At 40.3% G+C, this 72089-nt stretch overlaps 1 protein-coding gene across 1 annotated transcript; it reads left to right on the top strand.

Moving 5' to 3' along the window:
* Positions 1 to 27276: 27276 nt before the first annotated feature.
* LOC104068977 (mucin-5B) lies at positions 27277 to 71304 on the top strand. The gene is made up of 39 exons (XM_054068121.1): positions 27277 to 27292; positions 29262 to 29330; positions 30239 to 30304; positions 30722 to 30983; positions 31384 to 31498; positions 32124 to 32214; positions 33062 to 33171; positions 36149 to 36223; positions 37235 to 37345; positions 37773 to 37842; positions 38650 to 38787; positions 38872 to 39036; positions 39493 to 39587; positions 40534 to 40660; positions 41378 to 41633; positions 43503 to 43555; positions 43941 to 44041; positions 44879 to 45030; positions 45462 to 45600; positions 45686 to 45799; positions 46315 to 46494; positions 47726 to 47965; positions 48682 to 48838; positions 49107 to 49235; positions 49605 to 49731; positions 50415 to 50458; positions 50554 to 50748; positions 53434 to 53763; positions 53989 to 62169; positions 62736 to 62897; positions 63107 to 63357; positions 63810 to 63981; positions 65145 to 65188; positions 66047 to 66169; positions 66276 to 66374; positions 68917 to 69039; positions 69375 to 69420; positions 69849 to 69960; positions 71070 to 71304. The coding sequence occupies exons 1-39, from the start codon at positions 27277 to 27279 to the stop codon at positions 71302 to 71304; spliced, it is 13275 nt and encodes a 4424-aa protein (XP_053924096.1).
* Positions 71305 to 72089: the final 785 nt, after the last annotated feature.

The following is a 72089-nucleotide window of genomic DNA, read 5'->3' as shown; positions in this document are numbered from 1 at the left end:
CAGCAAGAAAAGATTTTCTGTCAAAAGGTTTTCTTGCAAGGCTTCGAAGTGAGCTACATAGTAACTATGGCATTCCTTTCAAATCAGTAAGATAAACTTTGTTCTTAACTTACTCTTGAATCTATGGGCATCTGTTCCACATAATATACCAGTACTTGTTTGCACTTTGCTTTTTTCTTGCCTGATCATCTTTGGAAGACAAATAAATTACAGCAGAGAAATCATTCACTTAGGACAGAACTTATTATAGCTTTACAAAAAGTATTCAAAAGTTTTGGGTCTAATTACAATATTGGCTGTAAGCCGTCCTTTCTTGGGCATTTGCACATTTGCTCCCTGCTCAGGATTTCTGTTCCATAGCCTAACTACTGTGTGACCAGCTTATTCCGGCCCCCCTCCCCCCTCTTCCACACAGCATTTTAAAACTCTACAGTGTAAATAAGAAATCTCTAATAACCATCTTTCAACTATGCTTTGTAAATACCAGTAACATATAAAATATAACTTGAAATTATATGTCTACTCAGATTTACTGCATAGAAGTCTGCTTCAAGTAATTCATTCAACCATTAAAGCATGACAGTTAGCTTTTAAGCCACATGACATTCTGAAAACAGCTATGGAAAGACTTAGGATTGTTTGTGCAACAACCAGGAGCAAAGCCGATAAAAGAAAACTGAAGAATGGAAATCACACTTGATAATGGCAAAATCCAACTCAAAGGGTAGAGCTTTGTTACTCTTCAATAGGTTTTGTTCAATCACTGCAAAAAAAAGAGCAGATCTGTTGCAAGTAGTCTAATTAAAACAGAGTTTTATAATACAGCAGGAGACTACTTCTAGTTCAAGATTATTGATGTAATAATAAAGGAATTATAAATACACGGAATCTGGAATCATTTTGCAAATGATGCAGTGCTCATGACAGTCACGTTTTTTGTACATTACTGTTTCAAAAATTATCCTCCTTCTCAATTCTTAGATTTTACATTAATTGTTACTCACAATTATTCATATAGTTAAAATCTTTTAAATAGAAACTTACTACATCTGCTAAAATTCTTCTGCTATTACAGCCACGTGTACAAAGAAAATCCCGCTTTTGCCTCCCTTTGTTTTCAGAGATTGAAGGGTGTCCAGGTGGTAAAAAATGGAGCCATTAAACATGAGCAATTACAGACATCTCATGCACTAAGTCGCAGAAAATGCTGTAGACTACTGCATGAGTCTAGTAGCCAATCCTGAAACCAAATAATTTCTTCACTTGCACCAGTCTAAGCACAAGAATAACCCTGTGGCTGTGACTGGATTTCACTGATTTTGAAAAAGAAGTGACAGAAATATTTGAGGGGCATCTGATTTCAAGGAAACATTGGAACTGGTCTAAGTTTTGGAAAATAACAGATGTGAACTCTTCAGTAATTCCCTCACTTCAGCAAGGAGCCAGTCAAAATCTCTTATTCCAATTTAGCTGATCTCTAGAGAGTTTGGAGGCCGAAACTGAGCTTTATGGGATTGCTCGATGTCACACTTACTGGGGCACATGACTGACAACTGCTACATATACACAATATGAAAATTGGCAGGCAAAATATGACAGTAGGTGACATAGAATCTGCAGGAAAGGCGTAATAAACACCATTATGGAATGAACTCCTGCCACAGCAGAACTAACTTTTTTACTCTCATTAGTTGGTGATTACGCTGCGTTCTGGAGAATGAAAACATTCTGCCTTCTCCAGATCTGTCACTTGCTCTATTAATGCTTTCATGCCTTATGACTTCATTCTAGTGGGAATTCAGGTCCATTATTCATGTATCTGATATTTTACAGGAAATCAGTATTGTATTGCACTTAATTTTTGTTGATTGAAGATAATGCAAAACAATACTAAATCACATACCTCATGGCAAGGTGCAGTTGCATGGCATTTGTAATAAAGAAGTTGTCACAATACACTTGTGGGAATGTAACAGAAGATTGGCAAGAAGGAATTGTAAAACATATTCAGGTGACCTTGCATGTTGAATGTAGAAAAACGCATAAATCATGCAAATTATTTCCTAGTCTTTTGTGCTTAACAAGTAGAACCTTTGTGTTTAACACAAGCCTATGATAAACTCAGGCCCATCCTAGAAAATATGCTTGATATTTCTGCACTGCTGCGATGAAGATCAAGGCACAGTGGAACCGTTCAGCCTCTGCCTGATAATATACAGGCAAAGTAGCAATTTAGGGGTTCTCAAGGACAAAGCTCCACGGTGCCTGTGTTCCTGCTTGTGTTTCCTCTGCCTGGGTGCTATTTTGGAGTTGCCCCAGATTGGGAGGTAACAGAAGTAAGTTTATTCTCTGCACTTTATCTGTGGCTTGGTGGTTGTTCCTGCATTCTGCCTGTGTTAAGCTCACACAGCACATGATCTAACAGGGACATGCAAGAAAATGTTACCTTTAGCAAAGAAGCTATAGGATAAATATAATCCACCTCTCAGTAATCCTAGACAGGATTTTAACGACCAGTATTTCAACAACCTCTTTCAATCTCAATTGAGATTTCCACACAAGTAGAATAATTTTCAACCTAAACTATTCTCAGATTCCCAACATGCTCTTTATTTTATAAAATAAAAAACAAATGTTTGTTAGTGACTATGAATGTATATTATGTTGTTATAGATTCTATATTTATCTGTGTATATGTGTGTGTGTGTGTGTAAAGACCAGCAGAAACGTATACAGGACAAACTCATCAACAGTCTTACCGCCCGTTTAACTTTTATCTTCAGTCTGAAATGGTTAGCGCCAGAACCTTCACACACACAGCGTATTAATTCAGAGCAACCATTAACCAGAAATAACAGAGTAGCCTGGAATTTTGTTTCAACCTGGCAAGGTGGAGGTCCTGAATAAAAAGGCATCTCTGAAGCAATTTTTCCAGAAGAATACAAATATGTAGCAGAAAATTTACAAAAGCTGGCTTTTTACATAAACAAAGAATAGCCCCTTCCCATGTTGGCTTATCATTGGTCTATTAGATCTGCTCTTAAATTGTTCCTTGAAGAATTCCTTTAAATCACTGTCTTTGTGAGAGGAGCAGTGGGCTTGAATTAAAAGAATGAAAGCCACCAAAAAGTGTATGACCACACAGATGCATGTGTGCATTTCCACCAGTGTAAGAATTGACGCATGAAATTTGTTACAGCAGTGAGCAACCAAAAGTCTCAGTTTTTTCTTCATAAAACCAGCACAGTCACTGCTGAATCACACCCAAGAAAAGAGAGGAGAGCTCTGTAGAATCACCAAAAATAGCCAGGTAGCAGAAGGAAAACAATTAAAAAGTGAACCTCATGGTTACACACAACATTACAGATTGCCTTTATGTGCTAAATACAGAGATTTATTAGTGCAAAAATTTGGGTCAAACCTTTGTTTATATTTAAACTCCTACAAGTTCCCCTGTGACACAACTGCACTATAAAATCGATTTAAAACATCAGCCACTTATTTGGCACAAGGAAGGCTTCAGCTAATTAAAAGACTACATGATGTATGATAATTGGCCCTTTCTGAGCTCTCCAGGCTTGGAGTATACCACAGGGAAAAAGTGAAGCATAGCTGGAATCTGCTCAACTCCTCCAAACCTCACAAAGCGCATCAGCACTTCTGCCTCAGTGTCAAAGCAGACATTTTCACACTCCTGAAGCAGTAATTCATACAAAACAGCAATTCTAAACCACATGGCCATCAAAGATAGCCTGTGCTCCAAGAGGCATAGAAAGAAACTGTCAGTATTCCACTTATGTAACTACAGTAGACATATTAGCAGGATTTCCATTTACCTCACAGGAAAATGGAAATATGCATTGTGACTAATCTCTGAGACTTTGAGGAAACTACAAAAATGGCTTGGAGACTCTTTTACAGTTCATCTGCAGCAACAGAAAAAAATACTAAACACCCCAAAAGCCTCAGAAAGCACACCTGACTTACCAAATTGAGAAAGTACATTTAAGCAACAAAAAAAGGGTTGAAAATAAATAAATAGACAAAAGTTACCAGAGAGACAGAAACTTTTTCCTACCTTGGTTCACTCATTCTGGTATGGTCACATTGGTGTTATACCACGATTATTCCAGAACATGTGACAGGAATATCAGGTCTTCACTCTCAAGGAATCAAACACAAAGCAGAGCATCAGGATTATGAACCTTGTTGCATTTATGGTAGAAATGATAAAGAAGGCTTTATCTTTCTAGAGACAGGCTTAGTTTTTCAAGTTGTCAATTCATTGTAAGCAATTTGAGATTAATCAGATCTAGTGATGTGGCCAAGCGATTCATTTGGAAACTGCCCGTAATAAAGCCCCCTGATAGCAAATTGCTTCAATCCTGGTCACTGTGTTTATTAAAAGCTTATATCAAAGACAATTAATGCAATGCATTGCACATAACTTCTCACACATAATTTAGTTACAAATGCTGTTAATAAAAAAGAATCAAACCACACTTCACCCAACAGAGATTGGTTTTACCTCCTTTTACAAGGCCTCAGAGTAAAAAATATGGAATGAAACTAAATTATGTGAACGTGCCACAGTCTGTTGATCCATGCTGTAAGAGCATTCCAGGAGGGAGGAAAGACAACAACCACCCACTGCTTTCAGAGAGCTTTTCCTGCCATGGCTGTCACAAACAGTTGCAGATGATGCTGCAAAAATGTGGCTGTGCAGGAGCTGTGAGGGGCTGGGGGGAAGGAGGTTGTGTCCTTCTCAGGGCCTAACCCCAAATTCACTGAGCTCGAGGAACGTCGTCGTAAGAAATACTGAAAAAGAAAACAGAGAGAGGACTTCCCTTCCCAGGCAGCCTTCAGGTATACTGTTACAGGGTCATTGCAGGACATGGGGTGTCTGCAGTGGGAAACGGCTTGGTCCTGGGTAGCTGCCAGCTGAGGTGGCCAGCCTGAGGTGTGCCACACTCCCTGGCTGTCATCGAGGCTGTGTAAAGCTCCCAGAAATGATGTCTACCCAAATGCAAGGTGGTGCCTGCCTCTCAGAGAAAGTGCAGCCCTTCGCCAGGGCTGCCACGTATAGTTTACCTCAGTGCAACCCCCCTGACAGAGAGGTGACTGGCACCAACCAGGCAGCACCTGTACCACACACACAGGGCTCTTGCAGCTCCAGGGATGGCCATTCACCATCCTCTCCACTTCTTCAGGGGAATGGCAGTGATCCAAGCAGTTGCGGCATGGTATTTCTATCTCTTTGGGAAACCTCTTCTGAGAGGACTTGGCAAGTTTTCTGCATTTCTGCTCCTGGGACAGCAACCAAAACTGTGCCTGGAAGGACAGGGACTTTTATTTTCCCCTTTCTTTTAATTGTTCCTTTGTATTACTTTTTCTTCCTGTCAGGATTTTTGGAGCAGAACAATCGCCCGTCGTGCAAGCAGGGACCACAAACAAAATCACTGGCTTTCCACCCCAAAGAACCTTAGTGGAGCACAAACTAATCTGCCTCAGCAAAGTAACCTGTTAATCCCACCCAAGATTACATGTGAAGGGTAGGGGAGCACTGGTGACAAACAGCCCCCCAACACTCGCCAGGCGTCATCCTCCCTTGGCCCCTGCAGCCAGGGCACAGCAATGCTCTGGCTCCTTCCTATGTCCTCTGTGGCAAAGCACACATCACACAGTATTTATATAGGTGGCATAAATGTACAATATTCATACACAAGTGAACAAAACAAGCTACCCCATCATTCTCCCTAAAGTCCAGTTTCTGGCATCACTGGCATTTGGTATGATTTTAGCTTCTAAAAGGTAAAGGGGAAAAAGAGAGAAAAACATCTCCAGCTGTTTTTTTAATGTATATCCTTTTTTCCAATCTCTTCATTTTTATCAGTAAGTTTTTCTGGTTGGTCTTGGTTGCTTTGCATAGCAAAGTTGAATGAGTACCTGATTTTACAGCCATCTCTGTACCTTAGCAGATGCTTCCCTGCCTCTGCCTGATTCACATTTCTGCTTTGTTTGCAGGATTTTCAGGCAAGGTTGAGGATCGTGTTAGTTTAAAAAACGGACCGAATCAGGACAATATAGGAAAGTCTCAAGGCTGTTATTCCTCTCTGTAAGGTATGCCAAACCATGTTCTGGTGCTGCTGAGAGTTGGTCATATCAATGACCTTAGGTATCCTGAATGCAAAATTAATGTCTGTCAAGATGAAACAGGTCACTTACAAAGCAAAAGCAGAATGTATGCAAGGACAACTTGTTTGCCACCTGACTAAAAGAGCAATTCAATAGCAAGAGAGGCTATGACTCTGTTATTATTTATTCATTGTTTAATTCTTAATATCCATTGGTGTTACTGTGTAGCTTAAGACATGTTTGTACTGATAATTGCATTGCATTTCTTCTGTTCCAGGATATAGGCTACTGACTGTTTCATTCTGTTTATTGGCATGTGTAGATTTTCTTAAAGTTTTGAAATACATATTTTAAGCATATTAATATTTTAATAATAATAATGTGCATTTTAAATTAAATCTATGATCTTTCACTTTTCTGAAGAAACTAAGTTATTTGTCTCCAGGAAATACAGCTAGTTGCTTTCAGAATCACATAGGAAGTTTCACAACCATGCATTTGATTTATTTTTTATCACAGTTGCATAGAAGATCATTAGTCTATCTTGTGAAATTCAAATCTTTGTATAGTATGGTGGCTAACAGTGTTGCTTGAGGCAACAGGTTATTTTGTTTCTTTCTCTCAAAAAGTTGTGTGTCATAAGGATGTGACTCAGATATTTCAGATGTCTTAGGCAATCTGAGTTAATATAGATATCAACTCTTACCTTAAGAGTACTTTCTGTGGTTAGTGAAGAATCCTAAAGGGGAAAGGATCTATAAGGAAAGTGCAGATTTGTTGTCTGTTGTTTGCCATTTCAACCAAATTTTTTCATCTTATTTTTAGTAATCCATCTGGAGCTACTTGTACCTTTACTACTCTGAAGTCTATCCAAGCTTTTTTTCTCTCAAATGAAGGTGATATAAGGTTTATAGGTAGAAATAAGGTTTTATTGGCTCAGCTGGCATACTTAGAAACATTAGGCAAGCTTTTTGGCACAGAAGCCCTCCGGTCAGCTTCAAAACAAGGTAACTAATTATTTTGCCATCAGAGAGGTATTTCTTAAATAAGTCTGCCTAAGGAATTGGTGAAATCCAGATAAATCCTACTCTTCTATCCCATTTAGCTGAAGCCAAAGGGACTAGATTTGCAGAGTCAGAATAGAATTTGTCACCTTCAGGAAAACATTTGCTTCACAGACACTTGAAGAAAAATCCTGCATTATGTTAGTGATATGTTTAAAGGCTTGCTTTTTCCATGTACTTCTCTTCCACGACAAACACTCTAAACAATCAGTACTACTACTATAGTATACATATGCTGCTAGAAGTAAAGAGGACTTGTAGGACTCACTCCCACTAATTCACCAGTAAACACATACCAGCAAGGCTCCTGGCTCTCGTTCTTAGGAGAAAAGAGGGTTTGTTCCCACCAGAAAAGAGTGGTCCCTCTGGTATTAAGATCGGTGTGTTTGGGGCAGTGGTTGATGCCTGTTTAGTGGAATCTGCCTTCATGGTATGTTGTTTCAGGATCCTCCACTTCTATCCATGCATGTAGTGCCATTAGTTGCTGGTAGTGGACAAAGTCCTCCTTCTAACTGGAAAAACTGATTCACCCTTGAGTTGTGCAAATGTTGAGAGTAGTTGTCATTTTATCCCTGATAATAAATCTCCTATTCATTTTGACAAAGGCTTAGATATTTAACAGGCGTCACACGAAGTGAATCCATACAGAGCAAACAGTCAGACAGAGACTGCCATTGTGGATGAGTTGTATTACCTTCAGCCTTATGCTTAAAAATGTCCTTGAGGTGTGGTGTTGGCTCTACCCCAACACAATGCACATGCTGACAGATCAGAGCATTGTAAAATAATTGCTGATAGATAAAGTAAATCCTCATAAAAAAATGTGCACCCTGATAAAAAGATCAATATAAGTTATCAAGATACTCTGTTTGGAAGCTGTGTGAAGGCACCATGAACACAGAACAAGGACGGGGAGTTTTGGTTGAAGTATTTCTTTAAAAATCATGCAACAGTATGAGTAACATTCGTTTTTAGGAGGGAATGAGTAGCAAGGAAAGGGCACTCTTTCTTTATCTACTTTCTCCCCTTCTGTTTTTTGTCCTTCCCCTCCACTGTCTGTAGGGGTTTTCTTCTGTTTTCCTGATTGCTTTTCATTAAGAACATTTGGTTCTTAGCTTTTCTCAGCAACTTTCTTAGCTTTATCTCAGCAACTTTCTTGAGAGAATTTATGAAAGTCTAAACTCATGAATAGCTGTATTGAAACAACTGAGATTACTTCCATCTGTAAAGTAAGATTCCACTAAATACCCAATTCCATTCCACATACTTATTAAAAAATGTAGTTTAAGAAAATATGCATCTCAGAATAAACTCAGTGCTTCCTTTAGCATTAGTGTTACCCTAACAGCTAAGAATCCCACTCACAGGGACCAGGATTTTCTTGTGCTATGCATTATAATATACTATGATCTGAATCAATTCTTGGAGTTATGCACAGGCATACTTTGCCAAACTAGATTAGAGTTTCTTTTTGTTTACATCTCTCTGCATTGTCCTATTATTATTTATCTAGATTTTTATTAAGCTAAGGTAGTGCTTGTAGTACAGTAGCGTAGAATTTCCCTCTGCTGTACAAACATGAAACATGAGAATTCTTAGAGATAAAAGGTAATATAAAGACACGGAAGAGGGAGAGAGATAGAACAGTAATAGACATCTGAGGTTACCTGTGCTATTTATGAAGCTTAAAGGAAATAGACAGCTGCTTGAAACTGGTTTTTTTCTAATTATTTCCATAGTAGTGTGGTCCTGCTCAGCTACTTTAAGGGTGGTAGTCACAGTGTTCATGGAGTGAACAGTAGTCATTAAACATAGGGGAGGGATCAAAGCTGACTAGGGGCACAAACTTTTCTTAAACTCCAGCAAACAATGTCATTCAAAGGAGAGTGAGATACAAGGATGTCCGTGCACCACCTCCAAGACAAATAAATTTCAGAAGCATGAAGTCTTTTCCATGGCTTGTTTAGAACAGTACAGAAAGAATTTTTTATACTGTGTCATTTAACTCTTTTAGTCACAAAGGCCAATCAGTATCTTTATTTATGCCTAATTTTGTTTACCTCCAGGATCTGAAGGTATAGTCATATTATCCCATTCCTTTTTGCACTTGCTACCTCACACACATTCCCAGCTTCCTCACTCATCCATATGCACTCACCTCCTATTCTAGCTATTCTTTCTCTATGATCCCCAAGTCACGCCTCCTCTCCTCTCCTCTCCTCTCCTCTCCTCTCCTCTCCTCTCCTCTCCTCTCCTCTCCTCTCCTCTCCTCTCCTCTCCTCTCCTCTCCTCTCCTCTCCTCTCCTCTCCTCTCCTCTCCTCTCCTCTCCTCTCCTCTCCTCTCCTCTCCTCTCCTCTCCTCTCCTCTCCTCCCCTCCCCTCCCCTCCCCTCCCCTCCCCTCCCCTCCCCTCCCCTCCCCTCCCCTCCCCTCTCCTCTCCTCTCCTCCCCTCCCCTCCCCTCCCCTCCCCTCCCCTCCCCTGTCAATGCTCCACTTTCCACCTCCCTTTCGCTTCTGTAAGAGGAACTTGTGACACTCATAGTCCAGTAGCAGCCACAGCAAAGGGGAAAAAGAAAAAAAGGCAGTGAAGAGGAAGCTCATCTATTTGCAACAGTTGAGCTGCAACAGAAAGTCATTAAGGGAATTCAATAGATCAGTCTTCAGTCTTTTTACTTCTAAGCTTGCTTCTTGTCTGTACTGCCTGCAACCATGGTCCAAATGTCCTTTTAATTTAATAGTGACAACCAAAACCAAAAACAAAGCTGTAGAGACAGTAAACGCAAAGACATCATACCAGGATCCACGTATTTTTGTAGAGTATAGGAGAGTATTCCTCAGAATTATCGCTTTATGCTTGCTGAGCTCTTTCTTTGGTACGCTATGTTGGACACTGCCACTGATAGGATATTGGGTGGAATGGACATTTCCTCTTATCTACTTCTCATACTAAATGAACAGAATGGAACTACTTGTCATTTGGGTAAGCAACACCAACTTGCCTGATGTTCTTGTTTTATGTTAGTCTTGGGGGCAAAACCTCCTCCAACATATTAGCAAAGCAAATATGTATGTATAAGAAAAGTTTGATTCTACTTCCCAGTATCTAGTTTACTTTTCTGCTGGATTACAGAAAGGTTAAGAGTTTGATTTGGCACCCATTAAATGCTTTACCTCACAATAGAAGTACCAGGATATCGCTGAGATAAATGTAACCCTAGGAAGACATTAGCAGTTGTATGAACAACTTGAATTCCAGTAAATTCTAACAAAGAGTGGTTTTCTTTTTAAATGCAGTTGTAAAGACGTGTTTTAAGCGGAAACAAGATCCCCCCCAAATTCCCTTATGTTGCAACCTGTTGATTTGTTAAATGATACATCAAGCAGTTTATTCTCTTGCCACATTCTGAGCAGCTGGATCATTCTGACTGAAATATTTTCACCCTCTCCTTCCAAAAATCCTTGGCAGAAGTAAATGAAAAGTCTGTAAAATGTCAACTAAATTATTAAAATCTTGACAAAGTCTTAGCAACTGGAAAGAGGGTCTTAGCATGAAAAATATTGTATAATCATATCTAGCAGTGCTATAAGGTAAAGATATAAGAAAGTCTTAGGAAAAATCAAAACTAGAGTCAGTCACATTCTAGCTGATATATAACTGATGGTTCAAGATAATAATTAATGTCAGTAGATATGCAATCATTCCTCTTCCACGTTGCTGCATTATACATTGACTTAGGATAGGAAGCATTTTGCCAACTCAGTAGCCAGCATGTGAAAAGATACAACCGTTATCAATATATGCCTCATTAAAGGATTAGTAAAAGTTTTACAATCTTTCATACAAGTCTCTTCATTGATTTCAGTAGAAGGTGAATACTGTTCTACATTTATTAAATTCTTATCCAGCTGTGAAGAATAGAGGATATATCTAAGGTCAGTCTCTAAAATACAAGTGCAAATTCTTATGTTTTAGCAAATTAGCATAATTTAAGAAAAATAGGAATTTGCATAGATCTTTGTCATCACTTTCATTATCCGGAACTCTGGACCACAGAAAAAATATCCAAAGACAGTTCCTTTCCCAAGATAGTCTTCACTGAATCAATTCAGATAATCATCCTTTCTGTAAGCCTAGAGGAAAAGCTTTCCCACATTAATGTTGGATGGCCATTGAATAAAAAAGGTCTAAGGAAAATTATTTTTTTAAATACCTTTTGATGTAGAACTGACTAAATTACATGCATAAATATACTTACATTCTGTTCTCTTTATGAGCAAATATTAGCTAGCATAGTGACTAATTAACAAATACACATGCAAGAAAAAACATGAGAATTTCCTGGCATTCTGTTCTATTTGATTCTACTGTCCTTGGTTTCAAAATATAATGTAGCAAACATTTTACTCCATTCAGAACTTTTAAATTGTTTTGATATACACATATCCTAGCAAATAATTCTAGAGCCAGATGTCTTCTTGCGTACAGCTAATGTCTGACGTACAGAATGAGCTCATTCCATTCTTTCATGAGTAGTCAAACGGGAAATTCTTTCCTGAAGTCCTACTTACCTTTGATTTTGATATATACAGGATGTTGCTTCTGTTAGAAGTAAAGTTGGACAAAACAGAAAACCTCCTGTATTGTCCAGGTAGTTAAGGCTACTTTAGCCTTGATAATTAAGATGTGTCTGATATTAATCCCTTTATTCCATGTAAGAATCCCAAAAGGTTTCCTCACAGTTGACATGATTATCTTCAAACTGAATACAATGGAAATACTCCTTATCAACTTGAAAAGGAGCAGAAAAGTAATCAGTTATTCTCTCAAATGTATTAGTGCCTAGAAAGTCCTTGAGTTGGCCAACTTTGTGACTTGAAACTTTAAACATTACCTTGAAATTATTGTTTGAAATGTCATGAAACAACTGTACCAAACTTGAAGTTGCTGTGATACTGCTGTGAAGCATAAAAGATAGACACATAAGGCACTGCATATGTCTCCAGGCATGGAAGTGCATGGCAGAGCAGATGTTTGGCTTCATCTAGTCATAACTCAATCCAGTCAAAAAGGAAGGTGAAACACCACTTCCGCAAGTGGAAGAAGAGAGAACTAGTTCATTTACTCTGATTAGGACAATCTGAAAGCTAGTTTAATTTGCTCCTAGTGTCAAGATACAACAGCCATTGTAGGTGGAAGAGCCCATTCCTCCCCTTTCCACAGGAAAATCTGGGAACAAGGGTTAGCACTTTTACTTAGCAATTTTCAATAGCTACAGGTTTTTACTCCAATAACAACCAGTATCAAGTTCCTATCATGCCAGTATATAAATTTAGAATTTGCTAGTTCCTTCTTGAGACATTTAAAATAAAATTATTTTTGCCAGGAAAAAGATAGAAGAGAAATCAGATACACAGAGGAATTTTGTACTTTGTAATTCTGCAAGGAAATCAGAAAGTTGAAAATAAATCCAAGGACTCCACCATGAAATGACAGAGTTCAAGGTTTTTAGGGTAGTGAGGAGTGCACACAGCAAGCTCGCTACCCTGGACTTCAAGAGAGCAGACTTTGGCCTCTGCTGAGTAGCGTATCATGGGATAAAGCCCTGAGGAGGGGGAGAGTTCAGGGGGCATGAAAACTGGTTAATATTCAAGGATCCCCTCCTCCAAGCTCAGCAGCGATGCATTCCAACAAAGAGGAAGTCAGGCAGAAACACCAAGAGATCTGTAAGGATTAACAGGGAATTGCTGGACAAAATTAAACTAAAAAAGAAGCCTAAAGAAGGTAGCTGCAAGAGCAGGTAGCCTGGGAGGAATACAGAAAAATTCTCCAAGCAACCAGGGATCACATCAGGAAGGCTCAAGCCCAGACAGAATAAAATTTGGCCAAGGACAACAACAATAAGAAAAGCATAAGTCACTGACTAAAGGAAGACGAAAGAGAATGTGAGCCCTCTCTGGAAGGAAACAGAAGACCTAGTTGCCCAGGACATGGAGAAGGCTGAGGTACTCAGCCACTTTTTTGCCTCAGTCTTAACTTGTAAGTATTCAAGCTACACCACCCACATCACAGAAGGCAAAGGCAGAGATTGGGACATCAAAGAACCACCCACAGTAGGAAAGGATCAGGTACAAGATCATCTAAGGTAAGGGACGCAAAGGTGTACAAGTCCATGGGACCTGATGAGATCCATCCACGAGTCCTGAGGGTGTTGGCAGACAAAGTTGCTAAGCCACTATCCATCACGTTGAGAAGCCATGGCAGTCCAGTGAAGTCCCCATATAATCTCATTGTTAAAAGAAGAAAAAAAAGTAAGATGCAGAAAACCACAGGCTGATCACTCTCACCTCTGTGCCCAGTAAGATCATGGAGCAGTTCATCCCAGAAACTATGCTGAGGCACATGGAAAATAATGTGGCAATTAGTGACAACCAACATGGCTTCACCAACAGCAAGTCACACCTTACGAATTTGGTGGCCCTCTATGAGGGGCTGCAGCATTTATGGATAAAGGAAGAGGAAATGACATCATCTGCCTGGACTTGTGCAAAGCATTTGGCACTGTCCTGAATGACATTCTGGTCTCTAAATTGGACAAATACAGATTTGACGGATGGACCACTCTGTGGATTGGGAATGTTTGGATGACTGCACTGAAAGAGTTGTGGTCAATGGCTCAATGTCCAAATGGAGATAAGTGACAAGTGGTCTTCTGTAGGGCTTGGTGCTGGACCCAGTGCTGTTTAGCGTCTTAGTCAGAGACATGGACGGTGGGATTGAGTGCGCCCTCAGCAAGTTTGCCAATGACACCAAGCTGTGTGGCACAGTTGACATCCTGGAGGCAAAGGATACCATCCAGAGGGACCTTGACAGGCTTGAGAGGTGGGCTTGTGTGAAGCTCATGAAATTCAACAAGGCCAAATGTAAAGTGTTACACCTGAGTCGAGGCAATCCCAATCACCAATTTCAGGCTGGGTGGATAATGGATTGAGGGATGGCAGAGCAGATGTTTGGCTTCATCTAGTCATAACTCAATCCAGTCAAAGAAGAAGGTGAAAAGAAGGACTTAGAGGTGCTGGTGGACGAGAAGCTCAACAGGATCCATCAGCGTGCACTTCCAGGCCAGAAAGCCCTGCATCTAAAAAAAGGTCAAGTGAAAGGATTCCGCCCTTTTTCCTCTAATCTTGTGAGACCTCACCTGAAGTACTGCATCCAGCTCCGGAGTCCTGTGCACAGGAAGAACATGGATCTGTTAGAGCAAGTCCGGAGGAGGGTCATGATCAGAGGACAGGAGAATCCCCCATATGAGGTCAGTCTGAGATCAGAGTTGGCCTTATTCAGCCTAGAGAAGATAAGGCTCCAGGGAGATCTCATAACAGCCTTCAAATACTTAAAGAGGCACTGCAGGAAAGCTGGGGAGGCACTCTTCATCGGGGAGTATAGTGATAGGACAAGGGGTAATGGCTTTAATCTGAGAGGAAAGAGGACAATCTGAGAGAGTTAGCCTTGTTCAGCCTGGAGAAGAGAAGGCTTCGGGGACGTATTATAGCAGCCTTCAGGTACTTAAAGGGGGCCTATAGGAAAGCTGGAGAAGACCTCTTGATAGGGTAGGATATTCCAGTGCTAGGACAAGTGGTAATGGTTTTAATCTGAAAGAGGGGAGATTTAGATTAGGTATTAGGAAGAAATTTTTTCCTGTGAGGGTGGTGAGGCACTGGAACATGTTACCCAGAGAATTGTGGATGTACTTTCTCTGGAGGAGTTCAAGACCAGGTTGGAAGAGGCTATCAGTAACATGATCTAGTGGAAGATGCCCCTGCTCATGACAGGGGGGATGTGTGTGTGTGTGTGAAGAAACTGATAAATGAATGGAAGGTGTTGTCTAAGGGGAGTTGCTGATAAGAAACAAGATCTACCAGAGGTGAGGCTCTTGACACACAACTGGGACATGTGAAAAGGGAGGAAGGAAAGGTGTTGATAAGGAAGAGGTTCCACCAGAGGGTGGGCCATTGTCTTGTCTGCAGTCCTGATTCCCACGCTAAAGCAACCCTGACTGCTTATTGAGCATCTGATAAGCAATAAAAGGAGTTTTATGGGGGTTTTCAATCACCAGGCCTTTTTTCAAAATCTCCTAGAAGGCCTAAAGGAAAATGCTAACCACTCTCCACCTAATTGGAGGACTCTTGAGAACTGAGACACATAAAAGTTGACCAATTTGGCTGCTCTTCTCTCTGTGCTCCATCTTCCTTCCATCACATTCTGGATCAACAACACAGAAGAAGACTCCGGCAAAGACAAAATTTTGTCACAGGAACTCCGAGGCGGTGATATTTTCTTGTATTTCTTTTCCTTTTCTCTTATCCCTCTTCCCTTCGCCTTTTCCTTGCTTACTGAAACGTTCAAACATGCCATAATTTTCTTCCTTGCTAAATAAAATCAAAAGTTCTTTTTTCCACATTTCTAATTGCTTGGTGTGGATACACCTTTATTTGCCTTAAGGGAATCTCAAATATGTGTCAAACCAGGCTTGTCCCTGACAAGGTCCCTTCCAACCCAAACCATTCCATGGTTCTGTGATGACTCCTGACTCTCAGCTGGCTGCTGTTGCCACTTCTGTAAGAGAGCATAGCCCCATCACATTGCTGTTCATGATCACAGCACTTTGATTCTGATTAGATACAATTTATTTTGTTATCTTTTCTAGAAATAGTTTGTGCAATATAAATCAAGATTCTTACTGTGAATTATGTCCTATCCACATTCATATTCAGACATAAGCAGGAATACCCAGGTTTTGTTTCCTACACACTTAGAATGAGTTGCAAGTAGTTTGAAACAGTTCAACTCTTTTACCTACTCCATCAACAGATGGATTGGGAGAGTGCGACAGTTTTTTTAAAACACTTCATCTTAATCCTAAGAATTGTATATATGAATTTAAATATTATGCTCTACATAGACAATGAGCTACACTATCTCAGGGTAGTATGAGTATGGGGAGCCCCATGAAACACGTAACAATATGATCCGTATCCTCCTGTTTTTCATTATGATGGGAAATTTCAAGCACTTGTGTATGCAGTGCTATTTAGTAAGCTACTTTGATTTTACTTATGACTTAAGTACTATCCAAAGAATAAATTTAACACATTTGAGTAGTCACTTAAGGTACAATAAGCTGCAGCTGAGAACTGTTATTATCAGAACTGAAAGACATGACTTTATGGAACATAACTGTACTTCTGCTTCTCCAATTCCTTTCCTGATATTTCATCTTTTTTTATATTTTCCCTCTTCAGAACAGCAAGACATGCTCCTGCAGCCAGAAGAAGTGATTGAGAAGAGAAGCTGCTTCATCGGTACACAGCGAGCATGTGTGCAAGGATCTTATTTCCATGGAGGATCAGAAAGCATGAGATACTCTTGTATGGAGGGGTCTAAAAAGCAATATGCAGGATCAATAATGGACTACAAGTAGTGATGTTTCTGGCAGCACCGTTTGAGTTTAAAAGGAAGTTGAGAGGCCATTTGTTAGAATATTTAGGTGAGTACAAATAGCTTGAAGTTGCACAGGAGGCTGTTTGTTGTCGGTAGGTAGCAGTGGGATTGAAGAGCTAGGCACAGGAGTGAGGACTGTAAAGCATGCAGCTGAGGTGCACAGAAATGCATCGGCAAATTAAAAATAGAGCAGCAGAGAAAATTTACAGCAGTGTGTAGCCCTTCACACCATTGCCTGGTGTTTCCTGATAGAGAGCCAGCAAGCTCAGCAATGAAATGGCAGTAGGATTTTTATTCCACCCTCTCTCTGCGTAGGATCCAAATCGTTCATACTTAACCCATAAATTTGAAGAGATCCTGTATGCAGTGACATGAGTGTCATAAAGAGCCTGTAAGGGGCAGGTATTTTGATAATGACCTTCAGGATCTCAGAACACTTCTTCAGCATTTTATAACGTCCTGTCTTCACTAAGCTTCCTTAATACCCCACTATCTGCGTTTAATCTGATTCTCAATCTCCTTATTTGTAAGCAGGGTACCTGACCTTTGGCTATGACACACAAGAATGTAAATGAGATCAGAATCATTCTCATCATGTTCAGAAAGCTGCAAGAATAGGTTTTACTGTTCTTTGTAGTGTTTCCAGAGGTAAATAACCATCATTGTTGAACATGGTGCTAAAATATAGTTGAGTTTGGATGAAATAAAGTTTCTAGTATTGTGGAGACTCCCTTCTTCTTTACAGATGTATGCCACAAAAATGAGAAGTAATAAAGCCTGGCTAATTTCAAATTCTCTTTGGGAATTTGAAACTAGAAGTAAAGAAACAACTGGTATTATAGCTAGCAGAATCATCTCCTTCAGCAGTTACAGTATATTCATTATGGCAAACTAGCAGAGCAGCATGAATATACATGCATACACTAACAATAATAAATAATAAATTACAATAATAAGTTGAATAGGTGACTTGCAACCTGACTGCATGAGATCCATCAACATTCTGCTGTGACTGGCCCTTAAATACCACATACATAATGGCAATTAATTTAAACCAAGTATGAGTTGTTTGCATGTTCTTTCCATTTGTATGGAACAATACTTAAAATTGAAACTCACTTCAGCAGTAGAAGAATAACAGTAATAAAAAGAGTTGTATTACTCTTATACCTTTCACTGCAACTAGAAGCAATCAAACCGTGCAGTCAGAGCACCATCATCATTCTTACCATGAATTGTGTCCCATCCACATTGTACTCATACATAAGCAAAAATACACAGCTTTTGTTTCCTGAGTACTTTGAATGAATTGCAAGTGGTTAGAAATTCAGTTCAACTGCTTCACCCACACCAGGAGTGGTAGGCAGCACTTCGCTGTCGCGCAATTCTTGCTTTGTCTTAAGATAAAGGATGATGCTGCAGCCTGTGGAAAACAGAAACTTGCTTACCCTTACTCCTGCCTAGTTTCTTTGTCAGATTAGACTGAGGCAAGAAAAAGTACACCTAATTCACCTCCATTCTATTTTTCTCTTATTCAGTTTGCCAGTCAAAGAGCAGGTGCTGCACTCACCACCAGCCTGGACTATATTTTGAATGTCTAGTCCTTACTAGTGTTTTGACAGATAACATACAGAGAGCATTGTAACAGGGTAATATAGTCACAGCTACATGGTTCACAGACCATCTTCCATGGATGTGGCACCCCTTGTGATATCTTATGTGCAGCACGAAGTCTAGGGATTCAGAAAATCCTATTTTATGAAGCATTTGATGGAAGATGGCTATATATAGAAAAAGGAATTAAACTAGAACACTGATTCCCTGTGCCTGCACAGACAGAAGTACATTTAATAATCCAATGGTGATTTTTAAGCATTAAAAAGGAGCTCTGGAATTGAAACAAGAATGAGTAGGGGAGAGAAAGACTAAACTAGAAATATAAGGATGGGGAAAGGCTTACAGGTATTCCTGCAACACCTAGATGGTGTATAAGAAGACAAGGAGGGCTTGTATGGAGTCCTAGAAGCTCCCTCTAAGACAACATCAAGCTGCAAATGTTATATATAAAAGGTATATTTTCAGTTCATATACCCAAGAATTTAGAGAAATAATAGAACATAAGCCACAAAAATTGATTGATTCCTATAATTGTCTAAACTTTAGAAAATATTAAACTCATGATGAGTAATCTTGCAGTAAAGGGCGATGAAATTTTGGAGCCAGGTTGTTCTCTGACCTGGTTCATCATGGGGGTTAGAAGAGTGCCAAGGTTGGAGCAAAGGAGGAAGTGGGCATGTGCAGCCAGTGCAGGGGGAAAGGAGGGAGATAGCAGTAGGTCTGCTTTAGATGGGTTTGAACTTTTTGGGAACTACTTCTTAGCTGATGAGGTAGAGCAGGATGTCAGAGAGAACAGATGCAGAAATGAGTCATCAAATATCACTGAGAAAGCCTCACAATACAAGGAAAAATACATCAAAATGTGTTCAACAGCAAATTCTGAAATAGGCAAAGAAAAGCAAACGAAAACCTGAGGGTGCTTTGGAAAAAAAAAAGAATCATTAAAATGAGGGCTAGAAACAATTAGTGGGGCAGGAGAAATAATTATGTCAAGCTTGCGGAGAAGAAAAACAAAGGAGAAAATTAACTATATGTAAGTCTCCCATCAAGGGTTCTGAAAGCCAGATTTGGCTCATGTATGTTATTAGTATCCCACAGAATAAGCAGTTTATGAAATGAAGAAAAGATGCACAGACAAGACAAGAGCACAATAACATATAGGACAGTGAATGCCAAACAGATTATAAAGCATCTGTAGCAATGTTAGTCCAGAAAGGAATATTCAACATTATGCAGAAGAGCAAAACAGAATCGAAATTCATCCAGACAAATTAAATGAGAGCTATAAACACCATCAAACACTGTGAGAATCAAGCAAATACTTATGGTGAAAAAACTACCAGCTGAGTTCTCAGATAGCATGTATAATGGAAAAGTTATGCTTTCAGCTGAATTAAGCGCACAACGAATCTAAGGACATTAAACCTGGTAAATGATTTGCCACATACATATGTACATTTTCCCAAATTAAAAAAATAGCACCAAACAATGAAAAATACTGACAGAAGGTAAGACACAGCAGTTTTCTGGCAGCAAAGCTCTAAAAAGTTTTTCCAAGAATTTTTAAAGGACGGCAATTAGATAAAAAAATTTCAATCAGTACAGCTAAGTAGTTACACAGTTAAATCCTAGGAGCAAGAATGACAATGAGAAAACAAGGTGTGGAGCTCACCCAGGTTATATACTAACTAAATAGAAGTCAAGCAAACTGTGCACTTAAGAAGAGCTATTACGTTTACAAACCACAACATGGATGACCACATTTCATTAATTCAATTTGAAATGTGCAGAAGCCACTGTTGCGAAGATATTAGGTACAAGTTTCATTGATTCTTCTTGCATCTTTCACTCTTCTTGCTTAAGGTGAGCAAAGCAAGCGCTCTACTCTTTCTTGCCTGCCAACAGTTCAAGATAACCAGTTGCAGACTCTTCTTTTAAAAGAGAATCAAGAAAAGCAATGGCAGCATGAACGTGCCCTTGAGGAACTAACATCACTAACATCACTGACAAATAAGGCAAGCTACTTCATTTCTTCTAATCTTCACTACTCTTAGCTCTCAATTCTTTTCCATTTAAACTATCTAATCTCCATAGCCAGCATTTTCCTCTACATTCCATAATGCCTTCCATAAACAGGTCTAAAGTCACTGTAACAAACTAAAAAGCAATAACAGCTATATACAACACAGAGTTCAACTGCCATTCTGGCTAAGAGATTAACACTCTTTCCACATGCTTTTCCCTGTGAGGCTATAAGCAGTTTTGTTTTCCAGGGAGAAACCTCTGACATTTCTCAAGTGTTGTGATGTTATACGGACTGCAGAAACGGACAGAAAACGGACTGCATCATTTATTCCAGGAACCAGGAAAAGGACCCTAGTGCCAGAGTGTGTCCACCACTTTCTTCCACAGTGGCAGTGCACGTACTTATTAGGGTGAAGTTAACAGGTCATTGAAAGAAGGGTGGAGAGTAAGCATGAATTCCTGGGTAGGGCTGGAAAGCAAAACCATGGTGAGTCACCTGTACACTGAAGGAAGGAAGGAATGGTTGAGGCTATCAGCAAAAGGTGAGAAAAGCAGGGGCAGAACAAGCCAAGAAGAGCATCAAAACCTCTACAGAGCTAGATGGAAAGGGTGTGCTGGATCCTCTGCTAGTGTCAGCTTGGTTTATGTTACTTGCAGACTGTCATTACTTTAAATTATCCACACCACAATAAATATTCTTTACTCTGATCTGTCCAAATATTCACACGTTTTCACAGTTTACACAATAAACAAAGACTTCATAAACCTGAGGCACAGTGCAGCTTTACCCGTCTCCCAACTATTTCTGGTTTATCATTCTTGTGAGGAGGTAAGTTCTCAACACTAGTGGAGCTGTAATTTGTACAAAGAAGGCAAATGAATTTTGGTTTCATTGATACTCTTAGTACTACCACTTCCTAACTGCTGAATGCTTGCTTTTGCCACCCTCATATTGTACGATCTATTTCCAGGTTGTGATTGTAGTATTTATAGTATATATGATATCCACGTTTTATCTGGCATTTGAAATTTTACATTAAATTAGTGTAATCAATGCCTCAAATTTTGTCCCTACTTCTATGAAAGAAACCAAGAAGAAAAGGTAAAACTGGAGAGCTTATATCCATTGTCAGAATTATGGATCTAATAAGCCATATACTGAATTTACTGTTGCAATTCATTGGCATGGATTTGTGATGCAAGTTCAAAAAAAAAAAAAGAGTCAGAAAAATGTTTGTCAGCCAGATACTTGGCTGTTGTAATTTGTTTCCAATAACCTTCAATAAAATGAGCTGGTCTATATCAACTGTACAGATCCATCCTAAATTAATTTCCATGTTATTTGAAGCTGAGAGGTCAAAATAAGCTTCTTGGTTTCAGACAGCATTAAAACCTAGAAAACTAGACAAAAATGCAGGAAAGAAACATAAATGCTTTTAACATCTCCTTGAGCATTCCCTCCTACAAACAAAAGTGCTTTGTTTTAGCGCCAGACAATACCAAACCTACAGTCCCTTAGTGGATTCCTGGTGTGCATTGGCATTAAAATATTTCCTTAAGTTTCTGTTATTAAAATACTTCAAAACTTGCTTCTGGACTTTATTTCCTCTCACATTGAAAAGGAGAGCTTACTCCTACCTGCCTGCAAAGGTAGGCTCTTTTCACTGTACCATCTGGGAAACTCAAAAGTACTCCAACTACTCTTTTTTTAATCCATGAGAACCGCTTGGAGCAACTGCCTACATGACAAATGAACATGCTTACTTAACTCCTGCTGTGTTTTGTGATACTCTCATCTACAGATATGATTCTGCCACCAATCAGTAAAATCTTATAGCCTGTTAGCTTTCAAAATTTCACAAACCACCTAACAGAGTGACCCAAATTTCTTCTGTACGTCTTATGTTATAGTATTATCAATTCCTTGTGGTGGAGAGGTAGGAAAATAATGAGTCTGTTTGGCTGGATAAGCTGAACACTGGACTATCATTTGAATATTACTACTCCTTGAAGATCAAAAATTTCAGCCTAAGCAGTAGCAGTCATAACAACTCCAGAATATATAAAGTTTTGAGAAAAATATCTGAGTAACATATTTTGAAGAATACACCATCAAATACAACTGGGACAACCTTCACAACAGCTGTGTAATACTGTGCACTGGTAAATGCTAAATGAATGAGCATATACAAGTTTGATGTGCACTGTTTGGATCACAGTTACAATGAGTGAAAACTAAAAAGTGCCTTAGAAGAAAAAAGAAGTGTTTGATGTTAGGGCTCTGCTTAGCAACAACTGCAGTAAAAGAGATGGGGCAAAAGAAATAGCTGCCTTGACCCCACTGACATGCATAATTGTCCTAGCTATAGACATTCTCCTGACTTTTACCAAATGAGTATTATAGAATCACAGAATCATAGAATCACTAGGTTGGAAAGGACCCACTGGATCTTCGAGTCCAACCATTCCTAACAATCCCTAAAACATGCCCCTCAGCACCTCGTCCACCCGTCCCTTAAACGCCTCCAGGGAAGGTGACTCCACCACCTCCCTGGGCAGCCTATTCCAGTGCCCAATGACCCTTTCCATGAAAATGTTTTTCCTGATGTCCAGTCTGAACTTCCCCTGGTGGAGCTTCAGGCCATTCCCCCTTGTCCTGTCCCCTGTCACTTGGGAGAAGAGGCCAGCTCCCTCCTCTCCACAACCTCCTCTCAAGTAGTTGTAGAGATCAATGTCTCCCCTCAGCCTCCTCTTCTCCAGGCTAAACAACACCATCCCACATCAAAAGCACTAATTGCCCTATCAGAAAACTCTTTCCTTTATCAGTAGTCCCTCGCTCTAGTATACCCAAAAAGAAATAAACGCTCTCCAAACATTTTAAAATAAGGCAGGAACATCCTGGTATTCTGTTATTCCCTTCATGCAGAGGTGGGCTTAACTTAGAAGGGAAGTAAGGTTTGCTACTTCTGACCATCACGTAGCCCATTGCTGAAGATGTATGCACATTAATTGCTGAAAGCCTCGTGTGTTGGGTGGCTTTTTTAATTGCTTAAGTGAGACAAGTGCATATTTATTTAAGTCAGCTAACTGGTCACGTAAATAAGATATCATTTGCCTTTTCTATGTACAGATAAATTTATATTTATTCTGAGCACTGGCACAGAATAAAACAATGTTCCATGGGCAGGAAATACAGTCTTTTCTCCTGGTCTGCTGAAGCATGAAGATATAGACCTAGAGTGTGTAAACAGCTTACTACTGATTATGAAGCTGTAACTTCATTAAACATCCTGGATATTTTGACAAGAAACCTGTTTCATGCTATAGAAGGGCAAGATGTTGACTTAAGTACCCTAACCTTGCCATAGTAAGCTACCACTGAATTTAGTAAAACAAATCCAGCAAACCCTTCATAAGGGAACTCTTCTTCATTTATTATATAATACTGTATGTGTGAGGATCCAATATACTCAGTGCTAAATAAAAGTGGAAATAAGGGCTGAACTGAAATAAACTGGAAAAAAATGACACAAACTGAATGGAAGATTGTATTATACTCTGTTAGTCCTTTACAGAAATCTTTTTAAATTTATAATTGTGGGTTAGGATTTTTATAAGAATCCAAGGGAATTAGGCATCCAGCTGTGATCACTTTTTACAATTAGGACACCTTCCCGACTTTGTCTCCTTCCCCTGCTTCAGCAGAAATTGCCAACATCAGTAGAATGCTGAACTGTATCTTGCCAGACATGCAGAAGATAATACTGTCCCATTTTATGCAAAGGAAGTCCTTTCTGCATCTCTACACATCCTAATACACATTTTTCCCTCCTTTCCTTCTCCACCACCCTAATAACATCTCCCACATTCCTCTTGCTAAACTCCACTCCACCCCCCGCAGCTCTCATTCATTTTCTTATGATGAAGACTTTTGGATCCATCAGCTACCTTCATACTTGTAACGTGGCAGGAAGCTGAAAGTGAAGATGAACTGAGAACAAATTTTGTGTGTATATCAAGTGCTGGACTGTACATTGCTTTTGCCAAGCCTAGCATTTTAATGTTTTCACTAACTCTGAACCCTTTTGTCTATCTTTTACCATATTAATGTAAGGTCTATTGACGCTGGAAAGCGACAGAAATCTGCCCAGAGCAACTCGTCCTACCTATCTTCAATGCCTCCAAGCTAAAAAAGGATAAAGTGACATAAAGTCACTCAATGATCCAGTGACACCCCGCAGCATGACATCTGGGTGGCAGCACGACATCTGGGTGGCAGCACGCAGTCACTGCTGGTAATTTCTATGAGAAGGCAAAATCAGATTATGCAGAATTCAGAAGTAGTTTTCAAGGTTTAAGCCCATCTCTAGCAAATGTAGGATACAGTCTAGGTAAAGCTGGATTAATGTTACTCACATAGGTACTTAATGCTTACTGGTGCCATACAGAGGGGTTACAATGGCATACACGCAGTGTTACCATATGATAGTGCAGGACCCTTCAAGGTTATTAGTCTGTTCTTTTTACAAGACTAGTGGCTCCAAGAGGCCAAGAATGACTCCCTTAATGCTGGGTCCCCATGGATTAAATGCCCCCCACCTCTTCAGACTTCAGAAATCAGCTGGGAGATTTGCCAAGGAGCTGCCTGGCATCAGTTACACTATTGAAAAAATTCTAATACTTACTTGCAGGCCATCTGCATAACTGTAAAGCAACACCAAATTATATTTATTCCAGGTCCTGTTATTTGTTAAGGAGGAGTTGTATTTCATTTGCAGTCATGTTATGTGTCTTTATTAGATCAAACCTTAGCAAAATATATGTACGTATATGTATATACTCCTTCCAAAATGCAAATATCATTGATCAGTCTCTGAGGAAGGAAGAGCATCCTCTGTTTACCTGTTCATTTGATGAAATCCCCCGAACCGCACCTTTCTAGACTCTCTCAATCAATCTGGGACTGAAGCCAAATTTCCCTACTATATAAGACTGAGAAAGTACAGGTGAACTAGTGAACTACTCCTCCTGACCAACTTTACACCCAACATCCTTGTGCCAGACTCCACTCAAGATGGGGTTTGGCAGGAGGATGTGGGTACTGAAATGGCCTTTCCTGTTAATAATTTGCTGTATCCATCAGATAGGTAAGAAGTTCTCTTTTTTATTGGGAAAATTAGAAGCACTCTGTTTACATCTAGTAATATTTTAAAAATAAATATATTAATTTTTTGTTTCACTTAACAGATGGTTGCATTTAAACAAAATGTCTTTATACTTCTTTTCCATTTTCATTAAATGTGCAATGACTATCTTTCAATTGGACTGAATTAATTTAATATTACTTCAATCTACTGCATATTATGTCAATCTACTGCATATAACTGTGTTTGGAAGGTAGCCTTGAAGATCACATCAAAGAGAAATATTATTCACATATTAAAATGTCAGTTTTTCAGTATTACTTGTGTCTTACAAAAGCATTTTATTTCTATTGCATTTTGGTTTAAGATTGATTATTATATTCTGATTTTTATGAAATTTAAAACATTACATTTTCCATTTGCTAAATGGAACTTGTCACCTACCAGAAGCTAATACCAATTCCTCAAAATTTCTTTCAACTTCTTGTGCAAAATAGGCTAGAAGGGAATATTCATATGGCAATGATCTTCTTTAACTAATTGTGTATTGATAGAACCCTATGCAAAATATTTGTATAAATTACTGATATTGTGTATGAGCAGGACTCGGAGATGCATCTGACACATGCAATCCATCATTTTGTATGTTTTTTTTTCTTCTATATATCCATCAGGGCTCGTCTTGGCAGTTTTTATTAATATGAGTAGCCCTTTTACATCAATGAGACTGCCCAAATTGAAATTACTTGCATGAGTACAAGCTTGCTGAGTCAGTCCCTTCCATATACAGTAATTATCGCCCTGTCAGCTAACATTTTTAAATCTTCAGTTGCCTGTGTAAATTTGTCTTACATGTAATTTTCAGAACATTGAAAAGTGCAAATATAATTGTAGGCTACTTTATAGTTATGAAATAAACACTAAAACACCAGGAAGCTGATTTAAGCGCAAAATACAAGTTACTTAGAATATAAGCTTACGTTTAGAGTTACAACATGTTAGTCAAAATCATCTTCAGCCATTCACTGACCAAGAAAATTATTTGTACTGTGCAATGCTAATCTGATAATTGCTCTGAAAAATTAGTAGCAGTTAGATAGTGTCCAGAAACCCCCTCTTTATTCAAATTGCAATCTGTGGAAAATATTTTCAGATTACCTGAGTGACTATAGAGTATTGGCTTAATACCATGGCAGGTCCACAAACATTCTGTTCCTGACTTTATATCTTAGGTGAAATACTAACGTCCATAAGTTGATTGTAACAATAATTGCATATGTGGATTGGCAGCAGGATATGGATTCAGCAAGCTGCATCCAGAGATATTCTTAAGAATCAAGTCAGTTGCCAAGGTATCAAACGGTAAATTATCTTGACTGTTCTTACAACTGAGAAACACTTTTTAATGGTCAACAAGGTGGCAATGAGCAATTGCTAAATAAACCAATGCAGCTAGAATTTCCTTGGGAATGATGTATTTGCTAAGTAAACAAAAGTCCCTGCTGTTTTTTTAAGAAAACTCAGCAGACCAAAATACAAGTATGCAATATTTTGCTCTGTTACAAAGATTCTCATGCTAGAATAAACAAATTTTCTATGATTCTATGCCTGCTGAGATTCCTATAGATATGTTGAGTAAGAGCATATTCTGGCTTATTATTAAGACCTACAGAGGCACTTGTCTCACCTGCTCAGTATAATTTTTTCTTATCTGTTCAGTATAAATTACGATGATATGAAAGCATTTACCTAGTGATAATATCTGTGATAATGAAAGACTAATGGGAAATTGAAAATGGCTAAACTATGTCGTAAGTTACTCCTTTGTACATCGCAAGTGGTCATGCCTAAAGTTAAATGAGAAAAGAAATAAATTTAGGTCTAAAATAAACTGCAGACACTGAAGCAACTTCTAGTTATGGTGAGGCTGCCCAGATCCCTTTCGTCCAAAGCCAGCAGTCTCTTGGGAACCTCTTTGGGAATGGGGCTTGAATCCCTTCAGACAGGCATCTTTCTGCTCTGGGTTCAAGTCCTCAATCCGCTTACATGGTGGGCACAGCCAGAAGTTACATGAAAAAAATAATAATGAAAAACAGGGTGCTCCTTATCTGGTTATTTTTAAGGCAGAGGTAGTTGTGCAACTCTCATGGAGGTACCTCAGGTGAGGTTCTTGAAGTGGAGGAAAGGCTCAGCAAGGAAGAAAGCAAGCAACAAAGGGAACTGGCGTTTATGGCACGCCCCTGACTTCAGCATTTTCCCCTCTTCCACTAACGTGGCTCGGTGTTATGGATCACGTTCTGAGTCAGCGAACTCTTCCCATCTATCGTGCAAGGAAAAAGGGGGCTTAACTTAAGATTAAATTATATAGAAATTATATAGGCAGTTCCTCTTTGACAGAGAAATTCTCCAGACACCTACAGTGCTTATTCAAATAATCCTGGTCAGGATTCAGATCTTAGTCATATCATCATCTTCAAGGATTTAGGCTTGGCACGTTATAGATACATGCTATTCCGCATATTCTGTACACTGTTATCGCATGCCGATAGGATTCAATCTTTCACAAAATAAAACGGTAGCCATTTGTCTTTTACAAGAAACGTGTGACATACCTACTTATAAAAGACAAGAGTTTAGAGCAAAAATCTAGGAGCTCAGGGTCAGTCTTTTTCTAGCATGAAAGTGTTTAGATCAATGTTTGTCCTCTCTCAAAAGTCTTTGCCAATACCTTGTCTAGTATGGTGTTTTTAGACCATGCATGGAAAGGAATTAAAAACTGAAGAAGTTATGATACAGAGAAGAACTCATCAAGACAGTTAATGTAGTTGATCCAGTAACAATTTAGCTGGAGGCACAAAAATAATCCTTGAAGCAAGGCACAAGAATAGGACAGTTTTGATATAGCTGAATGCCTTTATCATGTAGTCACATGATCATGTCCTATTTTTTCCTCCCTTGCCATTGTCCCACTGTTTTTGGAACCATGTCTCAGCTTCAGGTGGGGTAACAAGAACCCTTGGTCAAATAGACTTAGGAGTATGATGCTTAAGGTTTCCTGCAGAGAAGATGTAAGTTTTAACTTTCCCAGAGGGAGAAGAGGGAGAAGAGAGGTAGAACAGAAAACCTGGTTATTTTGGTTACTTCTCCTGGATTACTGCTCAGGCTATGTGCCCTTGTTTTATCAGTCATAAATACCTTCTTGTATCTGGCTGTAAAGCAAATCTAGATCTAGATGACAGGCTTCAGATTTGCTCCAGAAGAAAATGCCCTATGCTTAGGCACCAAAGAAATTGGCATATAAATCTCTGCAGCCTACTGCATCAAATTCTAAGTTATTTATTTCTTTTAAACAGTTCTGTGCCTTTTCTTATTATTATCTAGTTACTACACAGCAATTTTAATAAATTACTCTCTTAAATTTTGTGAATTCTTTTTGTAATTGTTTCACATATCAGTGATATTTAGTGCAGCAGTAAAATAAAGTCTGTGATCCAGTAATCAGAATCCCTTGTAGTGAGCTTTAATGGAAACAAAGAAAGCAGATATACATTAAATGTTATTTGGATTTCAAACTCTGCACATTTGCAACAGAAAGTTTTTTCTACAATTACATATTACCTTTGGTAGGGGAGCTGTTTCATTTTTTCTAATGTGATAAAGAACTGTCCCCTTTATCTTATTCAGATGTATCTGGGTCCTTTGACCCTATCTAAATTCTTTGCTTTAAAAATTCAGATTCAGAACACTGTATTTAATATGCTTTTCACAATTTCTTCACAGGAGCCCAGACTGAAATCCATCAGGAAACAGGAAGCAAATACACTGAGGATGTTCAGCAGAAACACAACAGTATGTTTATTTATACTGCGTATTTGTATTTATTTGCTACATCTCTACTAAAAACAGCATCTTGTCTGTAATGTCAAATAAAGATAAAGGTGTATTAGCAAGTCTTTCACTATATAAGAATAGTAGTATCTTTACTAGATACTAATTATTGTGATTATATTTGTATAATAATAGGCAACTAAGAAAATAAGTGTGTGTTTGTAAAGGCTGTATACATATGTGCATGAATGTGTACATATAACATCAAAGCAGAGTATACATGCAGGATGTTTGGCTCATTATAAATAAGGAAATGAGACCACTTTGGCAAGCTATAAAGTCAGCAGCTGATGTTAGGAAATCAAGATGCATTCTAATTTCATTGATTTTTTTCCATGTAATTATTTGTGATCATCCTACATAATGGATTTGTGGTCATTTCTAAGGGCTTTAAGCCCTTTAACAGAAAAACATTAAACAGAGAACAAAGAGGATAATTAAAGTTTTTATTCCCTCCTTAGAAAGAGGACACTTCATGTGAAGTCAGCTATTCTTTTGTACCAGTAACAAGCCAATTTAGTATAGCTTAACTCTTTGTCTTATTCAGTGTGTCTGAGGCACTCCAACGTGCAGAGCTGTGAAGTTCTGCTTCTCATAACAAAACAGAGTTTCAGAAAAGGGTCGGAATTTAAAGGTAGAAAATACAAACTATTACAGTTGAAAGCAATATCCTATGATTTAACAATCCTGATTTTGACTTTTAGTACACACTTTTAACCCAATCCATGGCCTGTGTAAAACATCGTAGGCTTAACAAGTTTTCATTTGATCTTGCATATTAGCTTCTTAGTCGTTTCTAGGGCAATTTTAGGATTAAATTTTAATGTTGGTACATTAGTTTTTGTTTTCTTTCTTACCTTTCTTTCTAGCTTCTGCTACAGTTTCATCTAAAGTGAACATCATCCAGCCAATGCTGACAAATCCAGTAATAACACGTAAGTAAAGGAGATTAATTTTATTCAGTAAGTTTTCAGTTTTAGGGGATGTAGACAGAGGAATCTAATACAAATAGGGAAAGGCACGGGTGAAGAAAGTCATGGATAATTAAAAGGAGAAATAGATTGGTTAAGAAAGGTAATATTGAACTGTTATCTTAGCTGAAATGTGGCCAACTGATAAAGCTCTAGCTGAACATAACTATAACCATATCTAGTGATATATATGATGAGTAAGAGATAGAAGATGAGTGAAGAATGAATACACCGTTTTATAGATGGGCAGAAAATAATGTGTATTAAGGTAGGCAGGTGAAAATTGTTCAATGACAAAATGAAGCCTTGGACAAGATGGTTTTCACCACATTAAGGCTGGGAATTTTAAGTCATTTTCTTACAGATAGTTTTAATTTACAGCTTCAAATCCTGCTCACAATGGTCGCGTGTGCAGCACATGGGGCAACTTCCACTTCAAGACCTTTGATGGTGACATATTCTCCTTCCCTGGGCTCTGTAATTACATTTTTGCATCCCATTGCAATGCTCCCTATGAGGATTTCAACATCCAGATTAGGCGCGTAGTGGTGGATAATGCTCCAACAATCAGACATATCACCATGAAACTTGAAGGCGTAGCTGCTGAACTAACAAAAGATGTTGTCATGATCAATGGTGACAGGTAAGTTTATTCATAACACTTGTTTGATGAACACAGACCTTTTCTGCAAACTTGCCAAGGGCTTGGGGGGGCGGCATGTGTTCTTCAAAAAAAATCTAACAATTTTACCAACATAGATGACAAATTATTTGCAGTTAATTCCTTTCAGAGTAAATCGATCCTTCTCTTAAAGATTACCTTAAAACTAAAATTTGAATGAAAAAATCCTGAGAAGTTTGATCCAAACTCAGATCCATATTTGATGATGTTGATGGACCATGTTATTTTTTAATTGCTTTTCTTTTCACACAACAGCATTATTTTAGAATCCATATGGATGCTGAACACCACAAGCTAATTTTTTCTCTTTATCTAAGATCTAGGTCAGAAAATACTTAGCATTCTTTCTGCCTTTTCCTAGAGTTCAACTGCCATACAGCCAATCCGGAATTACAATAGAGAAAAGCAGCATTTATATAAAAGTTGTCAGCAAAATGGGCGTTGTATTAATGTGGAATGAAGATGATAACATCCTGGTAAGAACTGCTCCTGGGCCTGTCTACCTCTTCAGAGACCAGAGCTAATCTATGTTTCAGCCAGTCCCTACCTCTTTACAAGGTTGCTGTTGCCTTCTCATACTGTTGAGCAATTCTTTCATAATAAAGATATGCATCCACATAGTCTTAAAGAAAATTACATAGATATATTTCTAGTGGATAGCAGATGTCTGCGTAAAGTCAGGTGAAAAAATCACTTTCATTACATTATTAACATACTGGAGTTGTTGTGGGGCCTACTTAACCCTTCAAACATCATTTTCTAGAAGAATTTCACTCTCTTAGGACTTAATTTTTGCTGTGGATTTGAATTTGTTTCTGAAGAATGAATAGAGTAAAGGAGGCTGAGAGCAAGATAGATATTACAGTGAAAACTTAGGTCTGCATCAACAGCATCAATATTGTGAACTCTGTGTTGTAAATCAAATCCAAGCCACACTTCATTCTGTCCTCCAGGTTTGAATTAAATTGCTGAATAAAATTACTCGTGTTTAATAAAAAATACTTTGATGAAGCAGGTGCAAGTGAGGTGCCTTTCAGAGGTCTTTAGCATGCTTTAGAATGCTTATACTAACTTCTGTCAACTTACTGTTCATCATTTTAGCTGGAACTGAATGAGAAATACGCCAACCAGACCTGTGGACTTTGTGGGGACTTTAATGGCTTACCAATTTACAATGAGTTCTATTCGAACAGTTAAGTTTTTTAAATAATAAAAATTGGTTTCTGAGCTCTCCAACATGTTTTTCTTTTGTATTCTTTTAACTCTAATATCATCCACATTCCTCTTTCCTATCCTGCTGAGTGATTTACCCAGAAGATACAGTTCAATCTCTGTTTAAAAATATGTAGTGCAGAAATCAGATAATGTGATTTAATACTTCAAGTATAAAGACAGTACTGATGTTAACAACTGACTCTATATTTCTCCTACGCCATAATTTTATTTACCTAATCAGCTAACCCCATAAAAATGAGCCAGATTTTCACTAATAACATGAATAAATAGAGTAATATATTCAATAAAGCAAAAGGCAATTGTGTTGTCTTGTCAATATATTTATTGTTTCAGTTCTGCCTTAAAATTGGTATACCACATTTGCATGCTGAATTGCATAATATTTGTAAGATCTTTTCTTCATCATTCTATCTATTCTCAGCTTGAGCTTTTTCCTAAACCTTGTCTCACAGTAGTTTCCATTGTCCAAAACACTGTTTAGGTTCTTTTCTGTCTTCCCTGCATGGGCTTAACATAATCTGAAAACAGTTTGTCCTTTTTCTGGTAAAAAATTGTTTGCATCAAGATGCAATAGGCTGACAACAGTTCTCTGATGTTTGCTTTCTCCATGGTGCTGTGCAAGATAAATTGAGACAGTGATGTAGTGATTCCTCTGGAAGGGATGATGATTAAATTTAAAGATTTAAAGGAACTAGTTGCTTTGCCCAGTCTTGAGCAGAATTCTTGAGAGGAGGAAAAGATAAGAAGCAGTTGCACTGAACAAAAAAAACAACCACCTTCATTATTAAACTTCTTTCGCGCAGGTATTAAGATGACGGCCTTGCAGTTTGGGAATATGCAGAAAATGGATGGGCCAACAGAACACTGCGAAGACTCCACTTCTACCCCACCAGACAATTGCACTGAAAATTTTGTAAGCATCTTTTAACTATTCTTTTATTTTTATTTCATATTCATCTTTTTTTCCCCTCTACAGCTTCAGATGGGTCAACAGTAAAATCCTTTGGTGACAGAAACTTAAAAAGGAGTATAAGATTCTGTCAAAGAAAAAATTATACAAAGTAAAAATATTTAAAAAAAAAGAAATTGTTCCTTTCCATTTTCTGCAAAGTTTTTTTTCTCCCAAGGATGACATATGCCAGAAGACGTTGACCAGCACTGCATTTGCAGAGTGTAATGACCTGGTTGATGTTAGAGAGTACATTAAGACCTGTCAAGCTGACTTGTGCCACTCTGAAGTGTCAAAAAATGCCTCATGTATCTGTGATACCTTTGCTGAATACTCCCGGCAGTGTGCTCATGCTGGTGGGCATCCTCTGAACTGGAGAACCTCAAAACTGTGCCGTAAGTATCACTGGAAATAGCCTTACTTTGTGCTCAGTAACTAACAAACAAGCAGCCCTCAAATGGTGCTAAGGATTCATGAGAAATTACAGGTCATTCAAGACTGCATTCTCCAGAGGGTTCTGATGTACAAGTTCCAGCATGAAGACTTCTGCAAAAGAGCTAAGAGTTTTAATGCAAACTGGATTAAACAGTATCAAACGTTTACAGGGATACTCTAATTGAAAGTCGAAGTGCTGTTTAGTTAACTGGGACTGTAAAGGAAGCAAATAAAGAAGGAGAAAGAATGAGGTGTACTTGCTTGCTTATTTTCCTGTTTCTCTCCATATCTCATGGTGGCTACAGCATTTTTTTGTTCTGTTATTAACTGATTGGGTCTTCACAAGTGTTTTGCTCATGAAGTGCTTTTTTATCTCCTCTTACTTGGTAGTTAGGAGTTTGCACCACTATAATCTTCCTAGACATTTGCACTGAATTAAATACATACTAGATTATGGGGTATAGCTGTTGATACCACCATCAGCATTTGCTCCAAAACAAAACTCCACGAGGTACTATTTGCCCTTCTAATGGTATCTGAAAAATGCAAATATACTAAAGCTTTAGGAACTCAAGTCTTACATTTCACTAGCAATAGAGGTGCTCTTGAGGAGGGTGCCTTCAGCAGAAACACGGGCCTTGCTCACTTTGTGGGTTCATTACTTTGCTGTCCCCAGAAATGTAGTCATTGAGCCAGTTCAGCATCAGACAGCTATGGAAAACACATCTCAACTGTAAAATATGGATCTAAGTAACTTAATTTGCAAACTTTGCAGAACTTTGAGAACTTTGGATCTGCATTTTAGTGTGGATTTACATCTAGCTGAAAAACTTGAATGAATACAAATATTTTCATACATAGTGAACTAGAAATACTTTTGACTGAAAAAAATCTCATCCTTTAAAATTTCAGCCAAGACGTGTCCTTACAATATGCAGTACCAGGAGTGCAGCTCCCCATGTGCTGACACATGCACGAATCCCGAACGATCTCAGTTCTGTGAAGAGCACTGCATGGACGGTTGTTTCTGCCCCCCAGGCAAGTTCTTATGTGCTCACATCTCTAATCTCCAAGAACAACAACAGCTTACCTATAAGATTTGGGCAGGTTCCAAGGGGTTTAAGCCTCTGTATTTGCATTTTTTCACAGCTGCAAGCAACAAGCATTTGTCATGTCTCAGCTGAGAAAATATATCTGAATTAATTGCCAATACATGTGCAGTAGAATAAGAAAGCAGGAAAGCAGAACAGCAAACAGATCAAGACTGTCTCTCAACAAGCTACCTGTGCTACAATAAGTACCTATTCCAAAGCAGGTGGAATTTAAATATACAAAAGTTGAATCCTTCACTGTGCATATTGGCATAGTCCTACTGTCACCAGCAAAGGCACAGTGCAAGACAGCTGCAGATCTGTATAGAACATGATATTTAGGATTTGTAACAGGCAAAAATGGTGTATAGGAAATGCCTTTTTAATTGATTCAAATTTTGCCTCTTTTTTAATCTAGGGACTGTATTTGATGACATCAACAGTTCTGGATGTATTCCTCGTGAGCAGTGCTCCTGTGTTTACAATGGCAACACCTACGCTACAGGAGCTTCTTTTACAGAGCAGTGCCATTCCTGGTAACCTTTGTTACTTTTCTAACTTACTATTTCCTCTTACGTATTTAATAAGTTTAATGGTTTATTATATGCTATTGCATCATTGGTAATTGATGTGTATTTAACCAACTGCTACTGTTCCAAAGAATCCCAAAAGGACATTGCTTGTTTTGCTTAGCAAGACCCTTAACTAGCTTTGCAATCTAACTCAAGGTGGTCAAAGCAAGGATTGATTACATTTAGATTTCTCATCATTCAATTGAAATGCTTCCTCTCTGTTCATTTTGTTCAAACAAAATGTTCATTTTGTTCAAACATTTGGACTTCTCTAAGGGGAATGAAGTTGCAGTCATTTGTATATTTGCAAATATTTGTTTTTCTGGTGAAAGCAAGAGATGACACACCTTGATTTCACAACTACTAATCCTGTAGCTGTGCACTACCATATCACATCAGAAAACAGATATGCTCTGCATTGGGAGTAGATGTGGAGTAACATGTCTTTTAGTTTCTAATATCTTTGTATAACAAAGTGGAAGATATTTTTATTTGTCACTGTGCTTTGTGTTAGATGGAAAAATGAAGGAATTACTCATCCAACACCTGTTGGGGGAAAGTTCACCTGTTCAAAGAAGGAAATCAATTCATTAAGCAAAATGAATGCATACCATTCATTTTACCCAAGTTCACAATGTTTTGGAAAATTTTAAGCCTAGATTTACTGTGGGTCAAATTAGAACTTGAAGGGAAGAACAGCTGAATCTAATGTCACTGTAATTCATTTCACTCTGTACCATGGTTACTGATTTCAGCTAATTTTATTCTGTCTCTTCCAGTACTTGTAATGGAGGCCAGTGGACTTGCCAAGACACATCATGCCCAGGAACATGTTCGGTAGAGGGAGGTTCGCACATTTCCACATATGATAAAAAACATTATGATCACCATGGAGACTGCGTTTATGTCCTTTCTAAGGTGGGAATCAGCTATTACCGGGTCATAAAGCCTTATACATTTATAGAAAGAAAAGGTGATCTCAATCAACACTTTTAAACTTGCCTCTTTTGACATACAGACCTTAACTTGCCTCTCACTTAGCCGGATGTTTACTAAAACATGTGATGCCATTAAATGACAATCACCAGTTAACTGTTAGGATGTCATGCAACAGTATATGGTGTTTACTGAGGAATTTCCAGTTCTGTGATGTAGTTGTTGCTAAAGAGCATTGACGTTTTAAACAATTTGCTTAGTCTACATTCTTCAGTGTAATTAATCCAGCTTTCTTACTGAGCTGAGTAATTTTTGCTGTCTTACTGTATTATATGTTATTAGATCAAATGATACAAGTCTGAAAAATTACACTAACAATTCTCAAAGAAAAAAAAGGATTCATAAGACTACCATTTTTATTTCATTTCTGGGAAGTTCAAATGCAGAAAATCAATTCAGGTCAAATGATACATTTCTTGTAGATTTTGAACATTTTTAAGCAGAATTAAAAAGTCAAAAGAAATAGAAAAAAAATTATAGTAAGAATATTTAATTACAACAATATGTGAGTAAAATGTTTTGATCTTTTAGGGGCTTTTCCTGTTTGTTCTTTGCTTTCCTTTCTCCCCACCGGCAAAATTCAGTTTAAGAAAAAAGCACGGTGTGTTACTGTTCTCCTGAAAATGTTTTATCTGAAATTTTTGTCTAGCATCAATACCAGCTACAGAAAGATGAGAGGTACAGTCGAATTGAATCTGACATTAGAAGCAGGCGTGAACACAAACTCCAAATATTGATATCATTAATAATATGGAAAACAAGGTTCTAATTCTCTCATCATTCCTAATCATTACAGAAGACAAAACTGAATCTGGAAGAGTTTGGATCTTCTCCAGAAACAGAAATACTTTTTCAGTGTTGAGAGAAAATTTTACAGGATGCTTCTTTAATTAACCTTGCATGATAAAACTGTTGGCTTTTCATTTTTTTCAGCACTGTAAAGAAGAAACATTCACCATCCTGGTAGAACTACGCAGATGTGGCCTGACAGAAACTGAGACATGCTTAAAGACAGTGACTCTCAACATGAATAAAGGACAAACTGTAAGAATGCAAAATAAGCATGGGAAATTAGTATTAAAATACAGGAAGCAAAGAAGGCCTTAATTGGGCAGGGAACTGCATTTCTCTTTCAAGCAGCCAGCATATGTGATAAGTAAAAGTTATTTTTAATCAAGAGAAAATAAATGGATTTTGTTATGAAAATCAGATCAGCTGTAAATTTGGCTATGTGTAAGTTGTCCGAGTTCAAAGAAACCCTCAGGACTTGAGAAAATCTCTTTAATAATAGTTCTTTTATGGCAGGGAAGATTAGTAAAGTGTATGAAGTGGAAAGAGGGAGGTGAAATCACAAAACTACAGTTTTTATTTAATATCTTTTTAATTAATATCACTGTAGTCGTCACCATTACTACTCTTTGAACTATAGTTATCCTTCAAATAATTGCTTCTTGTTCCTCTTCCTTTCCAGCTCGTCGAGGTTAAACCTGATGGTGGTGTGTTCGTGAACTCAATTTACACCCAGCTGCCCATCTCAGCAGGTATTTTTTTTCTTCTAACAGTCTGTGAGCAATAAGCTCAGAACGACTCCACACATACTTCTTTTCTTAAATTATGGAAGATAAAAGGACTGTGAGTTGTTCAGAACCTGCATGTTTACACCTTGGTTTTCTTGAGGATATTTCCTGAGTCACACAAGTGCTTTTGAAGTGGAAGTGGAAAGAAATGGGAGACAGTACTAGCACAGCCAAGAGTTCAAACAGAAGAAAACATTTACACTCTCCAGATTTGATCATTGTAAAGTTTACATCCCCCTCACTGCCCAAAATTGAACACAGAAGTCATCTGTTTACCTCTCTTCTTGTTTTCTTTTTCCCAAGTTACCATCTCCGTGCTCACACTTCCTCAGACAGAAATTTGACTTTTGATCTCTGTCTCAATTACAAACGATTTTATGTGATGTCTCTGACCTCCAGATCTGCTTAGTTTCCCTCTCCAGCAGAGTGAGGGCTCCAATGTATGTTGTACAAGCTAAGAAACAAAAATACAAGTATTTTTTTTTAATGCTCAATGCCATACTGGTTTTCCTTTTTGTTCTCTTGGAAGGAGTAGTCTCCAGCTGCTTAATGTTGAGACAGCAAATAAATTTAACAACTTGGTAGCTACAAGCACATTCTGAACTGTAAATTGTTATTTATATTTGTGATGAATTTTCATAAAGATTGTCTTTATTTCACCTCAGCATTTGCAACAACTGCAACAGAAATTCAAGAAGATAGTATAATGATGCACTGTTGCCAGCATTCAGAAAGATTCAGAAAGTGATCATTCTGTTTTTTCATCTATAGCTAATGTCACTGTGTTCAGACCTTCATCATTCTTCATTGTGATGCAGACAAACTTTGGTGTCCAACTTGAAATCCAAATTGTACCCATCATGCAAGTGTTTGTGAGGCTGGATCCTGTTTTCAAAAACCAGACCTGTGGTAAGTAAACAAAATTAAAGAACATCTTGGCTAATGTCTTTTGTCTAGTACGAGCACTATAAACCTTTCACTGCTTTTCACCAGGTCTCTGTGGAAATTTTAATAATATCCAAACTGATGACTTCAAGGCCATAAGTGGAATAATTGAAGGAACAGCAACAGCATTTGCTAATACATGGAGAACTCAAGCTTCATGCCCAAATATCCAGCCCAGTTTTGAGAACCCTTGTGCACTCAGCATTGATAACGGTGCGTCCTAGGCTTTTATTGTTCATCCCTAAGGAAAACACATCCACTGGAAAGAAAAGATAAGAAAGTAAAGGCTTATATACTTGGTAAAAACATACATCTGAAATCAGAAACAAATATTCAGAATGAAAGCACTGGGGATAAGCAACAAAGTAAAAGAAGAGTCATAGAAACATAACTGAAGGAAACTGTATAGTCACTGAAAACAGAGAGGATGTTTAAGCTGACAAGTTGATGTCAGAGGAGTGGATTGCAGGCATCTTTGAAAATCTTATATTCATCCCCTTCAGCAAGTCCTCTTCTTTGGTGTTAGGAACATTAACCCACAAGTTAAGTGAAATAAAGTCAGGAGAAGGAGAGATTTGATGTGATTTCAGAACTGGCTCCATAGACTAAGGCAGTGTGGTTTTGTGACTAACTAAATACAAATTTTGTATGGTTTTTTTCTCCTCACAGAAAAATATGCTCAGCATTGGTGTGGACTTCTAACTGACAGCAAAGGACCTTTTGCTGCTTGTCACCATGCAGTGAATCCCTCTGTTTACCACATGGTACTTTGTTAAATTGTTTTTCACTCCAGAAACAATAGAAATAGGATCATTAGAACTAGCTATATTTACCACCACTCTCTGGGCCCGGCCATCCAACCAGTTTTCAACCCAGGAGAGTGTGCGCCTGTCCAGGCCAGAGGCAGACAGTTTCTGAAGCAGAATGCTGTGAGAAACTGTGTCAAAGGCTTTACTGAAGTCCAAGAAGACTACATCCACAGCCTTTCCCCCATCCAGTAGTCGAATCATTTTGTCATAGTAAGGCGATCAGGTTAGTTTGGCAAGACCTGCCTTTCGTGAACCCGTGTTGTCTGGGCCTGATGACCCGGTTCTCTTGCATGTGCTTCATGATAGCACTCAAGATCACCTGTTCCATGACTTTCCCCGGCACTGAGGTGAGACTGACAGGCCTGTAGTTCCCCAGATCCTCTCTGCAACCCTTCTTGTATATGGGCACAACATTAGCCAGCCTCTGGTCCAGTGGAACTTCCCCAGTCAGCCAGGACCGCTGGAAGATGATGGAAAGGGGTTTGGAAAGCACATCCACCAGCTCCTTGAAGAATCTTTGGTGGATCCCATCCGGCCCCATAGACTTGTGGGTGTCTAGCTGGGCAATGTCTAGGCTGCGTACTGTGACTAGAGCTTTGTATGCTACTATGACGCATAAATAAGTTTCAGAGGAATTTGAAACTGTTACATGTATAACAGATTTTAAGACTGCTATTTCCTAATAATAACTGTAGAGATCAAATGAATTTACATTCCCTTAATTCTCCCCTGTCAGGGAACTTAGACAAGAACTGGAAAGTGATAGGGCCATGTTAGTGCTGTCTGTGAGTGAGCATATCTGTAGAAGAATTAGTGCATAAGACCAGAAAAATAACATTTCTTTTCTTTTAGATTGACAGTATTATCAGTGCTCAGACTTTATTTTTCTGTGCATTCTTAGAACTGCATGTTCGACACATGTAATTGTGAAAATAGTGAGGACTGTCTCTGTGCAGCCCTGTCTTCCTATGTGAGAGCTTGTTCTGCAAAAGGAATCCACCTGCAAGGATGGAGGACTGAAGTCTGCTGTGAGTATTTTTAACAATCCGCTTTCCTAAGAACAGACATCAATAAAAACTGCTGCTCAGAGATTATTTTATACTGATTTCTGGACAAATACAGTAAGTGTTGAGGAAGGGGTTTTCCTTCATTGTTTCCTTAGAAGCAAACCATTGCTAGCAGGAGTGAATACACATAGATGAGAGACATAGTTTGCTTAGAAATTAGACTGGTGTTATGGTAGTGCCTCCATCTGGTTTTATGCAACTTCAAATTTCACTACAGTTTTATGTGTCACAAGTTATTGCAGAGAAAATGTGCCATATTAAAATTACAGTACTAGTAATGCTAATCAAAACACTTGAATGAAAGGTCTCTGAAGCTGCATGCAGTGTTCCACTGACCCAGTAGGTCTGTTTTCAGCTTACCAGGGGACATTCAGAGACATCACACCTCAAAAGGTTTAGAAGTCTTGGCAATGTATGGCAGTACCAGACAGAGGTTTCTTTCCAAAACTTCATTTAAAAAAAAACCTTCTGCTTTGCAGACATCACTTAGTCCACATGTACAGTAGCTTTTCAAGTCTAACTCTGGAAGTGTTCCAAAATACATTTACACGTAAGATGCAATATAGGCAGAATTGTACAGTATTGTTTACATGATTTTCTGCTGTCTGTGGTTTCTTTTTTTCCCTCCAGAAATTACTTTCTGGAATTAACAAACCTATTCTATTTTCCTGTCTCAAGCAAAATATACCACATCATGTCCCAAATCCTTAAGCTACAGCTATACCATTTCTGCTTGTCAACCCACTTGTCGCTCTCTGAGCGAGCATGATGTCACATGCGACATTAAGTTTGTCCCAGTTGATGGCTGTACTTGTGTAAATGAAACCTACATGGATGAGAGTGGCAAATGTGTTCCTGCTAATGAATGCCCCTGCTACTACAGAGGATCTCCCATACCATTTGGAGAAGCTGTCCATGAAAATGGGATTGTATGGTAAGTGAATCTTTTGCAAAACACTCAAGCAATGGTATATGTATCTTCTCATTAAAATCTGCTGCATTTAAACTGGTCTCACCCTGCCTTGCCTGAATTTCAATACAATGCTCTTTCATTCTTTCAACTATATTTTAAGAGTACCTGGGGTACTGAAGGAGCTGGCATAAATGCTCACCGATCCACTTTCCATCATTTATCAGCAGTTCTGGCCAGCAAGGGAGGTCCCAGTTGGCTGGAAGTTAAGAGTATTGGGGGCGCTACAGGCCTCTCAGTCTGACTTCAGTGCCGGAGAAGGTTATGGAGCAGACCATGTTGAGTGTTATCATGCAGCCCATACAGGATAACCAGATGTTCAGGCCCAGTCAGCATGGGTTTAGGAAAAGCAGGTCTTGCTTAATCAACCTGATCTCTTATGACAAGATGACCCGCCCAGTGGATGACTGTAGATATTGTTTACCTGGACTTTTGTAAGGCGTTTTGACACCGTTTCCCACAAGCATGCTCCACAAGAAACTGGCTGCTCATGGCTTGGATGAGTGTAGTCTTGTCGGCTAGGCCCAAAGAGTTGTGGTAAATAGAGTGAAATCCAGTTGAAGGCTGGTCACAGGTGTTACGCAGAGTTCAGTGTTGGGGCCAGTTCTGTTTAATATCTTTATGATAGTGATCTGATCTGGATGAGAGAATCGAGTGCACCCTCAGTAAGTTTGCAGATGACATCAATTTCAGGAGGAGTGTGAATCTACTTGATGGAATAAAAGCTCTGAAGAGGGATCTGGAAAGGCTAGATGAATGAGGCGAGGCCAGCTGTATGGCGTTCAACAAGGTCAAGTGCTGGGTTTTGCACTTGGACTACAACAACCCCATGCAATGCTACAGGCTTGGGGAAGAGTGGCTGAAAAGCTGCCAGCAGAGAAGGACCTGGGAGTGTTGTTTGATAGCCATCTGAATATAGGCAGCAGTGTGCCCAGGTGGCCAAGAAAGCCAATAGCATACTGGCTTGTATCAGAAATAGTGTGGCTAGCAGAACTGGAGAGGTGGTTTTCCCCCTGTACTCAGCGCTGGCGCAGCCACACCTCGTTCTGTTTTGGGCCTCCCAGTACAAGAAAGATATTTTTCTGCCAGAACATATCCAAAGAAGGTCAAGGAAACTGGTGAAGGTTCTGGAGCACAAGTCTGAGTGGCTAAGGGAATTGGGGTTGTTCAAGTCTGAAGGACGAGGCTTCATCACTCTCTAAAACAACCTGAAACAAGGTGGTAGCGAGGTGGGTGTCAGTCTTTTTTCCCATGTAACAAGTGATAGGACAAGAAGAAACAACCTCAAGTTGTGCTAGAGAAAATTGAGATTGGTTATTAGGAAAAACATCTTCACTGAAAGGGTTGACATGCATTGAAATTGGCTGCTGAGGAAAATATTTGAGTCTCCACCCCTGGAGGTGTTTAAAAGCTATGTAGATGTGACACAGAGGGACAAGTTTTAGTAGTGGATTTGGCAGTGCCTGGTTGTGGGTTGGAATCAATGACCTTAATGTTCTTTTCCAACCTGCAGGATTCTAAGAAACTGTATTTCCAGACTAAGAGAGCAATTGTATTTAGGTACATTTTCTATTTAATTCCGTGATTTTTTCAAGCATAAAATCATGACATCAGCAGAATACCCATTTCAACCTATGATTTTTCCTATTAAGTAATAATGGATATAAAATGAAAAGCATCATTGTTAGTGATATTGCAGGAAATTCTTTGCTGGAATTGTAAAACATCGTTCTGAAATTCCTTTGAAAATGCTGAAACTTGATGAGAAAAGTAGCTCTCAGTCTCAATATATGGTCTGAGAAGATGAAAAAAGTGCTTTTCTCTCTCTTATAGCACTTGCATCCAGGGAAGACTGAATTGTATTGGAGCACCCAATCCAACTCCAGGTAAAAAAAGAATCTTCAACTTATCTTCCTCTCTGTGCTAGATTTTGGACTGAAATAGTTCATAGAAGTGATTGCTCTTAATGGTTTTTAAATAATAGAAGTATTTCTCATTTAGTTACAGTGCAACAGTTATAAAAGACAGGAGCAAACCTAAATTAATTATAAGACCTCTTTTTCATAAAGGTTTTTCTTCTGAAATACTGTGTCATTTTTTCTGGGATTTCAGTGCTCTGAGTGAATCTACGCAGCAGATTGAATAGAGATAGCAATCCCTACTAATTGAAATATGCAATTTCCAAAGAATTTCTAGATGTTTTTATGAGCTACAGCTGTAAGATAAACTCTGTGCTGTTTCTTACTGCTCTCGCTTCTTTCTTTCCTCTAGTCTGTGAATCTCCCATGGTCTACTTCAACTGTAGAAACATCACTGCAGGAATAATTGGAGCAGAATGTCAAAAAAGTTGCCAGACTCTGGATATGCAGTGTGTAAGTATGTCCTTGATGGATTAAATGGTGTTTCCAGGTATTGTCTTTACTCTTGGTGCTAAAATGCTTGATCTATCTGCTCTGCTCCAAATCTACAATACAGGTACTTTGTTCATATAACAAATGCCTAAAACTATGCTATGAAGCAATTAACGATGGGACCCTTAGACCAAAATATAATAAAGTAATATAACTTAATTAATAAAATTAGTCTCTACCTTTATTCAGCTACTGCAGGTAACAGTAATTAGTAGTGAAAATACCTAGGGCTCTGCCAAACATTTTACTTCTTTAGGAGAAAATTATTGGCTATGAAATGACTATGAGAAATCATGCTTTCTCATATCATGGTGCAATTGTGAATTTTTTGCACATCTAATTATACTATTCCACCTAGGTGCATGCTAGCCACAGACCATCTCACAAATAAGTACCATAGGAGGCAAACAGATTTCAGTTTAACTCTACCAAATTGAAATAAATATTACTTACTTTCTTTTTAAAGCTCCATTCAATCGCAAATCACCCTCTGCGAAGTACAAGGCTTCTTCAGTTAACACAGAGCAAGACTTAAGATTAATGTATTACAGATTTCACAGACTCCTGCAGAGTAATCACAATTGGCATATATAAAACATTTATCTTTAATATTAATAACTAATAACTAGGCTAATAACTTCCCTTTTGTTCTGATGTCCTGTAAGTACTTCATAGTTCTCTCCCATTTAAGCTGGGCAGCAACAAGAACGTATAAAAACATTTTATGAGCATTTAATCTTCCTTTTTTAATTGTGATTATTTCATTCTGAAATTATATCTTCCTCTTGACTTTTCCAGTATAGCACACAATGTGTGTCTGGCTGCGTGTGCCCAGCTGGGCTTGTGTTAGACGGGAATGGTGGTTGTATTGCTGAAGAGGATTGTCCGTGTATTCACAATGAAGCCATGTATCAGCCTGGGGAAAAGATCAGCGTTGACTGTAACACTTGGTAAATATTTCCTCAGAAGTAGTATTCCTCATACCATTATTTGCCTTTCCAAAGACCTTAAAGAGTACAGCAGTGAGGGAAGGTTTTGATTGCACATTTCCTCAACTGATGGGTGTTTTAGTTTTGGATTAAATAGTGTGAGCCAGTTTCCTTCTGATGTAGGTAGGTGGCCAAAGCATAGAGTGGGAGGAAATCTTTGGGACTACAGTGTTCACTAAGTATTATCCTAATTTGCACTTAATGCATTCAGAGTAGCAGAACAGATTTTTTCTTTAATTGTTTACATGCAGAATGTAAGAATATTTTAACTCCAGAATCAACATAACATTTAGCAGGGATGAGTTGCTAAAAAAAAAAAAAGAGTTGTTAGGGTGTGTCTACACAAAATATTGAGTTGTTTTATTATTAAAATGTTTTATTCTCACTCCTAGTGTATGTAAGAATAGGAAGTGGGAATGCACGGAAAATCAATGTCTGGGCACTTGTGCTGTTTATGGAGATGGTCATTATAATACCTTTGACGACAAAAGGTTCAGCTTCAATGGAAATTGTGAATACACACTAGTCCAGGTACTGATAATTAGCAATAGTGAATGAGATGTAAACTTGATCGTGTCTACAAAAATAATACATTTTAAATGTTATCTCTACCCAGGACCACTGTGGGAAGAGTGGCACAGCCAATGGGACTTTCAGAGTTATCACTGAAAATATTCCATGTGGCAACACTGGGACAACTTGCTCAAAATCTATCAAAGTTTTCTTAGAGGTATGGAGGTTTTGCATACACACCAGTTTTGTTCTCCATCTGTTTAGAGCTTAGGAAAAGACTAGACATCCAATGCTTCAAGGAAGATGGAAAAATATTTTTAAAAGTAAATCAACTTGTGAGTTAAGTTTAAACCAGATTCTGGTGAAATATTTGGTAGAGCTTCCCAGTTTCCTCTTTTCCTTTTCCTGCCATATCTTATACCACTTTTGGGCTAACTACAGATCTACAGGAAAATTGTCTTTAGCATAAATTTATCTTATCATGCCAGAAGATTTTTATTTTCTGTGCAATGTATCTCCTCCATGACTAACAAAACACCCTTTTTTTACCTATGCAGTTTAAAATACCTTTTTTACCAGAGTTCCAGGAACCTGAGACTTGAACTATTTAGTTCTGATTATTTGTTTTCATTATATAACTATTTGTAGTACTCTTAAAAGCAGAAAAGCAGGTTTAAGACCACAGCTGCAGCTACCGAGCTTATTTCTAATCACCTTTTTCTCCTGTTTCAGAGCTATGAGCTGATACTCGGTGAGGAGCATGTCAGTGTTGTAAAGAGAGGACAAAATGATGAGGTGCCATACACAGTCCGCTATATGGGTATGTACTTGGTAATTGAGACCACAAGCGGACTGATCCTCATGTGGGACAAGAAAACAAGCATCTTCATCAAGCTCAGCCCTAATTTTAAGGTGCGAAACTGACAGTTACATAGCAATTTACAGTCCAGATCTGGACTGCATGTGAATTTTGTTGAGACACTGTTGAGATCTCAAACTGATAATGTCTCTAGCATTCCTGCAGGACATCTCATGTTGGTTTGCATTCTTCTGGTGCCTCAGAAAACCGTATAATCAACCTGCTGCTGTTCTGAACTCTGAAGAAAGCTTTCAGTGCCTATTTGGCCTGACAGAATCTGAGTTGGCAAACCACTTTTTGGGACTTGACTTTGTTAAACTTACCCAATGAACTTTGGTAAAGGTCATTAGACCTTATTAAAATTATATATCTGCATGTGTAGAAATCAATTGAGTAGTCTTGATCTTGAAATCAACCCATTGTCTCCAGTTCTCATTGACAGACAAATGAAATTATAAGACTTCAAGAACAAGGCAGTAAAACATTACAAGTGAAAGCCACATAGGTGATAAGTAAAATGTATTCCTGTTGTCATAGCTTCTCCTAGCTCATGATACGTAAGTGCTAAGAATTGTAGCAAACAATAAGGAATTTGTTATCCTGTTGCATACCACAGTGACATTTCTATTAGTTATATAAATTAAGTGTAATTTAGAAGTTGATATACAAATTTATTTCGATGTCATAGGTTCTTTTGCTGCCTCACCCAGTGTCACTTTATAAAAATAGTACTAATATGGGAATTGTGCACCTTAGATATATAGAGAAAACATAGTATCTACTGTGGGTTATCACAGTTTTACAGATCTGTAAATTTAGAATGAAGGATATTTATGGATGTGCAAGGAATATGTAATTTCTTTTTATACGTGTGAGCACTCAACAGTAAAGACTCAGTGAGGCTGGACTGGTAGTATTTATGACAGATTTGTAAGGTTGGTTTTTATATGTACATCTATTGTATAAAATAGCAATTAAATGAAAAGCTTAGTCAACTAACTGTGAGTACTCATTTCCTTGTTAAAGACATACCTTAAAGGCAAGAAGGTCATAATGATGAAGATTGTTTTATTGTTCAGCTTTAAAAGAAGAAAAGTCCACAGCAGTATCCTCCTAGCCTTAGTGGTCATGCTCTGTTGCAGAGTAAACAAAGGATGAAGATGTTCAGGAATGCTAGAATGGAATGGCACCATTCTAAGTGCTGAGTTACAAGTATCTTTTCAGACTCAGATGTTTTTCAAGTTTTCTCACATCCATTATCGTTTTATTTACTTCCTTTTGCAGGGCCAGATCTGTGGTCTCTGTGGAAATTATGATGGCAATGGCATCAATGACTTTACTACAAGGAGTCAGTCTGTGGTAGAGAATGTTTTAGAGTTTGGAAACAGTTGGAAAGTCTCCTCAACATGTCCTGATGCTTCCAGCATAAAGGACCCATGTTCCACCAACCCATATCGAAAGTCCTGGTCAGAGAAGCAATGCAGCATTATCAACAGCGACGTCTTTGCTGCCTGTCATTCTCAGGTATTACAAGGGCAGAAGTTTACTGTGTGAAGACTAGGTCTGCTTATTATTGAAGCTGCTGTCTTCATGCATTTTAACATGCCCGCCTAAATCATTAGCATGTTTCACTTTAAATTGTATGAGGAAAGCTTCAATCTGAATCCCACTCAATGGGAAACTTTTATAGTCTCTACCTGTAAGAAATGAAAGGACATTTAGTTTGTAGGGAATATTAACCTATTATGAAAGAATAATAATGTCATAATGACTATGTATTTTCTTGTAGTGCAACTTCAATAAAAATTCTGATATGCCATGTACAGAACACAAGCTCAATGAAATAACATTGTAATGAACTATCAGTATAGGCTTTATTTAACACTAAGTTCCTACCAAACAATGTAGGGTAAGTCTTGTGCTCAATCTGTTACATTAGTTCTTTCCACTGGCAGAGACTTTCATATTCAAGTGCAGTTGCCTCATATTGCTTGGTAACATGAATCTAATCTTCCACTAGGACACAAGTCTGAGTGTCTGAAAATCTGTCAATATGTGATTTGGATGTATTATCTGGCATCACCTTTGGTGTGAAACAGTGTATATAAACAAAAGAAAAAGAAATTACAGATTAAGGCCTTTCTTCTGAGATACTACAATTTTAAGAAAATAACCCTAGCAAAGCTAAGATAGAATTTAGAAGGTAGGATGTACAATACTATATTTCTTTTTAACAACAGGTTGAGCCAGCAAAATATTACCAAGCATGTGTGACAGATGCTTGTGCATGTGATACTGGAGGGGACTGTGATTGCTTTTGCACAGCAGTAGCTGCCTACGCTCAAGCATGTAGCGAAGTTGGTGTCTGCATAGCCTGGAGAACCCCATCAATCTGTCGTGAGTTTTGTGTTATAAACATTTCTGAGAGTGCAGTTAAATGTTCAGTGCTTTGCTGGTGTCCTTGAACACACACTCTTATGTTTGTGCACTATAATCTCACTGTGTAGACTTTTCGCATTCATCTGTTTTGATGGTCACACAATTTCAGCTATTCATTCATCATTTTCAAGATTGTTCAAGAAGCATTGCAGGGATATGATAAACAAACATGAGTAAAAAATTGCTTTCTTTTTTTCTGAAGAAGTCCAATTTTTTTTTTCCTTAGCGCTGTTCTGTGATTACTACAATCACCAAGGGGAATGTGAATGGCACTATAAGCCTTGCGGAACCTCCTGTATGAAGACCTGTAGGAACCCAAGTGGAAAATGCTTCCATGATTTGCCAGGTTTAGAAGGTAAAAAGAGCTGCAAGTACCTTTAAGTGGGTACATTTTATTATTTTTTAATGGTCTTCAATGGAGTATATTTCTCCCACCAGCTGTGTTTGCACTATTCAATTCTCCTCAATGTCATTGCACCACATGAATGGAGCGAGAGTATGGAAATTGGAGTCAAAACCATGTCTAGGACTAAGTCCTTGTGGGTGGGCTCTAGAGATGCCAGTACTCTGCATTACTTCCTAGAATTATTGGAAAAAATAACTAGTAAGAATTATGACTATTAAAAACAAGATCTGCAAACATGTTCTGCACATATAAAACTTTTGCTGATGGTATCTCATTCTCACCTTTTCTACCTCCTACATACCCTTTTCCTTCCTTCAGGCTGCTACCCTAACTGCCCACCAGACAAGCCGTATTTTCATGAGGATCAGATGAAGTGTGTCAGTCTTTGTGATTGTTATGATAGTGAAGATGGAAAGATATATAGACGGGATGAATGTAATTTATGGTAAGAACATACCAGCCCTATCATGTACAAGGAAAAATGATCAATACAGCAGTGAAAAAATTGCCGTTCCTGTTACATGACAGCACTAGTTCATGCTGCCTGTGTAAGAATAATGCTTTACTATGTAATGCTAGTTTTCTTACTCCATTGTTGTAAGAAGTTCTTATGTCATTTTATGTTTTGTGTAATTTGTTCCTCAATACGTTGTAAATCTTCAGCATAAAGATTAAAGAAGAAGAACAAGTCCTTTACAACTAGGATTTCTCTATTTCCTATTTTTTATGGCAGGAAAAATATTGTTCCAGGAGTATAGATATCTAACAGGGAGTCTACTTCCAAGGATTTTATTACATTCATAAACTACTTGTAGTGTTCTCCCATTTTAGCCTACTTTTTATTACAAAAACATTGCAAGTGCTTGGAAAGTAATAAGGAAGAAAGAAGGAAAGTCTTCCTTAAGACTTCTACCTGTAGCTTTGTATATTTATCTTCAATTCCAGTTACAAGTTTGGGTTTTATATAAAAAAAGGGTTTGGAAAACAATGGCAAACATGAACTGGGCATTCAAGGAATAAACACAATTAAAATATCCTGTCTTTTGACGCTAGTATCTGGCAGGAAGATGACAAATAAGGTTACCTCATAATCAAAATATATGTGGTATTTTATGTTTTTTATTTCAGTGAATGCACATCAGAAGGTTTACAGTGCAAGTTTGATGAAAAAGGTAAGACAGCTAAGAAGAACTATCAAAAAAGCGAAATACTGAATATTATCTTTTCATAGATAGATGCCTGACAATATACAACTTCTGAATTACAGCATGCAACTGCATTTATGAGGGGAACAGCTATAAATATGGTGAACTCATCTACAACACCACAGATACAGCTGGATGGTGTTTCAGTGCAACATGTGATGTCAACGGAACAATAAACAGAAGCATCTTTAAATGTGGCATCTTTACAACAACCCCATTTACATTTTCTACAAGTCAGCCCACAACTACTGCTTCAGGTACGTATGAATACTCCAAAATCTCTGGAAGGGACTGAAAACTGCCTGAAAGGGAGAGCCTTTTCATCAGTTAATGGCATATAATCTTACTGTTAGCTTCTGCTGAAGCCACCAATTCATCTGGAATCTTCAACTCCTAAAGACGACCATAATTAAGGATATATAAATGAGTACAGCTTTTCTTACAGACTCAGTTTCTACTGTTTCACCATGTTTTTTCCAGGGGAAAAAAATAATAGAGCTTATTAATCATTGCACCCTGGAGAATCTCACTTTCTTACAAACAAAAACCAGCAGTTCTAGACCAACTTCTGAAAATACAAAAGACAATTACTGTCAATTTTTAAATTACTCACAACTTCCACAGTTTCCTTCCACATTATTCCTGCAGTTAACTCATACTGGCCATGTAATTCTGAGAAATTTTGTGAAATATTTCCACAAAAGTATCATAGAATCATAGAATAGTTTGGGTTGGAAGGGACCTTAAAATCATCTAGTTCCAAACCCCCTGCCATGGGCAGGGGCACCTCCCAATAGATCAGGCTGCCCAAGGCCCCATCCAACCTGGGCTTGAACAGCTCCAGGGATGGGGCATCCACAACTTCCCTGGGCAACCTGTTCTACTGCTTCACCACTCTCACAGTGAAGAAACTCTTCCTTATGTCTAGTCTAAATCTGTCCCACTCCAGTTTCTACCCATTGCCCCTAGTCCTATTGCTACAAGCCTTTGTAAACAGTCCCTTCCCAGCTTTCTTGTAGCCCCTTCAGGTATTGGAAGGTCACTGTAAGTTGTCCTCAGAGCCTTCTTTTCTCCAGGCTGAACAACCCCAACTCACTCAGCCTGTCCTTATACGAGAGTTGCTCCAGCCCTTTAATCATCAATGCAGCCCTCCCCTGGATCACTTCCAAAAGTTCCATATCCTTCTTATGTTGAGGATTCCAGAACTGGACAAAATACTCCAGATCAGATCTCAAGAGAGAGGAATAGAGGGGCAGAATCACCTCCCTCGACCTGCTGGCCAAGCTTCTTTTGATGCAGCCCAGGATACAGTTGGCCTTCTGGGCCACGAGCGCACATTGCCTGCTCATGTCAAGCTTCTCATAAATCAGCATCCCCAATTCCTTCTCTGCAGGGCTGCTCTCAATCACATTATCCCCCATCCTGTACTGAAATCGGGGATTGCCCCAATCCAGGTGTAGGACCTTGCACTTGGCCTTGTTGAACTTCATGAGGTTCTCACAGCCCCACTTCTCCAGCCTGTCCAGGTCCCTCAAGATGAGATATCACCCTTCCAGTGTGGCAACTGCACAACTTCAGCTTGGTGTCATCTGCAAACTTGCTGAGGGTGCGCTTGATCTCACTGTCTATATCATTGGTGAAGATATTAAACAGCACCGGTCCCAGTACGGACCCCTGAAGGACACCACTTGTCACAGATCTCCATCTGGATTTTAAGCCGCCATTGACCACTACTCTCTGAATACAACTATCCAACCAGTTTCTTACCCACCAAACGGTCCACCCATCAAATCCATATCTCTTCAATTTAGAGAGAAGGATGTTGTGGGGCACTGTTTCAAAGGTGCCAGTCCAGAAGACCAGATAGTCCAGATAGATCACATCTGTTTGTTTTCCCGTGTCCACTGATGTGGTTACCCCATCATAGAAAGTCACCGAGTCGGTCATACAGGACTTGCCCCTGGTGAAGCCATGCTGGCTGCCATTAATCACCTCCATGTCCTCCATATGCTTTAGGATAGCTTCTGGAAGGATCTGTTCCGTGTTCTTCCCAGGCACAGAGGTGAGGCTGACAGGTCGTTAGTTCTCAGGGTCATCTGTTCTACCCTTTTTAAAAATGAACACAATGTTACCCTTCTTCCAGTCACCTGGGATTTCTGATTGCCATGACTATTCAAATATCATGGGCAGTGGCTTGGCAACCACATCGGCCAATTCCCTCAGGACTCTGGGATGCTCACCAGGTCCCAATTATGAATACTACAGCAAGAACTAAATGTTCAACTTTAAGTCATCAATTAAATAACATTTATATGAAGAAAGTGGTGTGTATTCCACATATCTTCATAACACTAAGAAAATGAAAAAAAAAGATTAAATTAAGTAGAAAATACTTATCAGATTATCTATTTCACATATATTTTATATGTGCATTCTATATTATAATGTATTATATATAAAATGTAGTGCTAAATATATATCTTATATTTCTTATTTATAATATATTACATAGTCTAATAGTAAAATAAGTAGAAAAGTCATTAATCTGTAAAAATATTTTAAAGCCTGTGTGGTTATGCAGTGAAGTATAAATAAGTACAGAGATGATACACAGGAGAATAAAATCTCTTCTGAGCTTTGCCGTCAGAATTTTGAGATCACATTGTCCTATATATTGACATTGCACACAAAGCACATATTAGCTATATTTAACTACTTTTTAAAATAAATGACATGTAGATTGCCACTAGAAAAATAAGACAGACATGAGATCAGAACCTACCTTTAGAAATGAAATTTAAGAATGTCAAAGTAAGTTCATTAAAATTAAATACGTTAACATGTAGAATAATACATACATTAAAGCGTTCAGAAGATAATTACTTCCTGACATTGCTTCAATAAGAATAGAAAATCCTTATATTTCCTTCTTTTAATTACAGAAATGACAACTGCAAAACCTGTGACAACTGTATGTGTGAAGCATGTATGTACATGGTCAGAATGGTACGATTCCACACAGCCTGAAAACAACGAAGACAGTGGAGATTATGAAATATTTGAAAACCTCAGAGAAAAAGGATATAGAGTATGTAAAAACCCAAATGGTGTTCAGTGCAGGGCAAAAGAACACCCAGATACAGAATTAAACCATCTTAATCAAACAGTACAATGTAGTCAAAATACAGGATTAATATGCAATAACAAGGACCAACAATATAAGCAGTGCTATAACTATGAAATCAGAATATCATGCTGCAAATACATGCCATGTTCAGAAATAGAAACTACAACACCAAGAACCACAGAATTCACAACTACTGCTATAAAATCAACACCATATACAATACAAACAAAAATAAAACCAACAACAACAAGAAAAGAAACACTTGCACAAAACACTGAAGTACCTAAAACATCATCAAAAGAAACAGAAAGCACAACTCCTCTCACTGAAACTTCAGCTACAGCAAAACCATCACAATCCTCAACAACAGGTTATCAGACAACTCCAGCAGAAACCTCAACTGCAGTAACCCTGTCTCCAACATCATCCACTACTTCCTCCACCCTTCCCCCTACAGAACTTACAACAACCACTGGCACCACTGTTGTCTCCAGTACCGCTGTTCCGCCAACACAGGCCACATCCGTCATCACAACCACCAGCAGCACCAGCACAGCCAAGACCTCTCCTGCTCCAATACAAACCACAACCATCCTCACACCAACACCAACGGCACCCACCTCTGCAGCCACCACCACTGCCAGCACCTCCGAGACCACAAACAGCTGCCAGGAGCAGTGTGACTGGACACAATGGTTTAACGTGGATTCCCCGAACCCTGGTAGCCAAAATGGAGACATGGAGACATTTGCAAAAATCCGAGCTGCTGGGTACGCGCTGTGCAAAAAGCCAAAAGACATCGTGTGCCGTGCTAAAGATTACCCTTCCAGGAATCTGGACACACTGGGACAGGTAGTTGAGTGCAGCGTCAACTTTGGGCTTGTGTGCAGAAATGAGGATCAGATCACAAAGTACCCCATCTGCTTTGACTATGAGATCAAGCTGCTGTGCTGTGACCGTTCACACTGCCAGACCACATCAGCATCTACAGGAACCACTGCAGGCTCCTCCACCACAGCCTCTACTGCAGAAACCTCCACTATAGCAACTCTGGCTCCAACATCACCCACTACTACCTCCACCCTTCCCCCTACAGAACTTACAACCACCACTGGCACTACGGCTCTCTCAAGTACCACTGTTGTGTCTCCAATGGCCTCATCCACCATCACAAGCACCAGCAGCGCCAGCACAGCCAAGACCTCTCCTGCTCCAATACAAACCACAACCATCCTCACACCAACACCAACGGCACCCACCTCTGCAGCCACCACCACTGCCAGCACCTCCGAGACCACAAACAGCTGCCAGGAGCAGTGTGACTGGACACAATGGTTTAACGTGGATTCCCCGAACCCTGGTAGCCAAAATGGAGACATGGAGACATTTGCAAAAATCCGAGCTGCTGGGTATGCGCTGTGCAAAAAGCCAAAAGACATCGTGTGCCGTGCTAAAGATTACCCTTCCAGGAATCTGGACACACTGGGACAGGTAGTTGAGTGCAGCGTCAACTTTGGGCTTGTGTGCAGAAATGAGGATCAGATCACAAAGTACCCCATCTGCTTTGACTATGAGATCAAGCTGCTGTGCTGTGACCGTTCACACTGCCAGACCACATCAGCATCTACAGGAACCACTGCAGGCTCCTCCACCACAGCCTCTACTGCAGAAACCTCCACTATAGCAACTCTGGCTCCGACATCACCCACGACTGCCTCCACCCTTCCCCCTACAGAAGTGACAAGCACCACTGCCAGCACCGTTGTCTCCACTACCACTGTTCCGCCAACAAAGGCAACATCCGTCATCACAACCACCAGCAGCGCCAGCACAGCCAAAACATCTCCTGCTCCAATACAAAGCACAACCATCCTCACACCAACACCAACAGTGCCCACCACAGCAGCCAGCAGCACCAGCACCTCCAGAACCATTCCAGGAAGTACCACAAGGTCCGCAGCCACATCTCCTCCAGCAGAAAACTCCACTCTGGTAACCCAGCCTCCAACATCACCCACTGCTACCTCCACCCTTCCCCCTACAGAAGTGACAAGCACCACTGCCAGCACCGTTGTCTCCACTACCACTGTTCCGCCAACAAAGGCAACATCCGTCATCACAACCACCAGCAGCGCCAGCACAGCCAGGACCTCTCCTGCTCCAATACAAAGCACAACCATCCTCACACCAACACCAACAGTGCCCACCTCTTCAGCCAGCAGCACCAGCACCTCCAGAACCATTCCAGGAAGTACCACAAGGTCCGCAGCCACATCTCCTCCAGCAGAAAACTCCACTCTGGTAACCCAGCCTCCAACGTCACCCACTACTACCTCCACCCTTCCCCCTACAGAACTTACAACCACCACTGGCACTACAGCTCTCTCAAGTACCACTGTTGTGTCTACAACGGCCTCATCCACCATCACAACCACCAGCAGCGCCAGCACAGCCAAGACCTCTCCTGCTCCAATACAAACCACAACCATCCTCACACCAACACCAATGGCACCCACCTCTGCAGCCACCACCACTGCCAGCACCTCCGAGACCACAAACAGCTGCCAGGAGCAGTGTGACTGGACACAATGGTTTAACGTGGATTCCCCGAACCCTGGTAGCCAAAATGGAGACATGGAGACATTTGCAAAAATCCGAGCTGCTGGGTATGCGCTGTGCGAAAAGCCAAAAGACATCGTGTGCCGTGCTAAAGATTACCCTTCCAGGAATCTGGACACACTGGGACAGGTAGTTGAGTGCAGCGTCAACTTTGGGCTTGTGTGCAGAAATGAGGATCAGATCACAAAGTACCCCATCTGCTTTGACTATGAGATCAAGCTGCTGTGCTGTGACCGTTCACACTGCCAGACCACATCAGCATCTACAGGAACCACTGCAGGATCCTCCACCACAGCCTCTACTGCAGAAACCTCCACTATAGCAACTCTGGCTCCAACATCACCCACGACTGCCTCCACCCTTCCCCCTACAGAAGTGACAAGCACCACTGCCAGCACCGTTGTCTCCACTACCACTGTTCCGCCAACAAAGGCAACATCCGTCATCACAACCACCAGCAGGGCCAGCACAGCCAAGACATCTCCTGCTCCAATACAAAGCACAACCATCCTCACACCAACACCAACAGTGCCCACCACAGCAGCCAGCAGCACCAGCACCTCCAGAACCATTCCAGGAAGCACCACGACATACACAGCCACATCTTCTCCAGCAGAAAACTCCACTCCGGTAACCCAGCCTCCAACATCACCCACTACTACCTCCACCCTTCCCCCTACAGAACTTACAACCACCACTGGCACTACGGCTCTCTCAAGTACCACTGTTGTGTCTCCAATGGCCTCATCCACCATCACAACCACCAGCAGCGCCAGCACAGCCAAGACCTCTCCTGCTCCAATACAAAGCACAACCATCCTCACACCAACACCAACAGTGCCCACCACAGCCACCACCACTGCCAGCACCTCCGGGACCACTCCAGGAAGCACCACAACATCCACAGCCATATCTTCTCCAGCAGAAAACTCCACTCTGGTAACCCAGCCTCCATCGTCACCCACTACTACCTCCACCCTTCCCCCTACAGAACTTACAACCACCACTGGCACTACAGCTCTCTCAAGTACCACTGTTGTGTCTACAACGGCCTCATCCACCATCACAACCACCAGCAGCGCCAGCACAGCCAAGACCTCTCCTGCTCCAATACAAACCACAACCATCCTCACACCAACACCAACGGCACCCACCTCTGCAGCCACCACCACTGCCAGCACCTCCGAGACCACAAACAGCTGCCAGGAGCAGTGTGACTGGACACAATGGTTTAACGTGGATTCCCCGAACCCTGGTAGCCAAAATGGAGACATGGAGACATTTGCAAAAATCCGAGCTGCTGGGTATGCGCTGTGCAAAAAGCCAAAAGACATCGTGTGCCGTGCTAAAGATTACCCTTCCAGGAATCTGGACACACTGGGACAGGTAGTTGAGTGCAGCGTCAACTTTGGGCTTGTGTGCAGAAATGAGGATCAGATCACAAAGTACCCCATCTGCTTTGACTATGAGATCAAGCTGCTGTGCTGTGACCGTTCACACTGCCAGACCACATCAGCATCTACAGGAACCACTGCAGGCTCCTCCACCACAGCCTCTACTGCAGAAACCTCCACTATAGCAACTCTGGCTCCGACATCACCCACGACTGCCTCCACCCTTCCCCCTACAGAAGTGACAAGCACCACTGCCAGCACCGTTGTCTCCACTACCACTGTTCCGCCAACAAAGGCAACATCCGTCATCACAACCACCAGCAGCGCCAGCACAGCCAAAACATCTCCTGCTCCAATACAAAGCACAACCATCCTCACACCAACACCAACAGTGCCCACCACAGCAGCCAGCAGCACCAGCACCTCCAGAACCATTCCAGGAAGTACCACAAGGTCCGCAGCCACATCTCCTCCAGCAGAAAACTCCACTCTGGTAACCCAGCCTCCAACATCACCCACTGCTACCTCCACCCTTCCCCCTACAGAAGTGACAAGCACCACTGCCAGCACCGTTGTCTCCACTACCACTGTTCCGCCAACAAAGGCAACATCCGTCATCACAACCACCAGCAGCGCCAGCACAGCCAGGACCTCTCCTGCTCCAATAAAAAGCACAACCATCCTCACACCAACACCAACAGTGCCCACCTCTTCAGCCAGCAGCACCAGCACCTCCAGAACCATTCCAGGAAGTACCACAAGGTCCGCAGCCACATCTCCTCCAGCAGAAAACTCCACTCTGGTAACCCAGCCTCCAACGTCACCCACTACTACCTCCACCCTTCCCCCTACAGAACTTACAACCACCACTGGCACTACAGCTCTCTCAAGTACCACTGTTGTGTCTACAACGGCCTCATCCACCATCACAACCACCAGCAGCGCCAGCACAGCCAAGACCTCTCCTGCTCCAATACAAACCACAACCATCCTCACACCAACACCAATGGCACCCACCTCTGCAGCCACCACCACTGCCAGCACCTCCGAGACCACAAACAGCTGCCAGGAGCAGTGTGACTGGACACAATGGTTTAACGTGGATTCCCCGAACCCTGGTAGCCAAAATGGAGACATGGAGACATTTGCAAAAATCCGAGCTGCTGGGTATGCGCTGTGCGAAAAGCCAAAAGACATCGTGTGCCGTGCTAAAGATTACCCTTCCAGGAATCTGGACACACTGGGACAGGTAGTTGAGTGCAGCGTCAACTTTGGGCTTGTGTGCAGAAATGAGGATCAGATCACAAAGTACCCCATCTGCTTTGACTATGAGATCAAGCTGCTGTGCTGTGACCGTTCACACTGCCAGACCACATCAGCATCTACAGGAACCACTGCAGGATCCTCCACCACAGCCTCTACTGCAGAAACCTCCACTATAGCAACTCTGGCTCCAACATCACCCACGACTGCCTCCACCCTTCCCCCTACAGAAGTGACAAGCACCACTGCCAGCACCGTTGTCTCCACTACCACTGTTCCGCCAACAAAGGCAACATCCGTCATCACAACCACCAGCAGGGCCAGCACAGCCAAGACATCTCCTGCTCCAATACAAAGCACAACCATCCTCACACCAACACCAACAGTGCCCACCACAGCAGCCAGCAGCACCAGCACCTCCAGAACCATTCCAGGAAGCACCACGACATCCACAGCCACATCTTCTCCAGCAGAAAACTCCACTCCGGTAACCCAGCCTCCAACATCACCCACTACTACCTCCACCCTTCCCCCTACAGAACTTACAACCACCACTGGCACTACGGCTCTCTCAAGTACCACTGTTGTGTCTCCAATGGCCTCATCCACCATCACAACCACCAGCAGCGCCAGCACAGCCAAGACCTCTCCTGCTCCAATACAAAGCACAACCATCCTCACACCAACACCAACAGTGCCCACCACAGCCACCACCACTGCCAGCACCTCCGGGACCACTCCAGGAAGCACCACAACATCCACAGCCATATCTTCTCCAGCAGAAAACTCCACTCTGGTAACCCAGCCTCCATCGTCACCCACTACTACCTCCACCCTTCCCCCTACAGAACTTACAACCACCACTGGCACTACAGCTCTCTCAAGTACCACTGTTGTGTCTACAACGGCCTCATCCACCATCACAACCACCAGCAGCGCCAGCACAGCCAAGACCTCTCCTGCTCCAATACAAACCACAACCATCCTCACACCAACACCAACGGCACCCACCTCTGCAGCCACCACCACTGCCAGCACCTCCGAGACCACAAACAGCTGCCAGGAGCAGTGTGACTGGACACAATGGTTTAACGTGGATTCCCCGAACCCTGGTAGCCAAAATGGAGACATGGAGACATTTGCAAAAATCCGAGCTGCTGGGTATGCGCTGTGCAAAAAGCCAAAAGACATCGTGTGCCGTGCTAAAGATTACCCTTCCAGGAATCTGGACACACTGGGACAGGTAGTTGAGTGCAGCGTCAACTTTGGGCTTGTGTGCAGAAATGAGGATCAGATCACAAAGTACCCCATCTGCTTTGACTATGAGATCAAGCTGCTGTGCTGTGACCGTTCACACTGCCAGACCACATCAGCATCTACAGGAACCACTGCAGGATCCTCCACCACAGCCTCTACTGCAGAAACCTCCACTATAGCAACTCTGGCTCCGACATCACCCACGACTGCCTCCACCCTTCCCCCTACAGAAGTGACAAGCACCACTGCCAGCACCGTTGTCTCCACTACCACTGTTCCGCCAACAAAGGCAACATCCGTCATCACAACCACCAGCAGGGCCAGCACAGCCAAGACATCTCCTGCTCCAATACAAAGCACAACCATCCTCACACCAACACCAACAGTGTCCACCACAGCAGCCAGCAGCACCAGCACCTCCAGAACCATTCCAGGAAGTACCACAAGGTCCGCAGCCACATCTCCTCCAGCAGAAAACTCCACTCTGGTAACCCAGCCTCCAACATCACCCACTGCTACCTCCACCCTTCCCCCTACAGAAGTGACAAGCACCACTGCCAGCACCGTTGTCTCCACTACCACTGTTCCGCCAACAAAGGCAACATCCGTCATCACAACCACCAGCAGCGCCAGCACAGCCAGGACCTCTCCTGCTCCAATACAAAGCACAACCATCCTCACACCAACACCAACAGTGCCCACCTCTTCAGCCAGCAGCACCAGCACCTCCAGAACCATTCCAGGAAGTACCACAAGGTCCGCAGCCACATCTCCTCCAGCAGAAAACTCCACTCTGGTAACCCAGCCTCCAACGTCACCCACTACTACCTCCACCCTTCCCCCTACAGAACTTACAACCACCACTGGCACTACAGCTCTCTCAAGTACCACTGTTGTGTCTACAACGGCCTCATCCACCATCACAACCACCAGCAGCGCCAGCACAGCCAAGACCTCTCCTGCTCCAATACAAACCACAACCATCCTCACACCAACACCAATGGCACCCACCTCTGCAGCCACCACCACTGCCAGCACCTCCGAGACCACAAACAGCTGCCAGGAGCAGTGTGACTGGACACAATGGTTTAACGTGGATTCCCCGAACCCTGGTAGCCAAAATGGAGACATGGAGACATTTGCAAAAATCCGAGCTGCTGGGTATGCGCTGTGCGAAAAGCCAAAAGACATCGTGTGCCGTGCTAAAGATTACCCTTCCAGGAATCTGGACACACTGGGACAGGTAGTTGAGTGCAGCGTCAACTTTGGGCTTGTGTGCAGAAATGAGGATCAGATCACAAAGTACCCCATCTGCTTTGACTATGAGATCAAGCTGCTGTGCTGTGACCGTTCACACTGCCAGACCACATCAGCATCTACAGGAACCACTGCAGGCTCCTCCACCACAGCCTCTACTGCAGAAACCTCCACTATAGCAACTCTGGCTCCAACATCACCCACGACTGCCTCCACCCTTCCCCCTACAGAAGTGACAAGCACCACTGCCAGCACCGTTGTCTCCACTACCACTGTTCCGCCAACAAAGGCAACATCCGTCATCACAACCACCAGCAGGGCCAGCACAGCCAAGACATCTCCTGCTCCAATACAAAGCACAACCATCCTCACACCAACACCAACAGTGCCCACCACAGCCACCACCACTGCCAGCACCTCCGGGACCACTCAAGGAAGCACCACAACATCCACAGCCATATCTTCTCCAGCAGAAAACTCCACTCTGGTAACCCAGACTCCAATGTCACCCACTACTGCCTCCACCCTTTCCCCTACAGAACTGACAACCACCACTGGCACCACTGTTGTTCCCAGTATCACTGTTACATCAACACAGGCCACATCCATAACCACCACAGCAGCCAGCAGTACCAACACCTTGAGGACCAGTGCAGGAAGCACCACAACATCCACAGCTACGTCTCCTCCAGCAGAAACCTCCACTGTCGTAACCCAGCCTCCAACATCACATACTACTGCCTCCAGTGTCGCCCAAACAGGTATTACAAGCACCATAGGCTATACCGATATTCTTTTAACATCTTTTTCTTTTACTGGATAAAGTACTGCCACAACTGTTTTTCCCACAAGTTTCCCTACCATAAGCAGTCAAGGTACTTCACTGTCTTCCTCTGCAAAGGTTACTATTAGCAGAAAAACATCAGTATCATCATCTCATGTGACTTCTTCTATGATTATCCCTATTTCTACCGACACATAAACTACTTTTTCATATCTCTGTCTCTCTGCTCTAGTATCTGTGTGAGACAAGTGTGTGAGAGGGCCCCATAGCTGATATTACTTATCCTGAGCTCGGGGAGACTGTGGTGACTGAAACTTTTGAACACATTAGAGCAAAATTTCATAATATTGGCTAAATCCCAGATGATAGTCAGTGTAGACCTAAAAGATTTTCACAATCTCCACTTAGCATTAGGCCAAGTAGTTCAATACAACAAAAGCATTGGCTGGATTTTCTGGAATACTGAACAGTTCTCTCCAGTATTTTAAAATTATGACATCAAAATCCTGTGCTGCAAACTAAACTATGTCTTATGCTCAACAGTATCTACCACTGGTACATCACAATCAAGTCATGTTACAACAAGAACTTCTGCAATCTTCAGTTCTTCCCCCAGCACAGCTGTCACAACAGAAGCAAGTACATATGTTACATCAAGAGCAACTCCATGTTTCTGTCACGTGCTTGGTCATTTTTTTTCTCCTGGTAAGTGTCCTAATTTTTATTTATAAAAATATTCATAAGCAAAATAAACCCTTAATACCTTATTCAATTAAAGATAACCACTCATAATCATCTGAACATAGAATTTGTTATACACAAATATACTTTATATTTTCACAATATTTTCATGGGTTTCTTTCCATAAGTATTTTCATTGTTTTTTAAATTTCTTCTCCAATTTTCCTCTACAGGGGAGGTTGTATATAACAGAACAGACCGAGCTGGCTGTAATTTTTACGCACTTTGCAGCAAAGAATGCGAAATCGACCCATTCCAGGGGCCATGTCCTTCAACAACTCCTTTCACTTCAGTAACCTCAGAAACTACAATACAAGCCACCTCATCCACAGAACATGTATTTTCTTCTGTCTCGCCAACCCCAGCAACATCTCGCACAACTTCAGTAGAAAGAAACTGCACTGATGTCAATCCTCCGCGAAAGGTGGTTCCCCTTGCTATTTTCTAATATATCACCACTGGAAAGCCAGCCCAATTTTTGTCCTGTAATAGTCAATTCAAATCTACTTGTATATATTTCAATAACAAAGTTGGTCAAGTTACAAATGACCTGACCACATACAATTCAACCTTACCAGGCTTTTAAGCTATCTGGAGATGGAAAAAATCAATAATGCCATGGCAGAGACTTTTTTAAAAATAAAAGATATTTAAATGTCATAGAAATATTCAGGCTAACTACAAAGTGTTAAAATCTTATTCATTCTACACAGAAGAAAATTCTGTGATTGTTAGCTTGTCTGCTTTTAAGGCCCAAACACTTACGCTAAGAAAACTCTAATCTGAACTTCCTGCCAATCTGGAATGTAGCTCAAGTTGAAACAGAACAACTAATGTGAGAAAGCACTTAAGAATAAATCAATTACATATTTTCAGCCTGGAGAGAACTGGACAAGTGAATGCCAGATGTGTGTTTGCGACCCCGCCACTGCTACTGTACGATGCCAGCCACTCCCATGCCAAAATGTTCAGACACCCATTTGTGACATAGGATTTGTTTCTCTGCCTGTACTACCAGAAGACCCATGTTGTCCTAAATTTGAATGTCGTAAGTATTAAAAATACATATATAAATACCAGGCTACACACTCTGGTAAGTTACACTCCTGCTTCCATTAATATCTGTGTGTATCACAATAACAGCAAAAGCTTCCTTAAATTATTCTTGCTTAATGAATATGCATCAATTTTTGGCTAAATATGCAGTAGAAGTTTATTTAAAAACAAAATATTATTATAAATTAAATTTTCCTGACAGAATCGGAATGGGTGAGAGAGCAGGGTTAGTACTTGAAACCTTCAAGTGGTCTATGTAGCTTAGCTTATTTTATACATTTTATTTGATGTTATTAATGTAGCATTAGAGCACATTAACATTACCCTAACTGCAGCTAAACTAAGATGCATAAACTTCTGTAAAAAACAGGAGAAAGCTTAACAGTTAACTGCAAGTTACAAGTAACAGAAAGCATCAATACAAAGTGAATTGTAATCACTAACAGAATTGTCAATATATGAAAAATAATAATTATGCTTACAATGTTGTGGAATGCTCATGAAAATTTTAGAACACAACAGTTCTGTACGGTTCTTTATATACAAAAATTTTTGTGTACTTATATTTATACAAAAGAATAAAAAGAAAAAGGTAGCCATAAATTAATCCCGAAAGAGGAAGGTCAGAACAAAGGAACAGCCAAGTTTGAAGTAGTTCTGTGAAAGACGGGAATGGGTTCTGCCTTGTTGTCAAATTATTTATATTACCACAGTAAGAATACATTTTTTCCACTTGGAGTCAATCTTCCATACAAGTCCTGTTGTGAGAGGCCATAAAGATTCAGTAACAAAGGCATCTTTGAAGGTTACTGGACTTCTAGGATTCAAAGAGGAAAGAACTAATTTAATTTGAGGTGAACCTCATGCTGAAAGAGCAAAAAATGGGATTTGTCATGCATGGTGCAAATTTGAAGCCATTCCTTCTCAACTCTTCTAGCTAATATCAAAGTGATATTTACATATGTACTCTTCTAGCTAATAACAAAGAGACTTTATATCTAGCTGTACTAAATATGAGGTCTAAGCAGAGAGGGGGGATTGAATTCAAGTTTACTATCATCTCTGTGTTACTAACAAACCTTGATAACATCTTGACTTCTCAGGAAGTCTCATAATTTGAGTTTACTCCGGAATTATTTTTTTGCTGTTTTTCAGGACGAATACCTGACATGTGCGTGATTAACGGTACAATGTACACGGTGAGAATGTTATATTTATAGTGGTATATTGCTGGAAGGTACATCCTTTCCACCAAAATAAGCCTTTGAGAAAGTTCTTTTTCCATTACATTTTTTTTTAATCTCTAACTCTTAATTGGAAGGGTTTTTTTCACCTGTCAAAACCAAAATCGTCATAGAAGAGTTACTCAACATCTAGCATAAAACAAGAGTGTACCATTATTAGTGATGGACTTCCTTTTTATGCTGTCTCCCACTTCTGGAAATAATGAAATTTCAAAAAAAAGCTGTTCGATAGCCCAAACTCAACCACTCTTTGAAGTAAGCCTTCAAAAGGTGTTTAAAAAATAAAGCTAGTGTTTTTATTTTAATTTATACTTATATCTTTTGCTTAAAATGACCTATATCATGTAGGCAAAATTTAAACATTAGCACTGGAGTGTTTTGGGGATACATTTCAGGAAGACTAAAATCCATGTGTTGACTTGTATGTCTGCCTATGCATCTGCATGTGTATCAGTTACTTTATTCTCCATTTTAAATCATAATTGTTTTGTTAGCCATAAACATGACTAACAGGGGAAAAAAGTCTCAAATAGAGCATTGAAAAGCTGGTAAAATAATGAGGCAATACAAACAAATCTTACCTGCATTTTATTAATTTAGTTTTCTTTTCTATATTGCTTTACTTACTTTCCTCTTAACATGTGCTTTCTTGAAAGGCATAAATCCAAACAAGCTAATGTTTTAAGAGAGCTGAACAATTCAGTTGAACTTGCATTTCAGCAGCCTTAATGGTTCTCAGCAATGCTTTCAGCTCTGCCAATACATTATACAGGAAGTGTTGACATATGAATTAATTTTTTTCCTTTCTTCCAGGTTGGAATGTCAACAATAATCAATTCATGTAAGAAATGTACCTGTACTTCTGAGAAAAATCCAGTGACTGATGAAAATATTGTCCATTGTGAAACAGTTCAATGTGAAACATCTTGCCCGCTGGTGAGTTCAGATTCTCTAGGCTGCCCAGTCAGCTCTCAATTACAGGAAGACTAGAATCCTCCATCACCAACTCAATATACTTTCTCTTTCATCTCCTTCTGAGTAGGGTCATCAATATAAGACTGAGGATGGAGAGTGCTGTGGGAAGTGTATTGAAGTAGCTTGCAAAATCAAACTAAGTAACAACACTGTTCACGTGCTCAAAGTAAGTATTCCTTCCATTCTCAGATCCCCCTATTAGCCAACACAGGTTAAAACAGGTAAGAGTCAACTCACATTCCTTACTAGTAAAAATTTAATTAACACAGAAACAACTTTAAAACCAACACACCAGCTTTCTGAATTGAACCCTTACTTGGAATAGCAAATTCTTGATATGTGTAATTAACTGGGCAATGGCCTTTGATTTGTGGTCTGAGCATTCCAGTATTTAAACTTTCAAGCTAACCACAGTTTGCAAAATTTTGCTTTTGCTGCTTGAAAGAAGTTCAGAAGCATGTGCCACCAATAGATGCCCAGAGCCTGGAGAAGGAACACAAGTCATGAGGAAAGCACCTGAAGAGCAACACAAAAGATGTCCAGCCTGCAAGACGGCTTCATTGGGACCCAGCTTAAGTGCCTCTATGCAAATACATGCAGCATGGGGAACAAAAAAAGAGGAGCTAGAGATGTGTGCATACCTGTGGGGCTTTGATCTCACTGGCATCACAGAGACATGATGGGATGGATCTTATGACTGGATGAATACAGGCTCTTTAGGAAGGACAAGCTAGGCAGACAAAGGAGGGGGTGTTGCCCTCTATGCAAATGATCATCTGTAGTCCATGAAGTTCCACCTAGGTACAGATAAGGAGCTGACCAAGGGCATATAGGTCAGGATTAAAGAGAAGGCAGGAACAGGTGACATTATACTGGGGGTCTGCTACAGGACATTGGAGCAGGAAGACCAAGTGGATGAGTGCTTCGGTTGACAGGTGCAGTCTTACGCTGGCAAGCCCTGATCCTCAAGGGGAACTTCATAGGTCACAGAAAGCAAAGACAGGAACTGGGAGATCAAAGAACTGCCCACGGCAGGAGAGGATCAGGTACAAGACCATCTAAGGGACATGAAGGGGCACAAGTCCATCGCACCTGATAAGAAGCATCCACAGGTCCTAGGGGAACTGGTGGATGAAGTTACTAAACCACTATCCATTATATTTGAGAAATCATGGCAGTCTGGTGAATTCCCCACTGACTGGAAAAGAGGAAACATAACTCCCATTTTTAAAAAAGGAAAAAAGGAAGTCCCAGGGAACTACAGGCTGATCACTCTCACCTCTGTGCCCAGCAAGATCATGAAGCAGATCATCCTGGAAACTCTGCTGAGGTATATGGAAAATAAAGAGGTGATTGGTGACAACCAACACAGCTTCGCTAAGGCCAAATCGTGCCTGATTAATTTGGTGGCCTTCTACAAGGGCGCTAAAGCACTGGTAGATAAAGAAAGAATAACTGACATCATCTACCTGGACTTGTGCAAGGCACTGGACACTGTCCCACATGATATCTTTGTCTCTATGTGGGAGACATAGATTTGATGAACAGACCAATTGGTGGATCAGGAATCGGCTGGATGGTTGCACTCAAAGAGTTGTGGTCAATGGCTCAGTGTCCAGCTGGAGACCTGTAACAAATGGCATTCTGTGTGGGTAGCATTGGGACCGGTGTTCTTTATACCTTTGTCAGAGACATGGACAGTGGGATTGAGTGTACCCTCAGCAAGTCTGACGATGACACCAAGCTGTGAGGTGCAGTCAACACCCTGGATGGAAGGGATGCCACCCCAAGGGACCTTGACAATCTTGACAGGTGTGCCTGTGTGAACTTCATGAAGTTCAACAAGGCCAAATGCAAGGTCCTACACCTGAGTCAGGGCAATCTCAAGCACAGTTGCAGGCTGGGTGGAGAACGGATTGAGAGTAGCCCTGAGGAGAAGGACTTGGGGGTGCAGGTGGATCAGAAGCTCAACACGAGCCAGCAACGTGCACTTGCAGCCCAGAAAGCCAACCACACCCTAGGCTGCATCTAACAAAGTGTGACTAGCAGGTCTGCCCCTCTAGTCTGCTCTTGTGACACCTCACCTGGAGTACTGCATTCATTTCTGGAGTCCTCAGTACAGGAAGGACATGGATCTGCTAAAGCGAGTCCAGAGGAAGGCCACAAAGATGATCAGATGACTGGAGCACCTCCCCTATGGGGACAGGCTGAAAGACTTTGCCTTGTTCAGTTAGAGACCAGAAGACTTGAGGGAGACCCTATAGCAGCCTTCTAGTACTTAACGGGTGCCTAAAGGAAAGCTGGGGAGGGGCACTTGATCAGGGAGTGTAGCAATAGGACAAGCAGTAATGATTTTAAGCTGAAAGAGGGGAGATTTAGTAAGATATTAGGAAGAAATGTTTTCTTCTGAGGGTGGTGAGGCACTGGAACAGGTTGCCTGCAGAAGTTGTGGAGCCTCATCCCTGGAGATGTTCAAGGCCAGGTTGGATGAGGCTTTAAGCAACCTACTGGAAAGTGTCCCTGACCATGGCGGGGGGGGTTGAACTGGATGATCTTTACGGTCCCCTCCAACCCAAACCATTCTATGATTCCATGTTCTGAGGATCTTGGGGGTGTGAGAACTTAATTACCTCAGACATTTTTGAAATTATCATACTGTAACTGATCACAATTAAAAAAAATTGTTTTATTTTCTTATAAAATCCTAGGTTGATGAGATCATGCCACTTGATAATTGCAGCCATTATAAATGTGAAAAAATTGAAGACCAATTTGTTGCAGTCCAAAGTAAAAGAGTATGCCCCGAGTACAACCCAGGAGAGTGCAGTCCTGTAAGTTTTAACCAATTCTTTATTAATTGAATACAGTTTAAAAGAACAAGGGGGGAAGGAAAAATACAACAAATCACCTCCACTAAAGTTCAGAAACACCTAAATAATGAAGTTAATCTTGCTGTAACATAAGTAATAAAAAAAAGCATTGTGTTTTTATATGAGGTTACAAGGATTCAAGACTTCTATGGTGGGGACACTAAGTCACCCATGGTTTCATTCAGTGTTTGTCACAGAGGAGCCTTCTGCCCAGTATCAGTAATGCTAACTCATATTCATAGTCATGACTGTCATCTGTGCATTAATGCAAATACTCCATCTTTACTTTTGCAAAGGATGAAGCAGAGACTACTCCTGATGGGTGCTGCAAAATATGCAAACGTAAGTAATGTTGTGTTCATGTTTTCTGCTCAAAGAGCACTGTATTCAACTTCTAACTATCCTTAGTGGATGAAAGGATTCTTCACTCCTCAATTTTTCACTTACTGTATTTATCAAGACCTTGTGCTCCACTGCTCATTCAAAATGAAGGAAAATTGTTCTCCTGATACTTAACACCACAACTCAAACCACCAATGTTCAAGCCTCTGCATTATATCCCAAAGCCACTATACAGCTGAAATCAAAGAATAACCTGAAAACTCCAGATACATTACATATTATCCCCATCTCCACTGTAACATACTGCAGATTCTCAATAATCTCAATAATAATTCTTAATAAGACACCCAGCAGTTTGAAATTGTTTTCATTTAGTTCTGAACTACAGATCTGAAGTATACTTTTTTCCTTCCTTTCTTTTTATGAAGCTCCAAACTGCAAACCATACAGAAAAAAAACTGTCATCCGCCAAGGTGATTGTGAATCTTCGGAACCTGTTGAACTGGCATATTGTGAAGGAACTTGTCCTGGCTCTTCAGTGTAAGTTCCAAAAACTTAATTTAACATTTTTATGGCTTCACTTATACTATTCTTTCAAGTTAAACAACCACCTGAGGGTACTGAGGGAATTAGCAGAAGTGCTCACCAAGATACTTTCCATCATTTATCAACAGTCCTATCTAACCTGACAGGAGGTTGGCAAATGTGACATTCATCTACAAGAAGGGCCAGAAGGAGGGTTTGGGGAACTACAGGCCTGCCAGTCTGACCTCAGTGGTAGGCAAGGTCTTCTTGACGTCTTCTTCATGTGGCATGTACAGGACAACCATATGTTCAGGCCCAGTCAGCATGGTCCAGGAAAGGCAGGTCCTGCTTGACTAACCATATCTCCTCTGACAAAATGACCCATTTAGTGGATGAGGGAAAGATTGTGGATGTCGTTTACCTGCACTTCAGAAAGGCCTTCAACACTGTTTCCCACAAGCATGTTCCTCAAGAAACTGGTTGCTCATAGCTTGGGTGGGCATAGACTTCACCACCTAAAAAAATGGCAGGATGGCCAGGCCAAAAGAATTGTGGTGAATGGAGTTAAACCCAGGTGGAGGCCGATCACAAGTACTGTCCCCCAGGGCTCAGTGTTGTGGTTGGTCCTGTTTAATATTTTTATCAATGATCTGGATGTTTAGGTTTAATATTAGGAAAAATGTCTTCACTGAAAAGGTTGTCAAGCATTGGAATGGGCTGCAGAGGCAAGTGGTTGAGTCACCAGCCCTGGCATTAATCAAAAGCTGTGTAGATGTGTTACTTAGGGACATGGTTTCATGATGGAGTTGGCAGTGCTAGGTTAAGGGTTGGACTCTATCATCTTAAAGGTCCTTTCCAACCTACATGGTTCCATGATTCTATGATCACAGAATAGCATCAAAGTTTTTCTATAATCTATTGAGTGGAATCAGAGTCAAAGCAAGCAAGAACAGCTTCACTATTGAAGAAATGGGTAATTAAAATCACATTATAAATATATATGGGAGGGAGGAAGAGAGGTCACACAAAACTCCCTTCAAAGTGAAAAAAAAAGTAACTGGGGCGTTGGTCTGTGTGTCAGTTTTTAAAGAGAAGATATATTTTCTCTTCCTGGTGGAATACAGGTATTCTCTCGAAGCAAACCAGATGCAACACGAGTGTAGCTGCTGTCAGGAGTTCAGCAGCCAAACAAGACAGGTGAACCTGACTTGCCAAAATGGAACAAGCATAAATTACAACTATGTCTATGTGGAACAGTGCCAGTGTATGGATGCATGCACTCCAAACACCTCTGTAGCAGATGACTCCCAAGTGAAAAAAACTGGTTCCCAATGGAAAACCAGCAGAAGAAAGAGATGATCATCAGAAAAAGAAAGAGACTCTAGGGAAACTGGAGTCATATTTTCCCCAGAATAACTAGCGCTTCTTCTTTAATAGATCTTACGTCAGTTTCTGTTCCCACCTTTTCTTATTTCTTACTTGTAAAGAAAAAAATAAAAGTCAAAGAATTAAATCTTGGTGTTTTTTTTTAAAGTGATACAATATTGAAGGGTAAAAATAGATGACTGTGTAAAATGCCTTTGAGTTAATTATAGAAATACGCAAACACATTTCCACACAATTCACACCTTCAATCACAAAACTGACATTTTGGCAAAAAAAGTTTTAAGGGGTCTCAAAAACAAAACCAGAAAACACTGTAGCTATATTGTACTTAACTCTTGTGCCTAGGGAAAGCTTTATTGCATAAGGATATGATAGTCATAACAGACATCACAGTGACAGGGAGAAGACTGTTTTCTTGTTTATTTTGTCTCCGATGAATAAAACTTTCAGCATTTTTCATTTTTGGCAACTGTTCAATATCCATCTTCATTATCTAAATGACAGAGAATCTAATAGCATCAGGGAGTTTTCTAACTCAGATGTGTACTTTCAAAACCCTTTTCCTTGTTGAGGTTAAATTTCCTCATCCAGGTCTAAATATGTCTTCTCACTGGCATAAAAGGCACAGAGATTTAAGAAACTCTTATTTTCACACTGTACTCCAGTTGTGAAAATGCTGGGATAACAGGCAGGTTGTAGTTTGTTTTCCCTGTAATTAGTGGAGAGGTACTGAGGACAAGTATAAAAGAAGGGGAAGG

This window comes from Cuculus canorus, chromosome 5, assembly GCF_017976375.1.
Source record: "Cuculus canorus isolate bCucCan1 chromosome 5, bCucCan1.pri, whole genome shotgun sequence".
Taxonomy (NCBI): domain Eukaryota; kingdom Metazoa; phylum Chordata; class Aves; order Cuculiformes; family Cuculidae; genus Cuculus; species Cuculus canorus.
The sequence above is the reverse complement of the archived record's forward strand: the minus strand, read 5'-3'. Positions and strand labels throughout refer to the sequence as shown.

What these genes read in the sequence shown, in the direction of transcription:
- LOC104068977 (XM_054068121.1), top strand. An exon ending in CGGGATGAATGTAATTTATG is followed by an intron (nt 49,732 to 50,414) that starts GTAAGAACATAC and finishes TTTTTATTTCAG; the next exon opens with TGAATGCACATCAGAAGGTT. An exon ending in ATGCTGCAAATACATGCCAT is followed by an intron (nt 53,764 to 53,988) that starts GTTCAGAAATAG and finishes CCTCAACAACAG; the next exon opens with GTTATCAGACAACTCCAGCA.